Raw genomic sequence first — 72089 nt, forward strand, 5'->3', positions numbered from 1 at the left:
ATGTAAGGAAGACTGGAAGGAAAATAAAGGAGGAGGATGGTGATCACTTTAGAGGTAAGAAAGGAGCAAAGAACAGAATTGCTGCTCCTTGGGGGTACTCCTATGTTTCATTTTTACCCAGACAATTATCACAAAGGTGATTTTTGGACAGAATCTCTTGCCTATGACATTAGAGAAACAGTGGATTTGCCAACTCCAAACTGGCAAGAGTTGTAGGCACTTGAACCTGAATGCAAAGGAATGGAAAGGGAGAAATCCCACAGCCTTTCTATTCCCTTCTGCCTCCTTCCCTCCTCCCGCTACCTGTCAGTAATGAAGGAGGGTGGGCAACTTTGGACACTGTTCGAGAACTGCACATACTTCATCAGATTGCCTGAAAATCCAAGAAAAAAAGTCACTTGTTCAGGATCATATATATAATAGGATACTGTAGAATTCTTTTTTCAAATGACAGAGAGAGCAGGCATGGGCTTACGGGCAATAAACCTTTTATTCAGAATCAGCATAGCAGCAACGAGGTGCTAGAGGCAGCCAGGTACCTGAAGTCAATTTCTTTTGCGTGCTGTCAAGGGTCCACCGTTTATGTTGGTGTCAAATAGGTCTTTGTCCACTGGGAGACTGTGTGGATTATCTGCACGGGCAATGGGGTACTGTGCTTGCCAGTGCATATATATGCAAGCAGGCACGGAAACTGCTGCTGGGATATATAGTTAGTCATCAAGACAAACATGGCATTAGAGTATTGACACACTCCACTGGCCTAATCATTCTTAAGCAGACGCTATTTCATCAGGAGGCTGACGTTAGTAAAAGGATCTATGTGTCAGGGTAAGGGAAATGCCTGGGGAAGGATGATTGGCTGTCTCCCTGCCATGGCCTGGCAAGATAGTGACTTTATAATGGATCAAAGTTCTCATTCTCAGCCTTGATCAAAAAAGCTACTATTCATTCAGCATCTCCTGCCCCATGTCACTATTTTATTTAAAGCTGAGTGCAAACATGCAAAGTGGGTATTATTATTAATTCCATCCTACATGAGATTCAGAAGACCAGGCAGCTGGCTTCAAGATCCACAGCTACAACCTGGCAGAGCTGGGATTCAGACATATACCTTTCTGACTCCAAAGGTGGTGTGCTTAATTGCTATGCAATACTACTTCCCCTATGGAAACCAAAATTGGAGCAATTAATGTAGTCAGAGATGACTAGACTTTTGGTGAGGACATGAATTATAGGACTCACAAGAGACTGCTGAGCAAGACACATGGCTCATTTGTTTAACTCTCCAGCAGAATGCCAGTGGCCCCTAGCAGTGTTGAGATACCCCAGGAGCTGAGACAGGAATCAGGAAGTTATTGGGGAGCAGGAATGAGAAGATCAAGAGGAGGGCAGTTCCATGGGAGGCTTGGTCCTCCGCAGGACAGATGCAGAGGCCCTCTCCAGGCAAAACTGGATTCACAGCACCCATTAACCTCTTCCACTACCGGCCACTCTGTCTTCTGATGACAAATCCTGTCTTCTATGTGCCTACATTTTTTATGTAGAGCTAATACAAACTGCATACTTGGCCAGAGAGATAATCTATCCTCTTTATCATAAGTTAACAGATCTAATTTAAATGATCAAAGGACAAGTTTATTTTCTTTTTGCAAAGTTGATGCCAAGATGGGCTTACTAAGGCCCATAAGACCTTAGCTGACATTGCTGGTTGCCCACCAAGCATTCTTTTCCACCTTCCTCCTTCCTGAGCTCATGTTAACTTTGGACTTCCAGTTACATGAGAAAACAAATTGTAGTCTTTAAGCCATTTTGAATTGGGTTTTCTGTTAACTTGTAGTCAAAGTCATCCTAACTGACAAAAGTACTTTTTCAAGAATGTATTTAAGTGCTATAATCTGAATGTTTGTGTCTCCTCAAAATTTATTTGTCAAAATCCTAACTCCCAAGAAGATGGTGTTGTGGCATGGAGCCTTTGGGAGGTGTTGGAGACTAAGACCCTCCACATCCCAACGACTTGTCCTACGCATGGGCCTCACCCCCGGAAAATAGCCTAAGACGAAAATAGCACCCAGCCCTCCAGCTATAGTTCCGAGAAGAATGCATTCCATGACGTGCTTGCTCCAGGGCATGCTACCTGCAATTGTTCCCGACCCCCTGCCAGGTTGAGGTTGAGTGATCAATCACAAACAGCTTCCGATGCCAATAAGACGCTGATTGGGGCTGATTGGCCCACACCCAAGCCTCATCATCCCCCCACTCTATTTTTCTGTTTCTACTTCCTTGTTTCTGTATATAAAACCTACTAAAAATCCAAGTAAAGTAGACCTTGACAACCCTTTGCTTGGTCTTGTTCCTTTCTCTCCCTCATCTCTTTCAGGCAAGGTCTCCCTTGATCCCCGAGAGTAACAGAAGGTCCCGCAGGCCGGGACAGGGAGGTAATTAGGTCATGGGGGTAGAGCCCTCATAAATGAGATTAATGCCCTTATAAAAGAGGCTCAAGAGAAACCTCCTCTCTCCCTTATAAAAGAGGCCCAAGAGAGACCCCAGGGTACCCACACTTCTCTCTGACTTGTCTGCAAATCACAGGTTTCCACAACTCTCTCTTCTTGTTCAATAATTTGCTATGAGGACTCACAGAACTCAGGTAAATATTTTATTTACATTACTGGCTTAGTATAAAGGGTATCATAAAGGATAAAAATGAACAACCAGATGAAGAATACATCCTGTGAGGTCTGGAAGGGTCCTGAACACAGGAACTTCTGTCCCTGTGGAATTGGGGGTGCACCACTCTCCTGGCACGTGGATGCATTCACTTCCTTGGAAGCTCCCTGAACCCCATCATCAGGGTTTTTATGGTGGTTCCATTACATAGGCATAATTGATCAAATCATTGTCCATTGGTGTTTAATTCAACCTTCAGCTCCTCTCCCCTCCCCAGAGGTCAGAGGGTAGGGCTGAAAGTTCCAACCCTCTAATCCTGCCTTGGTCTTTCTAGCAAACAGCTCTCAACCTGAAGCTATCTAGGAAACTCCCAGCCAATAGTCATCTCATTAGAAAGAAGATACTCATCACTCCAGAGATTCTAAGGATCATAGAAGCTCTTTTGTCAGGAACCTGGAATGAAGACCAGATACATATTCCTTATCATGTTACAGTATCACACTGGGGCTTACATTCTAGTGGAGGAGAGATACACAATAAACAAGTAGATAAGTAAATTACATATTATGTTAGAAGATAAGTGCCATGAAGAAATAAAAAGGTAGACCACTCTCTCAGTTTGGGTTAACTCCCTCAAATTCCCTGAGACAAGGGCTTTGGTGCAATTAGCTTGTTAGGAGATGATTCCAGAAATCATATGCTAGGGAGAAGGGGATAGAAGTAGAGAAGGGAGAAAAGCCAATGAATTGCTCGTTAATGAGCAGGGGGAGGTCAACAATGAGAAATCATGAAAGATGCATCTCAGAATAGTTCCTCCTGAGCATGGGGAAATCTGGATTTTTTATCCACTAACCAACCCTTGTTAGGTGAGGCATACCTCTGAGGGAATTATATCTTCTACCCTTCAGGACTGTCCCCAGAAGGCCCAGAAAGCTTCAGTGGTGGAGAAAACCCCCAGGAAGTGAAACAAAAATGGGAGGTGCCTGATGGGGAAAGCTGTCAGCTTGTGGGAAACTGTCCACCACAGCTGCAGACACAATCCAAGGACGGGCTGTGGGGTTATGGGCAGGATATCAACAGTGTCTTCTCACTTCTCCAGCAGGGTAAAGGGGAACAAGAGTGCAAAGAGGTAGAAGGCTCGTTGTAGTTTTAAATAAGGAGGTCAAGATCAACTTATTAAGAAGATGACATTTGTACAAACACTTGAAGGCTGTGAATTTCTAGAGGAAAGTAATTTAGAAGGAGCAAGTAGCAGTGCCAAGACCCTAAGCTGAGAGCATGCCCAGAGCATTTGAGGAACAGCAAAGAAAAGTGGCTGGAGTCCAGCGATCAAGAGGGAAGAAAGCTAAGAACTGAGGTCAGAAAGGTGACAGTGGCCCAGAGCATGATAGATCATGGAGGATGTCATAAAGAGGTTGGCTTTCATTCTGGAGCTTGCCCATGGTGAAAACAGAAATGAGAGATGAGGCAGTTCTCTTAGGTAGAACACCCTGAATACACGGAACAAAAGCAGACATGGCCTTTCCATTGTTGAGAGCACCTAGTGAGGGCTCTTCCCTGGAAACTTAGCGTTTAGGTTCACTGTCTTTGAGAGCTTTCCATGTTGGCCATTCACCAACTTAGGGAGTTAAATGCTGAGCTTGTGGGTGAAGTTCCTGGGATATAAGACAAAAAGGAATTTTATCTTGGGCATTACCTACATTATTGGGCATTACCTACATTATCTACATAATAGATAATGACTTTGTTTTGTTTTGTTTGACTTTGTTTCCAGAATTAGGACAGTTTACTTCTCTTCCTTATAACAGTCTGGTGAGAAAGGTCTACTTTAATATTCTCAATTTACAGATAAGCAATTTCTAAGCATAGTAAGGATCGCATTCAAATAGCAAGTGACATCTTAAGTTCTCTAGAACCCAGTTATGATATATATTTACTAAACTACATTAGAATATTTTTTAAGTTATCAGGATTGGTATTAAAATGACAAAGGGGGCAACTTCAAAGTAAAGAGATACATATTATGATATATATAATATAATTGTTATCTTTAGTTAAGTATATGGCTATTCATAAAGTGTAGGTATGCAATTGTTTTTATTTGTGTAAACAGAAAGTGCTACTTGTTAGTACATCAAATAAAGGGAGGAACTGTATCAATAGCAGGAAGGACTGATTAGCATTGGTGTTCACACTTAGTAATAAAATAGAAAGGGGATAGAGCAAGTACATAGTCCAGTGGCCAGCCACACACCATAACCAAATAGAAAATAGGTTCAATACTGTGTTCCAAAGAGATAAATCAACCAAATGTCCTTAGGACAAAAGGTAAGTGTGCAGACCTTATCTCTTATCTCACAGGAGATAAAACCACTTAATGGATCCTATTAAATTATAATAAAATATTAATAAAGAGTATAAACATTTTTATAATGCTAACAAAACTGTATGCTGCAATGATAGAACAATGGATTTTGTAACGCTGGCCAAGCAAGACTTAAATAATGTATTGTTTCATGGCAAGACATAAGTTACAAAACAATAGAACCTATGTCAGAGTATGGACCTAAAAAATCTCATTGATGTAACAAGTTAAATTTAGCTGGAAAAAAGGAAGCTCAGCCTGATGAACAGTGGCTTGGGTTTGACTCACCTTAGGAGGAACAACAATGTTCTGAGTGTTAGGAGATAAGCCAGATTCCGTAGGCGTGGGTAGTCTGAAAATGTTTTCTTTTTCTTGGTATCTGGAAAGATTCCTGCAACCTTGGGAAGGTGTCAAAATATGTTACTGAAATGCTAGGAAAGCATCCAAATAAATAGAACTATAACCTAGGAAGAAAGAAGAATAAATATAGCATAAAGAAATATAGAATAATGGTGAGAATAGAACAGAGTGAGACCCTGTATAAAGACACAAAACAAAACAAAACACTGTATAAAGACACAAAACAAAACAAAACAAAAAAACCCAAACAAACAAAAAAAACCAAAGAAATTAATGAAACCCTTAGTTTTGATTCTTTAGAACAGGATTAAAGATTAGTGCTATATGTTCTATGATAACTGTATTTTTATATAGTTTACTTTGCTGCTTATGGGATTTGAAGTGTTCAGATAAATCAGTCACATTAAATTTACATCTGTTGTTGAAACACTTCAAAGGAATTTAATTAAGTCTGTAATCATTGTTAATGTCACTGAAGTCAAATAAAATATAGAGCTGAATCTCTGAAATTAAAACATTTTATTTGGGAAGAAAGAATTGCAATTCAGGGCATACACACAGACCAGGTGGTCTTTGGTATGTCTGAAGAACAAAGAGAAGGTTAGAGGTTTTATTAAAAAAAAAAAAGAGAAAGAGAGAGAGAAATGTTATGTATTGCCCTTTGAGAAAGTTCATTGGCAGTAGAAAGGTTTTGGGGAGCTGGCAAGCTCTGATTGGTGAGTGGTAGGTGTTGGATAAAACTAGTCTTAGATTCACAGTAGGTAGTTTCAGCAGCCATTAGATAAAACTGGTTTTCAGGTTACAGCAGGCAGCTTCAGCAGCCAGGCTTGCAGAGAATTACATTGTTTTGTGCCATGGGTGCCTTTGCCCCTGGCTTCTTGACTCTGTTTTAGTTGGGTATGACCAGAATGACTCAATACATATGATCAACTTTCACAATGTTCTTAAGAAAAAAATGCTTTCTTCATTTATTATATGTGTGTATATATATGTATGTGTATATATTATACTATATATTTAATACATTTTTCATTAAGGAAAGCACTCTTCACCAGTGGAAATGCTTCAGACATTGAAGAATCTAATCAGCATGAAACTTTCCTGGGAATAGTTGGCACACTGGATAAGTATTCTTGGGGCAAAGTCACAGTAAGAAGTTTATCAATATCAAATATTAAGTGGGAATAGTTCATTTATACAGTAGAATTTCTGGGAGGCCTTTGTCACCAGAGACCATTGTTATAGTAAATTCATGGGCAACCATTGATTCTTGATTGTAGTAAGCAAAAAGGCATGCAAATGGGGTCTTGGATCACACTTTTTTCTAGGTTGAGTCTCCTAAAATACTTGAGAACCTATGGTTTGAGTCAATTCTTGGCATTCTCTTTCCACCAGTCTTCAATTGAAGCATCTCCTCTTCTCTCTCCTGATGCTGGATTGCATACCTGGCTTGCATTGAACTGACACCTTTCTATTCAGCATCTTCTGAGGAGTTACTGGCATGACTTATACTCTACTCCTTACCTAAGGCCCAGATGACAGAGGAATATCTTGGGAGAAAAGGAGAAGAGGAGATTAGTTAGGAAAACAGATACTTATTACTTCTCATTAGTAGTTGCCATCTTCTATTTCTCTTTTGATTACTTTTTATGTCCTCAACTAAATCACTGGCTTATCTAAATGAACTCTCTGGCCACTCAATTCTCTGCCACCTCTTGATGAAAGTTCTCTTACTTTTAAAAACTATCGCAGATATTTCATATCTCAAAGTCTTCAGAGTAAATTTTTCTATGATTAGTCTCAGCCCCAGACTTTCATTTCCCTTTTCTGAACTTCTATCACACATAGGATTAAGATGACATTCTTTAGCAATTGCTCAGACATTGACTCTCTGGAACCCTCGAGGACTGGGTCATTTTGTTTAACTGAGCCTTGAAGGCCATTAAGAGTTAAAAGATATGAGAATATTGAGCCCATTTGGGTTTGCTGCATAAGAAGGCACTAGGATTAAAATAAGTGCTTCATAGTCTGTAGAGCACTTTTCTGTAGACCTTGCTTTAGAATCACCTGAGACCACTTATTCAAATATAAATTCCTAGACGCCATCCCAGATGTACTAAATTCTAACCTCTGGGGATTGGGACTGGGAATCTAGGTTTTTAAAAAACTCTCCAAGTGATTCTTCTGCATATTGAAATTTGTGAACCACCACCCTAAAGAAAGGACGATGGGACTTTGGATGAATTCAACACTGTAGTTGACTGAATAAATTCACCATGTTTCCCTGGGACTTTAGTTGTATGTGCTGTATTTACACTTCTATGTCCTCTCTTCCAAACATATTTAGTAGCTATTATCAGGTATCAATTTTTCTATTTCATACTTCTTTTCAAATGACTCTGATATAATTAAGTAGCCCTTTTACTGAAATTACACAGTTGGTCTTGCGTTGGAGTTGATGTGGGAAAGTTTAGAAAGTAATCAGGAAATATTGAATAAATGAAAACTGAATATCTCTCCACCCTACTTAGCACCATTAAATTTTAGTTGGGATTGGCAGGGAGAGAGAGGATCATAGTTGAAACAGAACTATTGTTTACCAGAGGTATATAATAGAGGGTAGCTGTTATACTAGGCAGGAGAGGCTGGGCTATGCTGTTGTAACAAATGTCCTCAACTCTGTTTCATGATACAACAAAAGTTTATTTCTCACAAACCTAAAATTCATTAAGGTTTCAGAAGACTCTTCAAGGGAGCTGTCCCTCATATGTGGGCACAGCTCCCTTGCTTTGATCTTACAGTTTCACCAATTTTTTTTTTACCTGAGAATTCCTTCATGATCAACACAGCAGAGGAAGAGAGTGAGATAGAGTCTTATACTGTAATTGAATGTCCCTTCCCACAATGCATTGGCCAGAAGTAGTCATATGGTCTTGCCCAACTGTGGAGACAGGAGGGTGTACGGGGAAATGAAAATATCCCGTGTCCTGGAAAACAAAATGGGAAAGCATTAACAACCTCTATTACAGATACTCAATTGCAGTGGGAAGTCTTTCTGGGAAGAGATAAACTGTGATGTGAGTCAATGATTTCATTGAAGTAGAAAGGAAGATGGACAGAATCTAGGATTTTTATTAATATTTTTCCTTGTCTCTCTCTCTCTCTTCTCTCCCTCTCCTTCCTCTGTCTTCCTTTCTTTCTTCTGACCTCATTTTTTTTTAATCTTTTTGGGAAATAGTTCTTTTTTTTTTCAATTTTAAAGGCTCAAATATGCATTGAGGAAATAGTTCTTGATTTCTTTTTTAAATTATGCTTTTGTGTTATGAAGCAACCTGAATTATTGAAAGGCTTTATGCTACATGGTGCATATCCAAGGTAATAATGTGCAGCTGTCGCTCATCTAACAACTGATCAGAAGACTCTTTTAATGACTCTGTACTCTTAGGATAATGCCCAAATTCCCTAATGTGGTTTACAACACCCTTCTATCTAGATTTTGTTTACTAGTTTCTAGCCCCAAATCTCATGCATGATCACATTTTAATATATAAAGGAATCACCTGGAGAGTTTGCCAAAAACTCAGATTCCCTGGCTTCATCCTCAGAAATTAGGATTTAGTACAACTGGGGTGGAACCCAAGAATTTGCATTTTAATAAGGGCCTCGGGTGATTCTATAGCAGGGTTCTGTAGACCACTGCCAGAGAAGAGCTCTACAGAAAATAAAGCGCTGAAGCCTAGGGATTTGCTCTCAATGCAATCTTAGGAATAGATCATGTTCCCATCTTTGGATCTTTGCTCACATGATTGTCACAGGCTGAATCATTCTTATTCTTGGCGGTTCTTTATCTCCACTTTGCTCCCCAACCTGGCTAACTCCCACTCACCCCTTCAGGTCTCATACATTGACTTTCTCTGGGTGACTTCCTTAAAACTTAAGTCCTCAAGTCTGGGATTAAGTGTATCTCTCAGACACTTCCATGTCATGCCTATATAATAGCACTTACCTCTGCATATGACAATTGCCTGATTACTATTCTTGTCCAGTATTAGAACATAAACTGTTGAGTGCTCAACACATTTATCATGTTCATTATTGTATCCCATTTTCTAGTAGAGTGACTAACACATAAGAAGTACCCCAAAAATGCTAGCTGAAAGAAAGGTAAGGAGAATTGCTTTAAAAATAAGAGCAAGAGATCACAAAAGTTATGCATGGAATCAGTAGAATAGACCCAACAGGCAACAACATGATATTATTTTAAGGTTAAAACATGTACTTAAAGTGACTTGGACGCCTTGTATGGATCAACTACATGTTGGTTTTGTTTAATGTCTTCAACTCACTTTAATCACAATAGGATCTTCCTATTCATCACTCTCCAAGCCTCTACAAATGTCAAATCATGATTTTTCACTTTTAAGTGATGGAATAAAGACCATTTTTCCACTTCCCTTACAGAAACCATACAAAAATAACATAGACAACAAGAAATTGTAACAGAAACATCATCTTTAATAAAACTAGGAGACTTTAGCAACACAGCTACTTAAAGTGGTACCTGATGATATAACAGAATAGAACTCTGCAGAGTGGAGTAAGCCATGACTATAAAGGGAAACACCCAAATAAGCAAGCCCTGTGGGCCTTAGATCCCTGTAAAGGCTGAGGAATTAAGTGGAAATAATAATGTGGGCTACATATAAGAGTGTTGGTTAGAAATCTGTCAAAGAAGAGCTAGAATAATACTTCCCACCTCATAATTGTGTGTCAATCTTTCCTCCAACCCCAAGAGAGATGGAGGCTTATTTTTTTGGTGAAAGTAAACCAAAAGAGATCTGACTCATCAAGCACAAAGAAGGGGAAAGATTGCAAACTGCAGAGAGTTCACATTGAATGGTGAGATCTCTACCATGCCTTCTCCCAGCCCACTCCCAGAATGCCCAAAACCAGCCTTATACTATTAGGCAAGAGAACATTGGGTCTTTCTCTGGAGCAACCCGAGGATCTTAGAATCAAGACCTGAAGATCTGACATTTAGGACACTTGCTAATGAAAATTCTAACTTGCTACCCAATCACTCTACAGTGAAGCCTATAGATCAAAAACCCATACTAATGCACAGAGAACTCTGTGTCCACTTTTTAGTGCTTCACAGTTACATATCCATGGCAAGGAGGTCAAGGCACGCCAATAGGGGGAGGGGAAGTCTTTTTTTAAATGAGTATTCTTGCAACAACTAGTTATCTGAATGCAATGATATGAAGTTAACTCCCGCCTCACTCCAAAAAATTGATTTGAGGTGGATCATAGAACTAAATTTAAAAGAAAAATTATAAATTTTCTAAAAGAACTGCCTTGGGGTAGTTACAGATTTCTTAGAACACAAAAAGCACAATTTTAAAACTTTGAAATATTTTAGATGAGTGTTTTTCTAATGTATATTGCACACTTCTTTCTCCAACAGAATCTGGTTACATTTTACGCTTTTGAGAAGGCTCAGGAGCCTCATTATAAACCTTAGATATGGTAGTGGCCTCCTATATGACATTGCCCTTGAGATCTAGTAGATATTATAGGACTATTTGCCAAGAATAATCTGAGATTGAGGAATTTTGTGTTGCTTTGTTTTGTCTGTTTATTTTGTGATACTTTCTATATCTGATATTTTAAATCCTCTATACCTGCAGACCCTAAATCCCAGGCTGCAGAGCCGTGCTAGTCAGTGGCCTGTTAGGAATCAGGTGGCACAGCAGAAGGTAAACTGTGGGTGAGCCTGGGAAGCTTCATCTGTATTTACAGCCACTCCCCATCGCTCACATCACCGCCTGAGCTCCGCCTCCTGTCAGATCAGGGCGGCATTGAATCCTCACAAGAGCATGGACCCTACTATAAGCAATGCATTTGAAGGATCTAGCTTGTGCGCTCCTTATGAGAATCTAATGCCTGATGATCTGAGGTGGAGCTGCGGTGGCAATGCTAGCACAATGGAGCAGCTGCAAATATATATTATCATTAACAGAGAGGTTGGACTGCACAATAAATGTAATGTGCTTGAATCATTCTGAAATCATCCCCCAGTCCATGGAAAAATTGCCTTCCATGAAAACTGGTCCCTGGTGCCAAAAAGATTGCTCTATACCATTAGGATGCCTGCTGTCACTCCTTATAATGACTAAGGATCAAAATTCCACCGTGGAAGGCAAGAGTTAGGGAGATTATAAACTTTTTTCTTATCCTTTTGTTTTTTTATCATATATATTTTTATAATGAAAACATATACTAAAGAATACAAGGATTAACTTCTACACTGCTCTTTTCTGTTATGGCATTTATATTATTTTATAATTATGCATTAGTTTATGTGTTAAAATATTTATGTCTGCCTTCCCACTAGATTACAACTTTCATGAAGGCAAAGACTATTGCTTTTTTCATCATTTGATTTCTACCCAGTGCCTACAATATGAAAGCAAGTTAATAAATACTAGTTAAATTAATGAAGAACGATATTAGCCTGGAAATCAACTCATCTTCTTACTCTCCATGAAAGAAGAATCAGAAGGTTCTGAGTAAAGAACTTGGCTCTTTGTGATTTGCATATGTTTTAGAATATGGAATTTGTGATATCGATTTTGAGTTTTCAGGATTTTGTTTTGGTTTTTTTGTCTACTTTTTGGTAGCTGCTCTGGTTCCTGGCTATGTAAAGAAATTTGCTAGGTGATGGTTTTAAATAGGCCAAGTACAACAGTGCTGCTTTTCATGGTTTATTAATTATTTCAGGCTGCACAATCAACACATAATAGGTGGCTTTAAGCTTAGCAGCAGGATAGGTGTTATATGGAATAAGAAATAAAAGGCGGAGTCATTGCTTTTAGGCAGCCTATAAAAGTGTTGAGGAGACTATAGGATTTCCAAGGAGAGTTTGAGATAGAATATAAGCTTTGAAATGGGGCTTTTTTATAGCTTCCTCACACAGCACTTAATCATAGTGCCAGGTAATCACTAGGCTCATTCAGTTGGAGCACATTTAGTGAAACAGCCTATTAAGTGCTAGGCAGAGTCTAAGTGCTGGTCATACAGAGGTAAACAACACAAAAATAAGTTCCTGCTCTTCTGATGCTTACACAGATGGTCCCCAACTTAATGATGGTTCGACTTACAATTTTTCAACTTTATGATGGTGAGAAGGTGATATGCATTCAGTAGACACTGTATTTCGAGTACTCATATAACCATTCTGTTTTTCACCTTCAGTACAGTGTTCAATAAATTACATTAGATACTCAACACTTCATTATAAAATATAAAATAAATATATAAAAATATAAAATATATAAAATATAATGGGATATATGTTAGATGATTTTGCCCAACTGTAGGCTAATGTAAATGTCCTGAGCATGCTTAAGGTAGGCTAAGCTATTTGTAGGTTAGATGTATTAAATAAATTTTTGACTTGTGATATTTTCAACTTTCCATGGGTTTATCAGGATATAACCTCATTGTAAGTCAAGGAGCATCTGTATTCTAAGAGGAGGAGACAGACAGTATAGAAATAAATGAATTTACAAGGAAAATATCACAGTGGTAAGTACTCTGTAGAGAAGTAGAGTAGTAGTGCAGGTAATATTTTAGTTTGAATGGTCAAGGAAGCCTTCTCTAAGGAATTGGCCCTTAAGCAGTGAATAAGAGGAACCAGTCATGCAAATGTAGGGGTGCAGTATAGAAGGCAGCAGTCCTGAAAGAGGAACCAGCTGGTGCCAAGGCCTTGAGGCAGGAGAAAACTTGGCTAGTTAGAGCTGGAAGGTCAAACAATTGAAACTCAGTGAGTGAGAGGGAGGAAGGAATTAAATGAAGCCAGAGACATAGGCAGAGTACAGATCGCCCAAGGCTCTGGAAGCCAGGTGAGCAGCTTGGTGTTAGTTTCTGAGTGTAATCGAAAGCTAGTGGAGAGATTTAAACAGGGAGACACATGACATGACTTATGTTTATAAAATATCACTTTGGCTAATGTGTGCAGAAAGAAAAAATGCAAAAGTGGAAGCAGGGTAATGAGTTGTGTGCATTCCAGGCTTACCAGGAAAAGGTAAAGGGGGGCTTGTGTTAGATTACTTGTAGTGACGGAGAGACTTGGATGGATTCAGGATGTGTTTTGGAGGTAGGAGCAATAGGATTTACTGGTCTGGTGGCTTTGAAGAAGAGACAGAAGAAATTGAAAGAATCAAGAATTGCACCTAGGTTTTTAGTTAAATCTACCCATAGTGCTATTTACTTAGATAAGGAAAATTGGAGGAGGAACCAGTTTAGGGGAAGGAACAGGCGATGATTCTGTTTTGACCTTGATAATGTTCATATACCTTTTAGACATCCATGTGGAGCTATCAAATAGACAAGGGGATATAGCAATGTGGAGTTCTGAGGAAAGACCATAGCTGAATATAAACTTCAAGGGGCATCTATCTTCCTGTAGATGATATTTATGATATTTAGAGCTGTGGGACTAATGGGTCACAGGGGAGGCTGTATACATGAGTGCTGTTCAATAGAAATATAGTGCAAGCCACACATGTGAGCCATGGACACAATTTCACATTTTCTATTAGCTACACTAAGTGAAAGTAGCCATTTTTAAGAAGGCAAAAAAAATTGGGGGAAATTAGTTTTAATACTACATTATATTTAATTCAAATATTTATAAAATTATAATTTTAATATGTAATTAATATTAAAATCATTTATGAGATACTTTCCTTGTGTGTTTTCCTAAGGCTTTGAAATATGGTGCGTGTGTGTGTGTGTGTACACAGCACCTCTCAATTTGGAGTAACTACATTTCAAGTACTCAATAGCTACATGTGGCTAGTGGTTATTGTATTGGAAAATAACAAGCACAGAGAAGAGAATAATGCCCAGGAAGTATTCTAGGGTACAACAATATTTAGAAGTCAAGCACAGGAGAAGTCAGGAATGAGCCATCTATTGAGGGTGAAGTCACAGGAACCAAGAGAATAAGGTGTTTCAAGGATAAGATAGTGGCCAACTGTGCCAAATGGTCTGATTTGGAGAAGTCAGTTAAGCACAGACAAGTAATCCCTGGGCTTGGCAACATGGAGGTCATGGTTGATCTCAATAGGAGCAGACTTAGCAGTGTGGCAAGGAGAGAAGCCCTATCTCGGTGGACAGAGGAGACAGTGTAGGGAGGAAGAGGAACAGTGACTATAGTCAACTTTTTCAAGAAGTTTTCTGTGCAGGGAAAGATGGGAAGGAATGTGGGATTGAGCTTTATTCTTATTTAAGATACGGATACTAGAGCATGTTTGTGTGCTGATTAGGAAAAATTAGCAGAGAGGGAAAGACCCATAATGCAAAAGAGAGAGGGATAATTACAAGAGCAGATTCTAGGAGAAGGTGAGAGGTTGAGGTCTGGGGCAAGAACAGAGGTATTCCCTTTGCCAGGAGTGGGGACACTTTATCCAAACTAACATGAGGGGAAACACAGAATCTCCAGTGTAGGCAGGTTGGGAGTTTGGAGATGGGAAAAAGGGAGTTCTTTGTTTAGTGTCTGCTTCTATTTTCTTAGTGAGGTAAAAGACAGGGTCAAGGGTGGAAGGGCACAGGTGCATGAAATTTGAGGAGAGAGGGAAAAAGTAAGAAATAATTTTGAAGAGTGACAAATTGTAGGTTGTCTACGTTAGTACCTATTTGAGATTTATGATCATGTTGTGTGTTTTCTATCTGGAAACATTTAGCTGTGTGGATTGCAGGTTCAGAGTAGGTGATAGCAGGGTTTAATCATATTTGGGCTTAGCCTGGTTGGTTTTACAGAAGAAAGAGGGGCTGGTGATTCAAGAGTGTTTATAAAGAAATGATTATAATAATGGACCATGAACTCTTCATTGGGTAAGAAAGAAAGACATGAGTAACCTCACTGATTGTAGCATCCGTGGATTGGTCATCTTGATGAGGTTAAAGCATTTTTGGAATAAAAGCATTTAAAAGAAGTAAGCTAGAGATACAAGAGCCGGTGATGAGAAAAACACGGCAATTGAAATTTATATTTTTAAGATCAGAAGGTCAAGGGCCTGAGTATGGGGTTGGATAGATGAAGTGGGATGAAGGAATAGATCATTGGAACTGTGGAAGTTGAGGAATGGGATGGCCAGAGTGATGGATGGATTATCCACACAGATACATGAAAACTCAAGCTTCAAAGAATGGTGATGAGAGCAGTAGTAGAGCAGAAGATAGTCCGGTACCAAAGTCACTGAATAGGGGAGCACTCAGGAGTTAGTAGTTAACAGTAACAAGGAAGGGTTCTGAGTGGTTAAAGGACCTGGGGATTTTGAAGGCAGGAGGAAAATAATGTTGAAATTAAAATTGGAAGCAAGGTTGAGGTGTGAGAAAGGGAAGAAAGCGCAATCACTTATAAGAGTCAGGATTCACCAGGGCCACAGTTGGAGGCATTGTCCCCAGCATTGTCCAACTTCAGAAGACACTGTTTGCTTAGGAAATAATGTGAATGACACACATCTAAAGTGACAAGGGAAAATTCAGAGAAGTTGAAGAGTATAGGGACATTTTCTTATGACACAATGTTATTTCCAGAGGGCCCAGGGGAAGGGGTAAGAGAGTCCACAGATATACAGAGATGGCAGGGATGATAGCCCAGGGGACAAGACCCATAAGGGTGGCTCAAGCTTCCTATACTTCATCCACAGACTGATATAGATTCCTAAACCATTCATGCTGCTCAGTGTAATTTTCCCAGAACCCATTTTTGTTAGGATTTTAAATAATGGGATTGGAGACAACTTATCTACAGAACTCTATTTTCAGCCCAATTAGGTGGACTCCAAATGGCAGTTATTGGCTGTAGGTATTTTGGAGTCAGACAATCTCCTCAGAACAGACAAGGTAGGGCAAATTGTGTGATTTCTGGCCACTGCTGTTCTACTGCTTGCCTCCAGAAACATGTAAGAAAAGGCCAGGTTATTTGGCTACATGCCCGTCTGCCCATAGAGGGGTGGTTGTCTCCAGCGTTGGTTTCTGGAGTATTCCTCCTGTTACCCTGAGTGTTTCCATTTGACCTCACCCTGAGCTTGCACCCATAAGAGGAGTTCACACAGTTTATGACCTTGGATGTAGAATGTCTTTCCTTTCTTTCCAGAGGGGATGCACTGGTCTAGTTTTCCTAGAGTTTTTTGAATTACCAGAGAGCCACGGGAAGAGGTGTGTGCCTGCTTTGGAAATCTTTGCAAATGGGTTGGGAGCTGTTGAATTGCTAAGGCATAGAACCCAGAATCCAAAGTCCTTCATAATCTAGATCTCATGTCACTGTGTTCCACCCCTTTGAAGCACTCAGATATCACAGTTATAATTTACAGTTATTTGTAGGATTCTATAAATAATATGTGCCTCTGAACACTTGCCTATAAGCATCACAAGGGCAGAGACCATGTCTTCCCCTTCTTCTCACTATTATTTCTAGCACCTTGAACATTTGTGGATAACATTTACAGATTGCAAAAATGAATGAATGCCTGCACCTCCTTTTTCTACACTATTGCTTTCCTGGTAGCTTCCCCCATTCTGCCTGGTGTCAATTTGTCTCCCAGTGGTTATCCAGATCTCTGCCTCATTCAAGGGTGCCCAGGGCTGTGAATGACTCTTCACTGCTGTCCTCTGAGAATTAAGTTCACACCAAGCTAGCAAGGCCCCCGTATGTGCACATTCTGTCCACTCAAAGAAGACCTGTCAGTGATGGCATTCATTCTAGGCAACAGACAGTGAAATAAATCCTATCCTGGGTTCAAATCCTCATTCTAGCATTTACCTATCTGTGAACTTGGGCAGGAGACTCCACTTCTGTGAGTCTCAATTTTGTTGTTTGTATAATGGTGATAATAATATTACCTACTTCATACAGCTACGAGGTGAGCATTCCCAATCCAAGAAAGAATCAGAAATCCAAAATGCTCCAAAAGCTGGAAGTTTTGGAGCACCAACATGATGCCACAAGTAGAAAATCTGCACATAAGTACTTAACATAAACTGTTTCATGCACCAAATTACTAAAAATATTATATGAAATTGCCTTCAGGTTTAGTGTATAAGGTATATATGAAATATGAATGAATTTCATGCTTGGACCTGGGTCTCATTCCCAAGATATGCCATTATATATATGCAAATATTCTAAAATTTGTCAAGCATTTTGGAAAAGATAATCTCAACCTGTATTGCGAGGACTAAATGAGATGGTATATATAAATTGTTCAACCCCAGGTCATAGGTAGGGTAAATTCTCAACAATAACTGTTGTGAGTATCCTTACCATGACACTTTGGCAATGGATCACATTTCTGGTCAAGGCTAACAGTTTCTGTACTGATAGCCCCAAGCTGAACTCTCCCAATCCCAGAACTTCAAAAGCCTTTCAGCACCTGCTGGATGGGGAGAGAAGGCCTTTCAGCACCTGCTGGATGGGGAGAGAAGGGGAAATCTGGTCCCTCTGCCTTTTTAGGAACATGTGCTGATGCAAACTGCAGCATCAGAGAACCTCTTTCAGGGTATTCGGTGGGCTCCAAATGGCAAAAGGATAAAACCTGATGACTGAATTGAGAATTTTTTTATGGCAAAAACCTCAAAGGGACCATTTTTTTTAAAAAAAAATTATTTGCTGATATACAATTTAAGCATTTTATCAAAAAGTGAGAAGCAAGCATTTTCCAAATCAGGTCTTTTCTTCTTTTCTTTTCTTTTCTTTTCGTTTCGTTTCGTTTCTTTTCTTTTCTTTTCGTTTCTTTTTTGTTTTTGAGACAGAGTCTTGCCTTGTTGCCTTGGCATCATCATAGCTCACAGCAACCTCAAACTCCTGGGCTCAAGCAATCCTCCTGCCTCAGCCTCCCAAATAGCTGAATCCACAGGTGTGCACCACCACACCCAGATAATTTTTCTATTTTTAGTAGAGGTGGGGCTCTCACTCTTGCTCAGCCTGGTCTCAAACTTCTGACCTCAAGTGATCCTCACACCTCAGCCTCCCAGAGTGCAAATCAGGCTTCTTTTGCCAACCAGAGAGAAGGGGGTACCTGGCTCCTACTGTTTATAAAAAACAGGTGAGATGCGATAAATCATATTAAAATCCTAAGTTTAGTGCAATATTCTCCTTTCCACTCCTGCCCTTAATTTGATCCATTGTTCCTCCAGCTTAGCTTTATTTGGGGCTTATTGAATATGCACTCAACTATCATCAAGCTCCTGTTATGTGTCAGTGGTGCAGGGCTTGGTGCAGAAATACCAAGATAAATCAGGCAAAGGTTGTGCCAGAGGCTTCCTAAACTATGCTGGAGGCAGTCATCCATGAGGTACAGTGTCAAAGACAGGCCTGATCCTGGACCAGTGGAGGGGAAGGTGGAGAGGAAATATGTATGAGCACCTCCCACGTGCCAGGCACTGTGCTAGATACACCCATTTGATCCTCATGACCACCCTGTGAAGTAGGCAATGCTATTTTTTTTTTACAGACATACAGAAAGATAAATTAAAAAATGGAATTTAGTTGTAGAACAGTGGCAACAATGGAAGATATTATAGCAAGACTTAATGGCATATTTTCTGAATACTGTCCTTCTTGACTTCAACTTATTTTCTTACAGTAACAATAAAAACAGCAGACATACATTTGTTTCTTAATGTGACAGCTACTGACTGTTCTAAGTATTATATATACACAAACTCATTTAATCTAACTGGAGGTAGGGTTTATAATTCCCATTCTACAGGTTGGGTAATTAAAGCACAGAAATGTCAAGTTACTTGCCCAAAGTCATGCAACTAATAAAAGGAAGGAGCCTGGTTGGAATGAAGTTCTGGAATCTCAGCTCTTAAGTGTTTTCTACATTGCCTTTTTTGATGATTTTCTTTGCGCTCTCATTTCCTGATTTTTAAAAATTGTTTGTTTTTTTTTTTTAGTGTCTTTCTCTGTAGATCTCAAGTCCTTTTTTTTTTATAAAGAAGGACACAGGAATAATGCATACGTATGATATGGCATTGTGATGCTTTTTTCTTAATTCAATATAGTCAGAGGATGAAAGAGAGTAGAAAGAAATTGAGAAACAGTTCATTTGACTTTCCATCCATTTCCATCTTTACAAAAAAGGATGAGTACATCCACAAATGCACACACAAAAATACACTCACATAAACTGTAGACCAAACAGGGAGAAACCAAGCCGACAGTTCAGGCATGCTATGTCGGCATGAGTTAACACAGCCTTAACTCATGAGTTAACATTGGCTACACGAGTTAACACGGCGCTTCCACCGCTCATTATTTGCATTTCTTTAATTCATTTACTTAATTCATCTATTAAGGGCTGCTATGCATGTGGTTGTGCCTATTCATATGTGTATGTGTGTATTTGAGGGTGTCTTGTTGACTAGACAGCACATTCTCTGAGATCACTGAACGTCTTAATCTCTTTTTTATTCTGACACGTATTCACATTGCAAACATACACACAATCTCTCTCTCTCTCTCTCTCTCTCTCTCTCTCTCTCCCTCTCTCTTTATCTCTCTCCATTCTCTCTCCTTTATACTCAGACATTTAAGCAGAGAGCAATTATGGCACATGCACACTACTGGTTACCCACCCAATAACCTTCCAACAACCTTCCCCCTTTTTGTTTAGTGACTGAGTTCTGACTGTACTTGGGGTGATGATATATTTAGCTTCAAGGCTGTTTTTCAGTTCCTCTTGCAGCTAGGGGTGGTCAATGAGACCCAACAGAAGTTGTTGAGTGGGAATTCTCAAAATTCTCTGAAGAGGCCCATAGATAACTCCTCCCCCATCTTCGTCCACCTTTCTACCTAGAATGTGAATATGGTACATAAAGCTTTGGTAGTCATCTTGGACCGTGAGGGAACACTGCAGTGAGGGCCCTATGCCATGGCTAGAAGAAAACAAAAATAGCAAGAGCTGCCATCTAAATCCTACACTGCTTAGCTCAAGACTCCTTTCACATGACAGTGAAGCAAAGTTTATCTCCTTGAAACCATATTCTGGTCTCTGGTCTCTGTGGTTAGAAGCCAAGCACAACTTCTAGCTGATAGAAGATTTAATAGTTTTGTAAATTTAATGGAAAAATAATAAAAACAAAATATTTTATGAAAATAATTTAAATCTTATACCCTCATCTTCTGGATTAAATAGTGAACCCGAAAAGACTGTATGTCAAGAAGAAGAAGAGTACTTTATCATTAAAAAATAGTTAAAACTTTAATGCTCCACTCTTAGGAAGAAGAATATCTTTCAGGAGTTTTCTAGTTCGAAATGCCCATTTTTTTTTAGCTAAGTGTTTTCCTTTCATGAATTCTTTCTTCCTCTTGGGTTTGTTAACAGAATTTGTCAATTTTACATGGCATTTTCAGAAACTCCACTAGCTCTCTCTCACTGCACTTAGCATTTTGAAAAAAAAAAATCCCAAAGCAATCCATCTTTTTCTCTATTGGCGCTTATAGGAAAGTCTCGATTCCTCCCTGTGAAAACCAAATGCTTTTCAACATAACTGGTGCTAACTGAGTGGGTAGCAAGCTAGAGCCTGAAAAACACAACAGTGGCTAAATGGATGTGTGACTTGTGAAGATCTTATTGTTGGGAGTTTCCTGGGAGGTTTGCATGTTTTCTTCTCTCAGGATTCCTCTCGGTATATCATTAATTCCTTGCAGTGTAAAACTGGAAACAGGGAGCTCCAAGGAGGCGAGAGAATCGAGGAGGAAAAAGTGCTTAGAATACAGTGGTGTGCTGTAAACATTTAACAACTGGCTTGGGAGCGGGGAAGAAGGCTGATTTGCAGCGTTTGCCAATTTCTGTGGTGTAAGTATGTTCACCATGGCTGATTTCGAGCTACCAATGATTTAAGAGCTAGCTTGTAAATTTCCGGAGAGAATTTAACGATCAGCTCTCAGAAGCCTTGGGAGCTGTCTCCAGCGTTTCGCTGCAGGCACATCCTCTCTCTCGAACTTAGGTTTTTATAGGATCATGTTAAAGGTGCTGGAACAGAGGCTATGAGATGTTAAGTAACTTGTCCACAGTTGCTAAACCATTTGGCAGTGGGGCTGGGATTTGCACCTAGGCCTGTCTGATTTCACAGTTGAGTTTTCAACTCCTTTGTTGAAAGAACATGGATATAATGAAAAGAGGAAAAATAAAAGAAGAAGGCAAATAGTAAGGTGCAGCTTCGGGCTAAGGCCAAGTAAGTCCCTGTGTACTCTCCGAGCAATATATTAGAACACAGGTCAGCAAACTGCAGCCAGGGGGTCAAATCCAGCCCGATGACCTGTTTTTGGATTGTCCAGTGATTTTTACATTTTTAAAGAGTTGTGAAAAAACAAGAATGAAACAAAGAAGAATATGTGAGAGACTGAATGTGGCTCACAAAGCCTAAAATATTTACTCTGTGCCCTTTTTTCTTCTACTAGGCCTGACATGACCTCGTGAGCCTGAGGTTGGCTGAAGGAGAGAAGGAAAGGGAAGAACAGCCTTTGGTCAAAATCTCCTGCTGCCGCCAGCACTTGACATAGATTATCTAAATAAATTCTTAAAATAACCCAAAGAGATGATTTGCATTTTTTTGTCCTCATTTTAGCCAGAGGGAAAACTGAGGCTTAATGATGAATTTGCTTGTCTAAATTTCCATCTAGGAAGTGGCAGAAATCAGATTGGAATTTAGGTCTCTTGGGCTCTAAATCCTTGTGACACACTGGGTGTAGCCTCTTTCTCCAGGTTTCAGCCTCCAGATTCTGCATTTCTGAGCTGCGGATCAGAAGCTCATGGGCTGGCAGGGGAAGAGGATGTACCAGTGTACCAAAATGCAACCAGATAATCCCTGCAATAATCTTGGGAGCCAAGGTCACAATAAGAGCACGGAGGAGGAAGTGCTTAATTCTGCCAGTGAGCTGGGTTCTACGCTTCACAAAAGAGGTCACGGTAAGTTTGTCCTGAAATAAAGGATGCCTAAAGGATAGTATGAACGATCTCTGGGAGACATGATGGAGTGGGCACTCTGGGAACTGGTGGGTAGTTCTCTGTGACTGCAGCATAGGGTTCATGGTGGAGAGATGGCACGGCATTCTACTGGACAGCTATGTTGGAGCTAGATTAAAAAGAGTCAAGTTCTGAACCTAATACCCTGCTACCCCTCAGTTGCTAAGGACAAGATCACTCAGCAGATAGGAAGGAAAATGGAGAACAGCATAAGTTATCTGGAGTCAAATGAGATTACATATGTGAAAGTGCCTGGAACATGCAAAAGTATCTGATGATACTCAGAATGTCTAATAAAATAAGATCTGCCACTAACTAAACCATATTATAACTCAGCCTTAAGTTACTTATTGCGTATAAAATATTTAATGGAATAACCAGGATCTCTCATACAATTACTATTAATCCTCAATTAATTAGGGGTCTATAAGTCCCAAGTTCAAGTGCCACCTGGACCCAGCTGGTTGTAGCCAGTGAGAGGCACAAGGAGGACATCTCCTCTGAATCTCTCGCTCCCCCCCAGCATCCTCGCTATGGTTTCAGCTTCTGATGGGTGAGTTGGGCCCTGGGCTCTCATAAACCCACTTCCTCCCTTTGTCCCTGCAGTCCTGGGGCAGCAGCAGCTTCCTGCTGTTGTTAATCTCTGAGTTGCCTCACTATCCCTTGCTGGGTTTTCAGCTAGTCTAGCACTGGCGTAATTCATTTCTTGCTTTCTAGTCTTTCTGGTTTCAGTACTCAGAGTGATTTTCATCTTTCTGGTTATTTTTACTCTAGGAAGTTGTCTTAGTCTGTTCAGGCTAAAAAACAACAAAATACCATAGACTGGGTGGCTACAACAGGAATTTTTGGGTTGTTTACAACAGAAATTTATTTTCTCACAGTTCTGGAGGCTGGAAGTCCAAGATCAGGGTGTCAGCAGGGTCAGGCTCTGGTGAGGACTCTCTTCCTGGCTTGCAGACGTCCTCCTTCTTGCTATGTGGTCACAAGGTGGAGAATGAGAGAGAGCATGCTCTCTGGTGTCTCTGCTTAGAAGGGCACTAGTACTACCAAGAGAGTCCCTCCCTCAAGACCTCATCTAACTCTAATTACCTCCCAAAGGTCCCACCCTCAAATACCCTTACATTGGGGGTTAGGGCTTCAACACATGAATTTTATGGGAGACACAAACATTTATTCCATAATATAGGTATTATCATTTTTCATATTCAATGCTGCTTTGCAGATTAGGAAACTGTGACTAAGAGAGGTAAAGTATCTTTCCCTAAGTCCTAGCTAGTAAATTCCAAAATTGTTATTCAAATCCAGATCTAGGCCTCCAATGGTTTGCTATCATTAATAACTATTATACCAGATTGCTTCACAGAGTGTCCCCCTAAGAATCCAGTAATCAGATATGCATTTAACATGCTCACACAATTCCACCAAATTCCTATGACTTGTATTAGCTTGTGGGAAATGACCTATGGTAATTAAATCACAACATGATTGATGGGATGCTTTAAAATGTAGAGCTAACATCTGCATCTCTTTGTAGTTCACAAAGAGCTCGCCTACCCATTACCTCATTTCCTCATTTGATCTTTACAATGTGCTTGTCCGGTTGGAAGGACAGATCTAGACAGAAACAGAAGGTCAGAGAGAGCAAGTTAATTGCTCCAAGTCACACAGCCAGTAAGTGTCAGAGGAAAGGAACACTTAAACCCAGACCTCTGGCTCTTGATCTGGTTGTCCCATCACACCAGGTAGAACTGCAACGTTCTTTAGAGATTACCAGAACGGCAAAGACCTTGTGGAATGGGAGCTGTTTCTCCTATTATTTTAGACTTCCTGAGTATCATTAGATTCATTTGCTGGTGTTTCAGATAAGAGATCTGAGGGCTTGCCAGTGCACCGTGTTGCCTCTTTGAAGTTACATACTTCAAGGGAAGCTCTGTTCACCAGAGGAGGAGCTTTCTAAGTACAGTGGGTCAGAAGGGTTTGCGACAAGAACATCCAAAGCACTTGCCTGGTGGCAGCTGGCTACACTGATTTAATGATCCCATCTGTGTAAAAATAGATACTTCTAAAGCACTCAAAGCATTTTGTTCTCTTAAAATAGTTTAAAAACATTCTTCCCTTTTGTTTGTACTCCTAATTTGCTTATCAAGACCTCTTCTTAGAATTTAAGATCTAGAGAAGAAAGTGAACTTAAAAATCATTTTAAAGATAATGGTGAAACTCAGGGATCATAGTGTTTAAATATCTTATCCAATTTCACACAACTCATTGGTTAACAAGTGAGGTTTCTCTCTGTACATGTCACTGTATTTTGGGAGTCTGGGGAGGTAGATGGATTAATAAAAAGGGAATTCTGCCCTCAAAAAGTATGCCATCTAGTAGAGTAGGTTAAACCTGCACACCAAGACCTGTAGTCAAAATGAATAATGAAAATGTAATGAAGACATCGTGTGGGTGATAATGGTACTTCAAGGACTGTCCTGGGAAAACGACCACCAATCTTGACTTAGTACTAAAAGAGTGAGACTTTGAAATATAAAAAACTGCCACGGATGAAGTGAGGCTGTGCTGGGGAAGCCCTAGTTCAGGCTACTCCTGGCCTTTGCCTTTACATGTGGCTTGCAGCAAGTTTCCTAAATCAAGTAAATACCTGGAGGCCTTGTCCCTTAAGAACAATAAATGCTGAGCTTCCCAGGTCTGAAGGAGAGTCCTGGGCCTCTTCTTGCTGGATGTCCTGTTTTCACTATTTAACTCAGAGAGTCAGAGTCAGAGCAGCTGGAAGCCAGTCTTCTTGGTCAGGGAGCAGAGAGCTCCCCTGAAGTGCGGGCATGCTTTGTGGGAATGAAGGCGGGGCCTGAGTGGGCTACATGGGCCCTGTAGCCAGATCTGCTTGGGTCAAGGTGGGTATTAAAAGAAAATCTTCAGACAAATTAAATTCAACTGATTTTAATTGAGCAAAGAATGATTTGTGAATTGGGTAACTCCCAGAACCAGAATATATATGTTCAGAATGACTTGGGGGCTGCCACATGGTCAGATGACATTTATGGACAGAAAAAGGAAAGTGACATACAGAAAAGCGCCGGATTGGTTACAGCTCAGTGTTTGCCTTCTTTGAACAGTTTGAACAGTTGGCCTCGTGTGTGTGGCAGAAGCTCTGTGATTGGTGCAAGAGTAGGCTGCAGTCTGTTTACACATCCAGTTAGGTTACAGTTCGCTGTGCATGAAGAAACCTTTAGGCCGAATTTAAAATATGCAAGAAGGCAGCTCTTGGCTGAACTTAACATGAGGATGGGACTCTGGGGGATGGGAGACAATTACAGGGGGTGCATGCCAGGCTGGATGAGTACTTCTAATGGCAGGCGGGGAAGCATTCTAAGCTTCTTTGGGGACAGGGGCAGCCTGAGAGTTGAGGAGCAGGGGGAGAGTCTGGATAGCACGCAGCTGTCCTGGGATAGGAACCCACCTGCATGAAGACTTCTGTCTTGGCTCTTCTCTGTTGGGAGCCGCCTCTTCTTTGCTCCTTCCAACAGGGGACCGCTCCCTCTCTGAGCGATCTCTGCCTCCTTTCTTTGATCTTGGTGTAAACTTCTCCCTCCCACCACCGGTGTCCTTACTAGTCCCCTTCAAAACATACAAATGCAAACATATGTATATGTAATTCTTTTTACTGAATGATTCGTGGTCTTCAGTTTGGCTTTGGAGACTGGGGCCAGCTTAGGAACCTATGTAGAAAAGTTGTGGTATCAAGAAATGGTCCATCCATGCATTATATATATATATATATATCCATGGTTGTGGTGGATAGACTCTAAGGTAGACCGTGATCCTCAACTTCTGATATGCATACTTTTGTATAATCCCCTCCCTTTGAACATTACCTGTGACTTGATTCCAATCCATAGAACATGGCATGGATGAAGACATATGCATGATTATGTGCACATGATTATATGAGAGCATGGCACCAATCTTACTGCTAGTCTCTCTCTCTCTCTCTCTCTCTCTCTCTCTCTCTCTCTCTCTCTCGGTTGCTGACTTTGAAGAAGTAAGCTGCCATGAAACCTACAGCTGCACAGAATTAAAGTCTGCCAACAGTCTGGGGAAGCTGGGAAGATCCTTCCCTAGTTGAGCCTCTAACCCAGCCCTGGGTGACACCCTGATTTCAGCCTTAGGCAGAAGACCCAGCCAAGCTGCGCCCACCCTGCTGGGCTCACAAAAACTGTGAGATAATAAATGTGTATTTTTTAGGCCATTAAGTTTGTTGTAATTTGTTACATAACACTAGAAAACTAACACAGGTTTTGGTAGCTGGGAGTAGGGTGCACTAATACAGAGGTTCCTGTAAAGAAAGAGAAACAAAACAGAAGTGACAAAGAGAAATAACAGAGAGCTTTATACTTTCACACTGACAATGTTTTTGAATCTTTTGTCAAAAGTTCGCTAATAAACTAACATGCTCCCCACCCTCAAGCTGTTATGAGAGCTTTATTGATCTCTATGCCTCCATCCATTCGATGAACATTTATTAAATGCCCATTACTACAGGGGTTTTTACCACAATGGGATGTATACTCCTGGTGGGTTCTTCCACATATATGCAAATGATGACATGGAATAGCAGTGTCAGCTTCAGTGTCCTGAGAGCAATACAGTTGGCCCTCCACATCTGTGGGCTCCACATACTTAGATTCAAGCAACCATAGATCGAAAATACTTTTTAAATATTGCACCTGTACTGAACATGTACAGACTTTTTTCTTGTCATTAAATATACATGTAAGTAGCATTTACATTGTATTAGGTATTGTAAGTAATCTAGGGATGATTTAAAATATACGGCAGGATGTGTGTAGGTTATATGCAAATACTATACCATTTTATGTCAGGAACTTGAGCATCAGTGGATTTTTGTATCCGTGGGAGTTTCTGGAACCAATCCTCCACAGATACCAAGGAACGGCCGTATTTAGAATGTGTGTGTGCACAGCACCAATCTCGCTGGCCATTCACTCATGGAACTTACAGTCTGTTGGAAGACATAGACAGTTAAGTTACAATTATAAAAATACTTGCAAAATTTCATTTATGTTAGAGGATGCGAAAGAAAAGTATAAGGTTATCTTAGAGCATTTAGTAGAGGGGGACCTAACCTGAGTAGGGAGTGAGGGAAGGTTACCTAGAGGAAGTAACACATCAGTTGAGTCTGGGAGTGGGAGAATGGGCTGTGGGGTAAGATTCTGGCAGAGGAAACGGCATGCCAAGGATCATGAGGCAAGCAAGAGAGAGCTTGATGTTTTCTAAAGAGCTAAAGAGAGGCCAGTAAAGAACTAAACACAGGCCAGAGTGGTGGGAATGGTGCAGAATAGTGGGGACGGGCGAGGAGAAGTTGGCAGTGGTGACTTTTGTGAGACCTGGGAAATCATCCTTGACTCTGTTTTTATCCTGAGAACTGAATGGAATGAAGGATGATTTTCTGTCTCCATTAGAAGAAGTCAAAATGGGGAAAGGCCGCAGAAGAAGAGCAAACATACAGATCATAGATGCCCAGCAGGGCACCAGGAAGACACATAGGAAGGTAAACGAGGCTCATTGCTGTGGGAATGAAGACAGAAGGCAGGTTTCTTAGGTTGGTGGCAAATACATTCAGTTTAGGTTGAGAGAAGTAGGAAGTTACAAAACTTAGCTTCCTGGAAGGGCTTGAAAGGGAACGAGAACAGGTCTGTAGTGTACCTGATACAGAAAGAGACACCACAAGCTTCTCTGGTATCCAGCAAGAAGCACTGCAAGGGAATTTCCACCAAGACATCAATGGTAGGATTTTTAAAAAATGAAGAATGAAGTAGAATCTGTAACCGTTTTATGCACCTAGAGTTACACACTCTGGTGTGGTCTAGCAGGAAGACTCTCCAAGCTTGAAGGCTAGAGACGGGGGTGTCCTGGCTCCCTCCCTAACTGGCAGTATGCCAGTCATTTAACCAGTCTGGCCCCAGTTGCTTCACTGGGTTCTGAGAATAATAATAATCTCAAAGGTTCCAACACGAACATTATTCATATCTTCATAGACCGTCACTGCAGGTGGCAGTCAATCTCATGAGGACTGACTTGAGAGTATATGATGGGGGTGAAGAATTCCTCAGGAAGGAAGACCCCAGGCCATAGTCAAGAGGAGAAATCTAGCCTAGGATGGTGTCAGGAAGGCAGGGACGGAGCTGGCACCCCACAGGTTCTGGGACTCTACAGTGTGCTCCTGTGATGGTGCAGCTTACATAATCAAAGATATTGTAAAGTCAAATGCCCCAAAGACTCATAATCTACTCTTGCTTTTTTCTTTCATCTACCCAATTAGCCACATCCTCAAATCACATTATTGTTATTACCATGAATTCCTTCTTTACAGTGAGCAGTTTCAACTAGATTCATTTCCTGTTTTCTCCCCTCTGGGACCAGTACATGATGTCTGATGGCTTCTCAATGCCTGGGGAGTGTGTGATAAAAGAACAAACTTCATGAGCTGATAGTTCAGGGAGAGGGAGAATGTGGCCAGGGCAGAGTGAAAGGGGAAAGAAGAGAGCCCGGAAGACAAAGCTTGCTCTAGCTGCTGCTTCCACATCCACACCCAGTGACCCGGCCGGGAATAAACCCTATTGGCCTGGAGAGGACCACCCTCTAGTTGAGTCTGGAGTGTTTCCCTAGCCTTGCGTCAGCCTAGTTATTTATTGGATTCTTCATTTCCTGGATGGTTTTGGCTGGGAAGAATTTCTTCAGGCATTGATGTGCCAATCTAATTATAATTAATAAAGCAAGAGGCTGCTGAATGTGCTTGGTTTTTCCACCTTATAGATGGAATCAAACCTGAAGAGTAAGGAGCCTGTCTGACCTCAACATTGAGGTCACTGAACTTGCAGATGCTAACCACTTTGGGGTGTTCCCAGGGAAAGTAGATTGCTGGAATCTTTTAGGATTCAGTTTTATTTTTTTGTGATTAATTATTATTTTTTTTTTAGGGAAAGGTCTTCCAAAGTTCCAGGCCAAAGGGCAAGATACAGTACAGCATTCACTGTGTTCAAATGTGCCTCTCATTAACTGTATGATCTTAGCCAAGTTATATAACCCATTTAATCTGAGTTTCCTTTCTGGTAAAGTAGAGCTAATAATAATACCTACCACATGGAAGTGCAATGGGGAATAGATAAGATAATGTATATTCTGGTGCCAAATGTCTAAGTGTTATCAGCAGTTTAGATCCAGGAGAGCCAAAATCAGCATTGTAAGGCTCTGTGTGGTGAGAAAGGAAAAGGGAAGAACATAACCAAACCTCATTTATGAAGAAGCATAGCGTAGTGGGTTTAGAATGAGTGTTTTAGTATCAGACCTAGGACCAACTTCCACTTCTATCATTTACTAAATGTGTGACATCAGGAATTATTTTAATCTCTGAGTCTCAATTCTCTTATCTGCAAAATGGGAATAAAAATAACTATTGGTTTTGTCTTGAGAATTAAATGAGATAATGCACTGTGGCAGAGACTTAACAGATAACCAACACATCTGCCTTCTTTTTTTCATGAGTCACCAATAGACTATATTTCTCAGCCTCCTTGAGTCTAGGTGAGGCTTTGTGACTGAGCTCTAGTCAATGGAATGTAAGTAGAAGTGATATATGCTATGTAGTCTAAGCCTTTCCCCCCAAACCTTCCTTATAATCCTCTATACTCTCTCTTTTCTCATCTGCTGCTGAAATCCAAAGGAGAACTCCAGGTTCAGGGAAGGCAGAGCCACTATATGGAAGGAGCCTGGGTCTCTGAATGACTGTGTGGAGCACAGCACTCCTCCCCCTGCTCCTGCCAAACTGTATTGGATTATGGCTTAAACTACTGAGATTTTAGAATTGTTTGTTAAAATGTTTAATCTGCCCCAATGTATTTGTTTTCATAAGGAATATGGCAATTCTTCAATAAATGTTAGCTATGATTTTTATTACTATTATTTACTCTCTGGATAGAATGGCTGAGTGAGCAGTTTCAAGCCCACAATACTTTAATAAAGTTTAAGGTTACAAGTGAATTTTTTTTCTCTGTTCTGGCTGGAAGATTGAATCCTAATCTCTGGATTCACTAAAAAAGAAATCAATCACTTATTCATTTATTTATCAATATCCACTGAATGCCTATTATTTATATAATTTTTTTAGGTGCTGAGGAATGCAGAGACAGTAACAACATCTCCATGAAATCTTCAATTTCACAAAAAGAAACTGGCATACAATGAACTCTATTACCATTTAGATAAAATGTATGCTTTAACTCTCATGTAATCATCATAAATTGTGGCCTATGATACTTTGCTTCTTAAGAAATCAGAAATACTCCTTCAGAGTTCCTCCCAGGGTATATCTATGGGAAAGTTTTGCCACTTTTGGCAACCTCACCTTGACTTTCCAGGCTCAGGGAAACACAAGAGAAGGAGGGTTAAGCAGGAGCTGTTGCTTCATTGGAAACCACATATGTGTTTCCCTGGTGCTCTTCTGTGGCCTCTAGAAGCCTTCCCAGACCCTCCCTTCCTTTTTCTCCTCCTCCCCAGGATTGTATGACATGGTCAGCACCTTCTAGAGTGTGCTCTTCTGTCCTGCCTTCCCAGGGCAGGGGAGCAAAGGCTCAGCTGGGACAATCTAGTGTCAGTGCTGTTCAACCTCGCCAACCCCTCCTTCCTGGAACTCAGCTTTCCTATTTATAAAATAGGCCAAATTTGATTGGAATGCTGGTCATTGGGTACATAGCATTCCCTTCCATCCATTACAAACAACACTAACATATCAAGGCTTGCAGCTTTGCTGAGCCTGAACCCACATGGGCAATCATGACCTTTCTTCAGTACAGACCTCCAGACAGCTCTGGCCATCCGTCAGGGTTGGCTCCACAGCAAGATGCTCTCTGGCATCTTTGGTAGCAATGACAATCATCTCTCACCTCCTTAAACCTATTTTTAAAAGAACTTTTAGATATATAATCTTGTATACATCCTGGGGGGGGGGTGGCATCAGTTATTTTCGTGCCTTTATTCCACTGTGTTCAGCTCTCAAGAAAAGCTCAACAAATGTTTGAAGACTGAGAAGGAACTTCCTCCTCCTGCTGCCTTCTTCCCATCATCCCTTCCATTCCCTCCCCAATAGGTGCTTTCTCAGTCACAGGGACAGTGTCATTAGCACATGACTTCATAGGTTCCTCTAGTCCATCCCTCTGCTCCCAAATAGGCTACTCCGCAGTCATTCCAGCACCAACAAGTGCTGAGTGTGTTGAAGAAGGACAGTGCTCAGGCCCAAGAGCCCCTTCTTGGAATGCATGTTGGTAAAGCCAGCAGAAGTCCATCGGACCTGTTTGCAGATGACCAGTTGGCTCAAAGGATTCCAAATCTAGGCTGCGGACTTTTCCTTCTGAACATATCATTAGGTCTGATTGGGTGCCAAACCAGCTCAGAGGCAAGACTTTGTAACTGTGCCTTTTCATTCATTATTATTTTTAGGGCAGTTCTGTTTCTCATTGACTGGGGCCTGTTGGGCCCCTCCCTTGCCTTGTCATGCTCAAGACAGCCCGTTTGGCAGCCATCCAGGGACCAAGCTTGCCCAGAGGTGCTGTCGCCTGCCTCTCCTGACTGGCGGGGACAGCCCTGGGCTAAGGCCGCCTTTGTTCTTTCCCAGCGGGTTGTTTTCCCTTGGGCTTGGATGGCTCAGCAAAAGTCACTGGATGCTCTGCAGGGCGGGAGCCCTGAGCTGCACGGTTTGTATTGGAAACCATGCACATTGTTCTGGGTCATCCGCACGGTGCCAGCAGTTTTCCTTTTTGTCTGACAGGGTGCATAGTATGACAGGGGAATGGGGTGGGGAAATGGTCACGCACAAGTCAGCATGGTCTGCCTTGGGTCACACAGGCCCCTTTCCCAGCCACGCTAATGCTGGCAGTGACCACGAGGAGAGGGAGCCAGTGAGGGCGCTGGGGACACAGCTGTTCAGACTCAACCTTTAACACTGCAAAGCCACCCACAGGCACAGGCAGGCCAAGGGAGACAGAGAGGGACAAGGAAAGGGAAACAAAAGATGGCAACATTCAGGGGCGTAGGAGTGAAGGTAGAAAATGGGAGAAAGTCTTTCTTTAATAAATCATTTCTAGATATTACTCCAGTCATAGCATTCGAGCTCCTATAGCATCTGTGATATGCTACAGATAATCCGCCTCGTACTGTAGGCAGGTGTGTAACTTCAATGCTGCTCTAGGCTTGCTTTCCCCTAGGAGGTTCTCCTACTCTTCGGCCGGCATCCAACTCCCCCGTGAGCGGCCATCAAAAGCCGTTCACTGCACTGTGTGCATCTCCCAGCCTTCCTCCCTAAGGACGCTCCACGCTTCCACTCCTGAGACGGTGTGGCCTCCCCAGCCCATGTCATCTACCTCAAAACTGCTGATTTCCTTGGGGGAGAATACAACCCACTTGAGCCACAGGTCCCAGCGATGCAGCAAGTTCACTCAAGAGTTGGCGGTAATGATGTTATCCTGACACCACTTCCAGGCGCCATCTTGCAACTGGCCCTCCTCTTCCGCTTTGCTACCTTTCTCGTAAATCCACGCTTCCGCCTTCTTACATCTCTCGGTGCGAGGCTATCTTCTCACTCTCTCGTGTCCTCTATCACTATTTGACAGTGACTATTTACTGGGTTATTCTCTGGAAAATACATATACTTACATTTGGGTAGCACTTTACAGTTTACAAGATGCTTTTATAAACCTCATTTTAGGGAAGTCTTCACGACAATCCCATGAAACTCAGATTTTAAGCCAGATAGTACCTGGAACTGGGCCGTGAATCTAGGTTGTCCTACTCCATGTCCGGTGGCCATCTACCTCTCAAGAAGAGCCAGGACGTCTTGTAAGGTGAGGAAGGGGAAGTAGGGAGCTGGGTCCCTGAGGGTGGGGTACAGGCTGGGCTGTGAGCAATGCAAATCTTACAGAAAACTTCTTGGTTCAAGTCACCCACATTTTTTTTCTTTCCCAGGCCGCAGTATTTGCCTGTTTACTTTTGTTTTCTCTTCTACCAACTAAAGCTTCTGACCACAGTCACTCTTCATTCCCTCCCTTTTTACCTAACAGTTCTTGGTGTCCACAACGTTCCAGGCAGTGATAGCTCGCTTTCCTTGGCTCTCCGTGGAGGAGAAGGGTTGAAGTTCCCTTCCTGGGAGCCAGAGACAGCCCCTTGGAGACTTAGAGCTACAGGAGGTTAAAGGGCCCCTCTCTGTAGCAGGTCAACTTGACTGTTTTACACAGACACCCTCCAGCAAGGACTAAGGCCATATGTTTTTCTGTTAATATACTTGAGATTGGGGTAAGATGTATCTTCACTCCAGACAAACCCTCCATCTTCCACGAATTTCTCAGATAGAAGCAGGATGAAGTGGAGACCCAGCTGATCTGCTCCTCCTCTCGCGTGCGTGTCCCACAAATGGTTTCCAGAACACGTGTCCTTTGGTTTCCCCTCAACCTCCCCGATTGCTCCTTCTCAGGCTCCTATGAGGTTTTTCTCCTCCTCACCTTGGAGGGCTCCAGAGCTCAGCTCTTTGTCTTCTCTTCTTCCCTAACTACACTCATCCCTTGGTGACCTCACTCACTCTATGCCTTTAAACACCACCTGTATGCCAGTAACCCCCACAGTTATTTCTCCATCCCAAATCCAGGCTAGTGTGTCTAACTGTGCAACCAACATTGCTGCTTCGATGTTTAACAGATGCATCAAGATTGTGTCCAACAGAAGCTCTTAGTTTGTCCTGACACACATTTCCCAGGTTTCTGCTAGTTTGTCACAACACTTCCTCACCAGTGTCCCCCTGCCTCTGTCGCTGCCTCTGTTGCCAACACAGTTGCCAAAGGGATCAGTTTGAACATAAATTGAATCATGTGACAATTCACTCTCCTTTCAAACCTTGAAGGTATCCCTTAATACTCAGAGTCAAAGCCAAATTCTTTGTACTGGTAAAGTATACTGATTGCTCAAATGGCTATGATTGTTCACCACTCTTTGTATCTGCCTCTTTTGCAAAGCAACACACAGCCTTCCCAGCAAGAGGTGTAGTCCATTCCCCACCCCTTGGATTTGGGCTAGCCCTGTGATTTGTTTTGGCCTGGATAATGCAGCATAAATGACCGTGTCCCACCTCTGAGTCTGGGCCTCTTTTGACCTTGCTGTCTCCATGCGAACAGGCCTGGGCTAGCCTGCAGGATGACGAGAGACATCTGGTCTTGTCACCCCTTTGCTCCAGATGACAGCCAGACAACAGTAAGACATGGGAATGAGGCCATCCTAGACGAGCCAGGCTTGGGCCAAGTCAACACCTGACCCTCAATGAGCAAGTCCAGCTGAGATAAGCTGAGCCTTATCAAGACCATCAGAGCTCAGCCAAACCATAGGGGAAGATTCCATGGATTCTGGGTGTGTTTATGTCTCACTCTCAGCCCAACCAGTTGACAAATAAGCCAGGCAGAAGAGGATGTTTTCTTTGGCCTGTCTTTGCAAAGTATCAGTGGGGGAGAGAGGGACCCTGTGACACTGAGGGTCTCTTAATCCAGTCCTTGGAGATGCCTTGATGGAACGCACATGCTGCAGGATGACTCCCTACAACACAGAACAAGCCCACACTTGGGAAATGTTCTTCCCACTGTCCCTACAGTGCCAGGAAGGTCATCAGGAGACCCACCTCCACCTGTGCCTGCGACAGTGCTCAGTGACTCTGGTGACACAGGAGGCCAGTCCCCACCACTGGTGTCTACATGTCCAACCAATGACCAATATCATGTCCTTATTGTGCCATACATCCTGGTTTGTTTGTGACAGTCTCAGTAACGCCTGTTGTTCCAACACCCAGTCTGGGTTATGCCCCTTTCACTTTAGAAAATGTTCTAATTAATTATAGTACATGAGTTAAATGGTTACCCTAACTACAGAGTACCTACAATGCAACAGGCATTGTTTCAAGCATTCCGTGTATTTTTTGTTTTTTTACCTTGACACCTTGTAACCCGTGGGGCAAATATTACCTCACTCACCCTGGAATCCGAGAGGCTGAAGGATTGATCTGCTGCTCAGGAAACCGGCAAGTTTAGACCTTGGTAGTGGCTGGGTAAACAAACAGCAGAAGCCTCATTCCCTAGGTTTTCAGGAATGTGACACAAACTGAGTACCTCCTCCCACCCCCTGAAATGTGTTTCCACTGGACAGTGGGCCCAGCCAGGGAAGGGTGTTTCCCATGGAAGGTCGCCTCTCCCTCCAGCAATCATCAGTGTCACAGTCCCCAGACTGATAGCACGTGTCTGCTCCTATGGGACAATTTCCCGCATCCAGTAGAACAACGCTTACATTCTGGCCTCGTTTCATGAGAGCTGATATTTCTCTCGTAGGAGGACTGGAAACTCTCGGAATGAGATGGAAACTTCCAGGGCAAGGTCCGAAGAAAGCTAGCAGTGGCCCTGCTGCAGAGCACGGATGGAAGGGCTGGGGCCCACTCCAAGCCTGGCATCTTCTCCATCAGCTCGGGCGTGCTAAGTAAGGGCTGAGGAAGAGAAGGGCAAGCCAGGATGTGCCAAGCCGCAGTTGTGTGATTCAAAGCAGAATCAAATTAACTTGTGGAGTTGGATGGTTTCCAGATTGCTTATAAATGTCACAGAAAGGCAGTGGCAACACCATGGCTGTATTCTCTCTTTTTTCATTTTTTCTTTTGAGTCTTTTTTTTTTAAAAAAAGCTTTCAGCTTAGTGTATCATTGAAAATGCTAACAATAGCTTACTGTTGAATAGCTCTTTATAATATATAAAATGCCTTTTACATCTATTATCTCAGTGGGTCTGACACCAACCTTGTGAGGTAGACAAGTCTGTTATTAATAACTTTGTTTTAAAGGTGAGGGCACTAAGGTTCAATGAGGTTAAGTGATTTGTTCAAATTTACCTGTATTATGATGATAATACATATCATTTGTGGAGTGCTTAAGTGCTCCGTGTGCCTTATTGCATTCGATGCTCACAGCCCCCCATAAGGTGATGTCATTCTCCCCAGGAACATGAGGCTCTGTGGAGAGGTGTCTGCCCACAATCAAGTCACCCAGCTGGGGAGAGGGGGAGCTGGGACAAGCACTCAGAGTCCCCACTCAGAACCCAATCTGATTTGAAATCCTATGCCCTTGCCAACACGTGGGAGATTAATGTTTCCAAAGCATTGTTTAAAATGGGAAGAATTGTCTTACTGAGAAGTCTCTTGCTGACACTTTTACTGGGCATAGAAAGGTGGATTAGAAGGAATCCCCGAGGTGGGATAGGAAGAGGGAGGGTGAGGGTCTGAGAGATGCAGCAAGGGGCGGATGATGCTGTGGAAAACTGTCCTCATGGGGCCTCGTGGGGCTGGGCACACAGCAAGCTCCGTAATGCAGAGACCACAGCCTCCTGTTGTTCTGGAACCTTCTGCGTACTCACTAAATAGTTGCTGAATAAATGGAAGAATAAATGAGTTTTAAATTCATGAAAAAGATTAAGGAAAATATGAAAACATTTCAGTAACTATTTATTTAAAAATTAATAAGGTAATCATTTTCAATGGTTCCTCTATACCTGGGCAAATGATTATCACCTACGTGCCAGTGCTATTGACCACTTCTTCCAGTTCCTTAATATTTTGAACACAAGCTATATTTCTCTTTCTCGGTTGCTCTTTCCTATTAAAAGCTATGTCTAGTTTCAAACTTCAAGCACAGACTCAGTTTGAAGCTTTCTCCTCTACCTCCAGCATAGCTGCGTGGGGCCAAGCTGCAAGGCCTGGCTCTGAAATGCTTCCTCACCACCTCCTCCTCACAGGCTAGCGCTTCTGGTGGGAATAGGGGCATAAGGTGGTGGCCAAGTGTCCCAGGCCCCACGGTGGTTTGGTCTGCTTCTGTCTGCTCCTGGTGCTCTGCTATGGTGTAGCAATAGGTGCAGTTTTCCTGAGGGGGGACAGGAAAGTGTAGACACTTCACCTTGACTCTCTCCATGATCAAGTTACTCTTCAGAGGGGGCCCCATGCTTCCTATCTGCCCTTCCAATATGTCTACATTCCCAACCCCTGTTCCAGGTAGGGTTTTGTCTCATTTAGCCACTATATAACACCCGTGTTCTCCTCTAGGCCAGGGATTCCTGCCATTGGAGCCTGAGAACCACAGGGGTCCTCTGACCCGATGGCCATGGGAACTGGACACATTGATGGCCTCCTCCGTCTCCTTCCCAGGGTTCGTGAACCAAGGTCCCATCTCACCCTGTGGAGTCAGGCTCTCCAGCAGGCCTTCCTCCTTCAGAAATCTCCAGAAAGCAAAGGCACCAGTCTCTATGCTTATTTACATCTCAAAGCTTCAGGGCACAAATGGAAGGTTTTTCTAAGAACTTCCTCATCATGCCCTGCTTAGCTCCTGTGACAATACCAGGTGCACTGACAGATTTCACATTTAAGCAAGAATTCAGCATGGTGGCCGAGCACTGTGGCTCATGCCTGTAGTCCTAGCACTCTGGAAGGCTGAGGTGGGAGGATTGCTTAAGCTCAGGAGGTCCAGACCAGTCTGAGGAAGAGTGAGGCCCTGTCTCTATGAAAAATAAAAAAATTCAGCATGGTGATGAGATACCAGGTTCCCCATCTTGCAGGCATTCCCATATCTTTGAATGACTCTCTTAGGAAGTCAATGTTTCCTTTGGCTTTGGAGGAAAGACAGCTCTCTACCCTTCCTGTCCCTAACCACTGAGTGCACACAAGGCTACAGACCTGGCCTTTCCCTCTTTTCTGTTCCTTTCCCTCCACTCTCTGTGTGTAGACCGAAGGGGATGATGAAATACAATGCTAGTGGTTGAATCTTCCTAAACCAGTTCTGCCTCCTTTTAGAAAGCTGGGGGTCAGGGCAGAGAGGGTGGTGAATGATTCCAATTATTAGAAGTATACTCTTTCTTTTCAGTGAGCTTTGATTAGGTGTAATTTATATGCAATCAAATGAACCCATTTTAAGTGCACACTTAAATGTGTATTTGAAAATTTATAAGACTGGGTAGCCACTACCACGCTGAAGACATTAAAGCATTTCCATCGCCATCAAAATTGTCTTTGTCTTTCTTTTCAGCTGTTTTTTTTTTTCCTATGGCCTCTAGTTGCCCCTGCTGAGATGTTTAATGTGCTTTAATGTTTTTAAACCAACTTGTGATATTACTAGATAATGTTTTTAAATTTTTTTTGAACATGAAAATGAGGCTTACACCAAATTACTATTCCAAGGAAGAAGAGGAAGACAGTGTTAGTCTGGAAAGAAGACCGGAGCAGGAGTCTGTGCTGGGAAGGGCTGGTGGCATAAAGTGGATCCGGCCCCCTCTGGCACAGGCAGGCAGGGACCTCAGGTCCCTGTAGGCCACGTTACCTGCATTTTTCAGTTCTGGGAATTAAGAAAAACACCCATGTCTAGTTAGAGTTCCATTTTTTAAAACATGTAACCTCATTTTTAAAAAATTCCAGAATATTAGGGGGGTACAAATGTTTTAGTTGCATAAATTGCTTTTGTATTTTTTGAGTTAAAGCTGTAAGTGTGCCCATGCCCCAGATAGCACACATTGTGCCTGCCGATGTGAGTTCCATTTTTTCTATGCCAAAATGGTGATGTAGACAGAGCGATGTCTCCAGTGTGTGTGTGTGTGTGTGTGTGTGTGTGTGTGTGTGTAAAAACGGGGGTGGGGGGTAGGGGAATGTGGGTAGAAGGGAAAGAAGGAGGAGGGGAGGGAGAGAAAACGAGAATGATACATATGGGTGCTCTTGGCAAATATCCCCCATCCAAAAATATCTCCTATTGGCCTCTCAGCTGCCTAAAGTTGTTTTGCCATTGGTGAATTTAGACCTCCTGTATGAATTAATGTGGGAAAGACAAAAAGGATATAGGACTAGGAATCAGAAAATTCATCCCCGCCTTGATTCTGCCATGAAAAGCTGTTAATTCTGTCCAAGTTGTTTCCCTTCCCTGTTTCTCATAAACCTCATTGGTTAAAATGTGCACAATACTCGTTGCCCTAATGGTATAAAAGCTCTTGAGAAAGTCAGGCGTTTTATAGCTGGTCTGTGTTTTCGGGGCTGGAACTTGATCCTTCTCTTTGCAATCTACCTCTTTTTAGTTCAGAGAAAGGCCCAGTAGTTGCTGCTGATTTGTCATTTAAATAAAGAGTAAATGTGTCTTGAAATATAGAGGTGATATCCAGAATGATCCCTCCTTTTCCCTAAAGGACATTTATTTTATCCCTGTCAAAGCAAAGAGGGAAAGGAAAAGAAATTTAATTACCAGGAGATACACTGAAAAAATGTTCTTTTTTAGGGTAAAACTATACAGTAGGCGCTAGATGCCCTCTCAATCTCTAGCATTTAATACAAATAGGATATTTATAGCATGTAAGTGAAGCATAAAAGAGGACAAAAATGAGTATCTGCACACTCACCACTCCAGCGTAAGAAAGATGATTACGGACAGGGCTCTCGAAGGCCCCATTGATCTCTCCCTGATGTAATCTCTCTCCCTCCCCACAGTTAACCACTATGATAAATATCTTGTTTGTCTCTCTCAGGGCTTTTTAAAAAACCACATATGACACTATTCTTCGACTTGTCACAAGTGGACTCATGCTGAGTGTGTTACTTTGCAATTGGCTTGCTTGGTGGTTTTGCATTTGTGAGATTTCTCTATATGGGTGCATATCATCTCATTTCAGATATTTTCAGTGCTGCATAGTGTTGCATTATATGTACATTCCACAGTTCGGTTACTGTCCTGTTGGTGAAAATTTGGATTGCTTTTCTTTTTTTCTTTTCCATGACAAGCAGTGCTGTTTTGAACATTCTTGTCCATGTCTTCTGATGCATATGAGCAAGAGTTCGTGTAGGTTTTAGGCCCAGGCGTGCCTTCAGTGTCTGACACACTCAACTCTACTAGATGCCAGATAGTGTTTGTTCCAGGGTGGTGGTGCCAATTTAAACCCCCACCAGCAGTGGACAAGGGTTGCCATTGTTCCTCAGTCTTACCAATTGCCTATTCTTAGGCTTCTTAATATTTTCCAAATTGGTGGGTATAAAAATGGTACTTCATTGTGGTTTTACTGATTAGGATGAAAACATTTTCCAGTTTATTTACTGTCGTCCCCCTTTTCAGCAGGCGACCCTATGTAAGAAATTTAGAAGTTCCTTATATCTTTTACGAATAGTAATCTTTCATTGGTGATATTTTGCATATATTTATTCCAGTTTTTAGATTTTTTTTTATTTCCTTTATGTTGCCTTTTCATGAACAGAAAAAACATTCTGTTCGCTAAGGAACGAAGTTCTTAACTTTAATATAATTGAATTTATCCATCTTCCTTTACAGTTTGACATGTATTAGACGAAGTCCTTCCCTAACATGAAGTTATAAATACGTTCTATGTGTTACTCTAAAATTTTATATTTTGCCTTTTACCTTTGTGCCCTAATCAATTCAGAATCAATTAGGTTAGGTGGGAATTCAGTTTTTTCCTTTCCATGAGGTTAATTCGCTGTCCCGGCACCGTTTACTGCCTGGTTTCTTCTCCCTTCCCCCACTGAGTCACAGTGACCCCAATGTTAGATGTAAGGAGGACCTAAACATGCAGGTCTGCTTCTGCGCCCTCTCTTCATGGTACTGTTTGACTCTCACTTGGTCAATACCACTTTGTCTTAAGTTTTACACTTTGTAATAATTAATATATGGTCGGACAATCACTCTCCATCCCATACTCTTCTTCTGTAGAACTTTCTGGAACTTCTGGGCCTTTTGCTTTTCCATTTAAATTTTACGATCATGTTGTCAAGGTCCATGAAAATCTTATTGGGATTTTAATGCTAATTGTATTAAATCTATAGAGATCCACTAAGGAGAATTGACAGTTTGCCATGGTAAGTCTTCTTTATCTATTTATTTACTTTTCTTTTAATAAGGTTTATAATTTTTTTCCATGAAGTAGTCATATTATTCATTAGATTTATTTCTGATTGTTTCATATTTTTGAAAACACTACAAATAGATCTTTATGTATTTTGATCTGTATGGCCATATATAAAAATGCAATTGATTCTTTATATTAGATTTTTATCCACAAAGCCTACTAAATTCTCTTATTAATTATAATATTTTTCTTTAGTTCCTTTTTGGTTTTTTTTTATGTAGCCAATCATATGTTGAAACATGGCAGTTTTGTTATTTACTTTGCAATCTTCTACAGAGCTATTTATTTTCACATCTTTTGTGTATCAACTGTGATCTGAAATACAGCATTGAATATTCACAGTGATAATGAAAATCCTTATCTGGATCTGGATCTTCCTGATCCTACAGGTAAACTTTTAGTGTTTTACTGTTAAGTATTATGTCTGCAGTTAGTTTCTTGGCTGTTACATTCTATCAGGTTAAGGCAGTTTTCTTCCTAGTTTGATACACATTTTTTTTCATGCATGTATGACAAATCTTACGTGACTGTTTTCTGCATCTGTAGAGATGATTATGTGAATTCCCTCCTTTCACAGGCTAGTGTGAGAAATTGCATCCTGTCCCTGGCATGCTGCAGAGAGTGGCGAGCTGTTCCTACAACCCATTCCTCTTCTCCCTGGGCACACAGCTAAGCTGTACATCCTGGCTGCCCTTGCAGTCTGGTGGCACTTGCGACTGAGCTCAGGCCAACGGGTTGTGAGTGGCTTATCCCACTTCCAGACCTGGCCTGTAACTGTCTCCCACGTGCTATCATTCCTCCTGGTTCTTCTTGCACAGCTTGATGTGCATGTGCCCAGGGCCCTGGAAGCCACTTACTGAAGACAACAAAGCCAGAAAATGAGAAGGGACTGGGTCTCTCAATTCCTCTACAGAGCAAATCACCCATTTTGGACTTTTCATGAGCAAAAAGTAAACTTCTATCATGTGAGTCAGTATTCATTTTAGAATTTATTATAGCAGTTAGTTGACCCTATCCAATAAATAGGAAAAAATCGGCTTAGTCTTAACATGATATCTTTTTAAACACTGTTAAGTTTAAACATTGTTAAGCTTAGTTTGCCAGTATTTTACTTAGGATTTCCTGGAACTAATGGCATGAATGAGACTGGCCCATAATTTTCTTTTTTTCATATTGTCTTTTTCAGTTTAACTCTCAAGATTATGCTAGCCTCATAAACCAAGCTAGGGAGTATTTCCTCTTTTCTGTGCTCTAGACTAGTTTGCATATGTTTCTAATTATTTTTGCTTTTAATGTTTGGTAGAAATTTTTCAGCCTGCTTTATCTGTGTGGGAAGATTGTTTTTTTAAAATCACTTTCAGTGGTTGTAGGCTCAAGTGTTTTATTTCTTTTATATAAGTTTGGCAAGCCATATTTTTCCAGAGAGTTGTTCTTTTTATCTAAGTTTTCAAATTTTTGACACAAAGTTCTTCATATTTTCTTATGTTTTTCTTCTCTATAAAAATCTGTGGTTTGCCTTCTTTCTTGTGGATTTTCTCTCTCTTTTTTTAACCAGTCTTGCCAATGATTTATCAATTTTATTAGTCTTTTCAGGGGAATAAATTTTTGCTTTGTAGACCCTCTCTTTATTTCTGTTCTGATCTGTATTATTTTCTTTGTGTTTATTATGGCTTCCTTTTTCTAACCTGTAATTTTGATGTCTAGCTCATTAATTTCAACTATTTTATTAGAGTAAATAATTTAAAAAAAATTTTTTTTTAGAGATAGGGTCTCTCTCTGTTGCTCAGGCTGGAGTGCAGTGGTGTAATCCTAGTTCACTGCAACCTCAAACCCCAGAGCTCAGGCAATCCTCCCACCGCAGCCTCCCAAGTAGCTAGGACTACAGGAATGTGCCACGACCCCTAGCTAACTTGTTTTTTCTTTTTTAGAGATGGAGGTCTCACTATGTTGCCCAGGCTAGTCTCAAACTCTTGGGCTCAAGCAATCCTCCCACCTCAGCCTCTTGAAGTGCTGGGATTGTAGGTGTGAGCCACCAGGCCTAACGTATATAATCAATAAATTTAATGCTATAAATTGTCTCCCAAATCACTTTATCTCCATCTCATTAGTTCTGAAAAGTAATATTTTTCTTATTGCTTAATTCTAAATATTTTAAAAATTTACCTCTTTCTTTTTTTGTCTATACCTTACTTAATTTCCAAATGTATGGTCTTTTTCTAGTAATCTGATATAATTTCTTAATTGTTTGGTGGTCAAAGAACTTGATCTAAAATAATATCAATCCTTCTATATATATTGTTACCAGTAACAGAGTTGGGCAGGTTTTCTTGTCTACAATACACAATGGAGTGGAAATTCAATCATAGAAATGTTGAAGGTGGAAGACCAATTAGTGTAACTTTAAAAATTGAGATCCAGAGAGATTGAACTGCTTGTCTAAGCTTCTATCACTAGTTAGTAGCAGGGCTAGGACATTGAAAATGGTTTCTCAACTTCCTACCAGTGTTATTTCTACTAGACTTGCTACCTCCAGGATAATCTGAAATATCAGTACACTAATTACTGCAAAGTTGAAGTGCCTAGACTTTTCTGTTTTATATTTTCAAACAAAAAGTTGGATTATTTTATCTATAAAATGATCTTTCAGTTTCACAAAATGATACATGTGCTTTATTGAGTGTGTGAACTTTATAGATATGTACTATATATATATTACATTCATACACAGGGACATGTACATTAATGTACTAAACTTTTAATCAGACTCTTAGACACCTGTATGAAGTCAATAACGAATGAGCCATGCTCAGATAATTTGTTCTGCAAATGATCTATTTGATACTGGGATGTTTTTCATGATCTCTTTACCAGTGCCTCTTCACCTCTAATCATATCCTGTAAACTTTGTCATTGACTACTTCTCCAGCAGCCCGTGAGGCCATTTCTCCCAATTGTGAACAGTTTCATTCACTCAGCAAGTATGCACTGGGATACCATCATGGGAGATTCAGAGCTAAAGAGTTGGTGAGAAGAAAGGACATCCATTTACTGAGCACATATTGCATTTAAGTCATTCTGCTATAAATGCATATTCTTTTAATCCCCATAGCAACTCTTCTATGGGGTGGGTACTATGATCCCAATTTTAAAATAAGGAGTATGAGATTTGGTTTGTTAATAAGTAGAAGCACAGAAAGGGTTCTCATCCAATGTAGGGATGCAGTCTACCTTCTTAGTTGAATGAAACCAAGACTAACACAAAGTGGAAAATACAATGAAGTTAGCAAAATGTTGGGAAAAAGAGTGAAAATATAGGATGGGGCCATATTTACAAAGGTTTTGAATGCAAGGCTGAAAAGTTTGATTTTTTGTGTGTAAAAAAATAGCCATTGATAGAATTTATTGCGTATCCACACTGTGCCAATCTCTTAAAAAATATAATCTCATTTTTATAGTTATATTTGCCCTGTGAAATTGATATTATTATTTGCATTTTACAGATGAGGAAACTAACACTCAGAGAGGTTAAGGGATCTGTTTAAGATCACACAGCTAGCCAGTGTTGAATTCAGGATTTGAACTGAAGTCTATCTGATTGCAAAGATCATACTTTAACAGGAGGTAACATTTGCATATACTCAAATACACAGATCTTAAATGTAAAATTATATGAGATCAGACAAATGTATATACTCATATAATCAACTCTCCAATCAAAACAGAGCATTTTCCATCACCTCATACCCTTTCCAATCTTCACCTCCCAATAGGCAACTAGTGCTGTGATTTGTATTATCATAAATAAGTTTTGTCAGTTCTGGAATTTCAAGTAAATGGAATCATACAATAAACACTCTTTTATGTTGGCCTTTTAAAATTCAGCATAATGCTTTTGAGGTTTATCCATGTTTTGCATGTATGAATTTTTTTTGTTATTGCTGACTAGTATTTCATTGTAAGATTATACTATGGTTTATATATTCCATTTCCTGTTGATGAACATTTAAGTTGTTTCTAGTTTGGGGCTAATTATAAAGCTGGTGTGAACATTCTTGTGTTAAGTCCTTCTGTGAACATATGCTTTTATTTTTTTGAATAAATAATTCTAGAATGGAATTACTGGTCACAGAGTGGTGCACATTTGTAAGAAATTACCGTTTTTTGAAGTGGTTGAACTCTTTCACACTCCCAGCAGCAATATGAGAGTTCTAATTGCTTCACGTTCTTGTTAACATTTGGTGTTGTCAGTCTTTTTAATTTTAGCCATTTTAGTGGGTATGAAGTGGTATCTCATCATGCTTTTAATTTTTGTTACTCTCATGATTTATGATGGCGTGTGCCTTTTCATGTGCTCATTATAGAATAGAACTTTTGTTGTTGTTGTTAAGCATCTAAGAATTTTGCCCATTTTTATTGGGTTATTTGTCTTTCTCTAATTGAATTGTAGAAGTTCTTTACATATTCTGGTTTCAAATTCTTTATCAGATATATGTAAAGCAAATAGTATTATCCAGTCTGTAGCTTGCATCTTAACATTCATAATGGCGTCTGTGGGCCAACAGAAGTTTTAATGTTAATGAAGTCCAACTTTTTTTTTTTTTAGGAGTATAGATTTTTGGATCCTGCATAATCTTTTTTTAAGTTTTTATATTTTTAAATTTTAATTTTTAATTTTTTTAAATTTATTTTTCTTTCTTTCCCTAAGGTCGTAGTTTTTCTGCTTGACTGCATAATCTTTTTATTTCCTTTTCGTCAAGGCAGAGTCTTACTATTTTGCTAAGGCTAGTCTCGAACTCCTAACCTCAAGCAACCCTCCTACCTTGGCCTCCCAAAGTACTAGGATTACAGGCGTGAGCCATGGTGCCCAGCCAAGGATCTTGCATAATCTTTACCTACCCTGAAGTCCAGAGATATTTTCCTAGATTTTCTTTTGAAAACTTTATAGTGTTAGTTCTTATGTTTTGATTTGTGATTTACCTAGAATTAACTTTTGGATGTGATGTAAAGTAGGGGTAGAGTTTTATTGTTCACTGTAGTTGTTTTCCATAGCTTTATACAGTTGTTCCAGCATTATTTGTTAAAAAGATTTCCCTTTCCCCATTGAATTACTTGCAAATTTTGTTGAAAGTCAATTGACATATACATTTGGATCTATTTTAGCATTGTTAATTCTTTCTTATTGATGTGTTTATCTAGCTTTACACCATTTCCAAATAGGCTTGATTTTATAGCACTGTAGTTTGTCTTGTATTCAGGCAGTGTGAATCCCATAACTCGTCACTCATTTTCAAAATTATTTTGGTTGTTCAGGTCCATCACACTTCTATATAAACTTTTAAATCTATTTTAAATTTTTACTGGAGTTACATAGAGTCTGTAGATCAATTTGGAGAGAACTGGCATCTTACTATTGAAATCTTCTAATTCATAAACATGATGTCTCATTCCACATATTTAGGCTTTCTTTAACTTCTCTCAGCAATATTTTACAATTTTTAGATCTTGAATCTCCTTTTTAAAGGATTTATTCCCAAGTATTTGATGCTTTTTTGATGTTACTGTAAAGACTATTTTTAAAATTCCATTTTTCAATTGTTTGCTGCAGCATACAAAAATACATTTTACTTTTGTATATTGATCTCTTATCCTGTGACCATGGAGGGTCTTTGACTAGTGCAAAGAAGTGATCACAGAGGTATTTTGGGGAACATGGTTGTAAGAATTGTTCCCTGCCATATTGATTAGATGCATCCCATGAGAATACATGAACTTTATTCTGAGGCAGAACCACAGACCATACATCAGACCTTAGGTAGCTGCCTGCATTATTTGTGCTCATAGTCAAATGTGTTTGCTCTTGGGCCAGGGAATGTGGGTAGATGGTTGGAAACTCATTCATCACCCAGGCTGGCAAAGCACCAAGTTGTTGGTGGTGGTGCTTGTATGTGTGGGTGGACTATACATTGAGTATCTCTTATTCAAAATGCTTGGGACCAGAAGTTCTTCTCTTTTCAGATTTTTTAGAATTTTGGAATATTTGCATATACATAATGAGCTATCTTGGGGATGGGACCCAAGTCTAAAGACAAAATTCATTTATATTTCATATACATCTTATACACATAGCCTGAAGGTAACTTTACATAATATGCCTAATCATTTTTGGCATGAAACAAAGTTTGTGTACATTGAAGCATCAGAAAACACAGGTGTCACCATTTCAACCACCCATGTGGACAATCTGTGGTAGTTTGGCATCACTATATCATTCCTGAGTCTGCATTTATGATGAACAATCATTTTCTTACATTTATGCACACATAAGTACTTAACAATAAAAAATATAGCATACCGTTAATACAGCGAAAAAAATAACATCTTCAGGGTAACTAAGCAGCACGGTAGTATCACCAGAACACCTGTATCACCTGTTAAACAACAGCAACAACAAACGACAGCAGGCTTTCAGTCTCCACCTACACTGCTGTATTTTGATTAAAAGGTTATTGCACACTGTATTTTATTTTTAAGGTGAGAATAAATATCAGAAGCAGTTAAGGGAAGTGGATCCTCTATGGGTGAGGAGGCATTCAGCTAGATGGCTTTTTAAATTGTTTCCTCCAGAGTCATCTGCCTCATTAGCAATGGTGTTTGTCTTAGAAGTCTCTCTTTGATTTTATAAACTGACATGATTTCTTGTTCTGCTTTAAATACACACTTCTCTAGTCCTTCAATAAGCCCATCACGCATTTTCATCATGTTGTCTTATAAATACTTTTTCTGCAGGGCTAATAACATTATCTTCATCATCACTATTATGATCACCTTGATTTAGAGGCATTTTGTCTATTTCATCATATGTTAATCAATGGACAATTGGAGCCTCATTATTGAAGTTAGTAACATCCTTGCTACCCACGTCTTCCAGCTTATTGGCAGACTGTGAAGATGTATATTTTTTGGATATGCAAGGAAGTCAGACATCATTTTTTTTCTTAATTCACATACAGAATCCTTCAAAGTTACCAGTTTGTTCATCAACATCACTGAGCATGGTCACAGGCCAGAGTTTGTGCCTGGCACACACAATCATGTCGTTAGTCATTGTGTTTCAAGCACTGGCAACAGCATCTACAGCATCCTTTATGCTAAACTCCTTTTGACAACCTTCCACACCCACACCTCTGTTCTTGCTGCTAGCATGCTGGTCAAGAAAGTGGTTTTATATCTACTCTTCATTGATCTGAGAGTACCCTGGTCACATGACTGAATTAATGAAGTCACATTTGGGGGAAAGTGCCTTTGGCATAACCGATACTTTCGATGAGAATTTCACCTGGAGGATGAGCGGAACAGTTGTCAAGACATAACAAAATCTTGTAATTGTCATCCAGTCCTGCTTCCCTGCAGTGAGCTTGAGCCACACTGGTACAAAATATTTGTGAAACCAATCAGAAAAAATATCCCTGTTGATCCATGCCTTTTTGTTGGCGTGATAATGGACTGGTAAGAAAATCACTCCGTGAAAACTGAGAGGATGCAAGCTTTTGCCTGTCACAGCAAGTTTACACTTACATATGCCTGCTGCATTAGCACATCCCAGCACAGTTAATGTCTCCATGGCATCCTTAATTCCTACAGGAACTGTCTTATCAGTTGTAGTTGGTGTCTTTCTGGGGCAATAATGTCTAAGCAGGGATGTTTCATCAGCATTACAGTCTTGTTCTGGCACCAGATTTCCACCAGCAACAACCTTGGCAAACTTACCAGTGAATTTCTTTACTGCTTCATGGCCAGCAGATGTTTTATCACCACAAATCTTTAAAAATTTAATGTCATATCTTTTCTTAAATTTCTGCAACCAGCCTGTTGAATATCCACAGTTCCCTTCAATGTTAAGTTCATCATGATAGATCTTTGCTTGTTTCATAATCAACTATTAAGTGGCATGTGTTCATGGCCATGCTGATGGATCCTCTCTTTTAATACATGATCAAAAACTTGATTTTTAGCTTAATGCAATATTTTCCTATTTTTCATTAACTTCTGTTCATGACTTCCAGCATAGAACTTCAGCAATTTATCCTTCTCTTTCTTCAGATCATAGGTGGTGGTCATTCCAACATCATGCTCTTCTGTAAGATGTTTCACACTGGCACCACTGTCCAGTTTCTCCAACAGCTTCACTTTCTATGCTATAAATAAACATAAATGATTCCCCTTTTTCTTATGATTGTTACCCACAGGGGTATCTGCAGGTCTTTTGACATTTTCGACAGTTATCTTTTCACCACAGAGCGGAAAATAAGCAAAAACAAAACAAAACAGAACAGAAGCCATAAGCAATGCACATAGGTCTTGGCCCAATATGGGGGCATCATGGGGAACCTGTTGTTGGTGATTCCAGCCTGTGCACATGCCATTTTATTACCCTTTGTGTGTGTGTGTGTTGGGGGGTAGGGGGGAATATGGGCATTTGCAGAAAAGATATATCACAGTTGGAGGAGGTTGGGAGGGTCCTTTCCCCCTCGGGGATGCTGTATAACACACGTGCTATGCAGCTGTGTTTTAACTGTGACCCATCACATGAAGTCAGGCATGAAATTTTCCACTTGCAGCATCAGGTTGGTGCTCAAAAAATTTTGGATTTTGGACCAGTTTTTATTCTGTGTTTTCAGATTAGGGATGCTCAACCTCTGTGTACTTTTTGAAGCTCAAGTGAATTCTGAAGGCATTCATTTATATACAAGTTTCTGATTGGTTGCTCTTTTTTTCCATCCCAACTTTCTGGTAATGATTCAGGAATCTAGCTAGCATCCTCATAATCCTATGTCATTTTCCATTTTGCCCTCTACATGTCTATATTCATAAATTATTGGGTTGAGCTTGGGAAAACTTTCTAACTTCTCTTTTACATGAACACTCCCAAACGTTGAGCTTATTATTCTACTAAAGTGGGGGTGGGGAGTTGATAGAAAACCGTTAATTTTCTTAGAAAATAATAAGAGAAAAATAAAAACATCCTTGCATTAAACATCCCGGTTTTTTTTCTTTCTTTTTGGTAACTCACCTCCTCACTTGATAAACATTTCATTTCCTTCTTCAATTTGATTCAAAATTTCACAATAAATTATATATCATGAATGAAAACAAACCATACAATCATTGAAAAAATAGATTTGGTCAAACTCTGAATGCTTGCCAAGGTCTGACAGGCCCCTTTCCTACCAGTTGAAACATAGTTATTTAAAAATATTGTTTTCAAGGTTTTTTTTTTTTTTTACTGGTTTTAAACTGCAAAAGAATGCAGAATATGGGTAAGATTTACTGGAACCTTGGGACAAGCATGGCTTTATAAAATATAGATTTTTGATCTTGACTCATTTGCAAGTTGCTTTGTGCTGCTCTGATGATGTTTATATTTACAGAACTTTTCAAAGTTTCCCTCTATACTATGAACTTATTACACATAAGGCTGGTTTAAGGAAAGTTTAAAAAGTTTGCCTTTGGTACTCTAGAAAGGGCCCTAAGAGGTGATCTAATCTCAACCCATTATTTACATTGAATAAACTAATGCCCAGAGAGGATGAGTGGCTTGAAAAAGTCACACAGCTAATTAGGGCCTGAGCTTGGACAAGGACTGTTTCTCTTGATTCTTTCGGCAGGGCTCTCTCTGTTACCCCATGTGGCTTTCATCTTTTTCCTCCACTCTTAGATCTTGTTTTCCTAACAGGACCCTGGTATTCTCATCATGTCCCTATTACAATGCCCTGCTAGTCCTGCCAGCCCTAATCAATCACTTTCATCTTTCAAATCAGAGAATTCCCACTATTTCCTCCATATCCTGTTCCTAGGGGTCCTACCCAGGCTCAGTATTGAATGTAAAGACTCAGCATTGAACTGGCTATTAATTACCGTTTATGGCTCCATATACTGCTCCTTGTATAAATTAGCTTCAATGCCTCACCTCACATGGACAATTAACCATAATATTCTTGAGTTAAATTTACTGACTTCTCACCATGTGCCAAACACTGTGCTAATAATTTTATGTAAATTATGTCACGGATATTGTGTGCATTATGTCATTATCTCATTTGAGTGATGAGTTATAAAGGGATGAGCCTAGTGAATGATATGCTTAGAGACCGTGGGGTTACCCTGTCTTCTTTTCAGTGATGTCACTCAGACAGCAGCCTGATGCCCTGGGCAGGGGCCAACAGGTGAGAGGAGCCTGTCTTGTCTTCCAATGTCGTCAGCTCTTGGCCCGGTGACTCTTCTGTGTGTGCTGCTGAATTCCCAACCAGGGGAAGTCACTGCTGGGTGGGATTAGCCAGAACTGCTCTACTGAACAAGGTTCTTAGGACTGGGGCTGCCCACATGTCCAGATATTCCAGTGCTCTGAAATTCCTTGTTTGCCAATAACCTGGGAGCAATACTCAGGCTACAGGGCATCGCATGAAGCTTAAATAGAGAAGTATCTAGAAAAGATGCCCTGGCTATAGAATGTCTTGTGGTTGTCTACCCATCAGCAAATTCCTGTAGTGCCCAGTCTCCTGCCTCCTGCTTTGTCAGGGCAAAAGCAAAATGAAACAGACCTATGAAATAACAACTACAAAAAAAAAAAAAAAAAAAGCCAAATCTTAGGGACTTTCTATCATTTCATTATTGTAGCTAGAGATTGAAATGATTATTTTAGGGTTTATTTATAGGTACAGTGAAACACGCAATATGAGAATACCATCATCTGCACAGCACTTCATGGTTTAAAAAGCAGTACACCATAGCGACTTTGAGAGGTCAAAGTTGGGAAAATGAGAATATAAGCCATTAAGTGAATTACTGAAGGTAGATGTTCAGGCAAGTCTAGGCCTCTTGGCACCCAATCCAGTGCTCTCTTCTTAACTATCTAACTCATTTGGCCCTTACTTTGGGAAAATTGAACTAAGAATATACAGAGGTTTCTTATGGTCCACTAGGAGTGGGGGATTTCATATTGCAGATGATTTAATTAGTGTCCTTTAGGAGTGTGCTCAAAATCCCCAGGATGCCCACAGTGTCTTATTCAGAACCATGACTAACAGGGCCTGTTAAAAATGCTCAGTCTCAGTTTCTTGATAGTGTCCTTTAGTGCATAAAAGTTTTTTTTTAATTATTTAAAAATTTTATTCAAGAGATTTTTTTTCCTTTTATTTTATCATATTATAGGGGTACAAATGGAATGGAATAAAATATTTGCAAATTGTGTATCTGATAAGAGACATTATATCTAATATACAAAGAAGTTTTACAACTCAAAAAAAGACAAAAGCCCAATTAAAAATAGGCAAAAGACTTGGATAGACATTTCACCAAAAAAATCATACAAATGGCCAATGAGCACATGAAAAGATGTTCAACTCATTAGTTATTAGGGAAATGCAAGTCAAAAGTGCAATAAGATAGCACTTAACATATCACATAACAAGTACTGGCAAGGAGGTAGGGAAATTGGAACTTCTGGTGTGAATATAAAATTGTGCAGCTGCTGTGGAAAACAGTGTTAGTTTTTCAAAATGTTAAACATAGAATTAACATATGACCCAGCAATTCTACTCCTAGGTATATATAACCAAAAGAATTGAAACCAAGTGTCAAACACAAACTTGCACAAAAATGTTCATAGCAATGATATTCACAACAGCCAAAAGGTGGAAATAATCTAAATGTCCATCAACTGATGAATGGATAAACAAAATGGTATATTCATGTATTGGAATATTACTCTGTCATAAAAAGGAATGAAGTGCTGATACATGGCTGAACCTTGAAGACATTGTGCAAAGTGAAAGAAGCCAGACACAAAAGACCACATATTGCTTGGTTCCATTTGCACAAAATATCCAGCATAGGCCAAATAGAGACAGAAAGCAGCTTAGAAATTACCAAGAACTGAGGGAGAAGAGGAAATGGGGAGGGACAGCTTAATGGGTATGAGGTTTCCTTTTGTGGTGATGGAAGTGCACTGGAATGAGATATAGGTAATGGTTGTCCAACACTGTGATATTACTAAATGCCAGTAAATTGTACACAGTTGAAATAGTGAATTTTGTGTTACATGTATTTTACCACAATAAAGCAAAATAATTGCAAAAAAAAAATGTTCAGTCTCCTACTACATGTATACTAACTTCTGTTGTCCATTTTTTAAATTATTGGATTCACCTGTCGTTGTACTGGGAAAGTATAATTTATAGACTTTTGCAAAGCCACTTCCTTCTATATGTGTGTGTGGTCCAGTGGAGTAAGTCTACAAAGGATTCATGAAGTCATTCAACAGACACTTGGTGACCTGATCATCTGAGCCAGTAAAGCTTAAATCCTCCACCAGAGCTGAAAGGTGTCAATCACCACCTTGCTTTGTGTCAACACTAGAAAACACAACTCAGTGGGAGGGACCATGTGAGTAAGAATGTTTTAAGCGGGGGTATTTAAATTTTGGATGGTTTTACTAAGAGAGCAAAATTGTACCTAGACCAGCTCCTAAATGTGGAATAGATGACATCCGGACACATACGAGAAGCTGGAAGGAAAGGTTTTTGGAGAAGTGTCAGGACATTCATGTCCATCTGTCTAGACTGGATCATGGACCTTAGAATCTTAATCTTTATCTTAACATCATAATATTTGAGACACTATAAAGCTCTTTGCTTCATTTGCTGAAATCTTTCAGGATCAGAAAATTGTGTTTTACTACAGTGTTAACTTTTATGTTGCCTGTATACTTTTATTTATCTCCGTTGTCCTTTTTAAAGAAAATTATCTAACACCCAAGAGAGGAAATGAGAAAGGGAGAGTCCTCCCTCCCCTCAAGTTCATTCAATATCTTCTTAGGGCCCAGATATAATAAAATATTTCCTTAGGGACCCTTCTCTGCTAAAAACAGAATGACTTTCATTTAAATAAAGGGCTTATTTCCTTAAATTCTCTCCCCAGAATTATAGCCAGGGCTGAGTAGAGAGTTTCTAGTCCAGGATAACCAACTACATGGAACAGACACCTCCACGCCCTCCTCCTCCTCGCTCACGGCAGCCATTACCAAGTGATCACATTTTCCCAAGGAGCTTGCATGTGTGTAGGTAGGTAGTAATGTAATTCCTGTTTCACAGATGAAGAAACAAACACTGAAATAGCTTTCCTAAGTATCTGTGACTCTGAAGCCATTATTCTCCAAAGAATCACTACTAATTGAGAGGAGTTGGCAACTAACGTGAAATTTATTTGCCATCCATGATCTGGTTCAACTTCACTACTTTTCATAAAAGGGAACAAGAGTTCAGAAAGTTTGAACAATGTAGGAGAAAGTGCTTTGCAAATTTATAAAGAATGCTGAAGATGTTCATTGTTGTTTTGTTTGTTTTTTTAAAATCAAGGACACAAGTCTAGTTAGTTTATAGCAATTTTCAAACTTTAGTGTGCATCAGAGTCACCTGGAGGGTTTCTTGAAACACAGAATCCTGGGCCCCACCATGGAGTTTCTGATTTAGTAGGTCTAGTATGCTCAATAATTTGCATATCTAAAAAATGCCTATATAATGCTGACGTTGCTGATCCACGAACCACACTGGAGAACCACTGGTTTATGACGTACCTGAACTCAAATGTGATTGCCATGAAATCTCTCTTTGCTATCTTCTGTACTATCTCTAAGGCTCAAAAGTAATTTATAAAATACAGCTTTCTTCTATGATCTCTGTTAAATACACTTTAGGGCACGAAAAGAGAATTAATTATACTGTTTTTTATGGATATTTTAAGGAGACCTGCTGCTGTGAGGTCTCCCTTCTTGTGTATTCAGTGAAATCTTCATGTTGATAATTGGAAATATGTAAATGGACAAGAGCCAGTGTGGGGCTTAACACTAATTGGAAGAAAAATCACACCTAGGTGTATGAGAAAAGAATTAGTTAGAGGCCAGGATATGTATGGACTAGGTCATAGGAATCTGGAAAACAGGAACCTTGTGCAAAGGATTACGTGAGACAAAGCTAGGGAAGAAGTGGAGAGATTTGATTCCCAAGGAATAAAATAATAGCTCAAGTGTTGATGAAGTGAACTGAAGTGGACCCATTCACTGTGCATAAAAAACAGTCAAATGCACTTTGGCTCAAAGTGTAGTCCACTGTGTGAAATGGGAATCAGACTTTTCTAAGGAGGCTTCAGAGAGCAGAACTAGCACCAGCAGGCCAAGATTCAGGAAGGCAAAATCTGGCACAGAATCTGACAGAGCTTTCTAACAATCAGTGCATCTGAAGCTGGCTGGGCAGCCTCAAGAGCACAGAATTTCCCAGTGCTGAAGTTGTCTAAGCAGAGTCAGGTGACCACTGGAGAGGGAATTTAAGCAAAAAAATGTGGAGGTTAGACTTGGAGACTTGAAGATTACATTAGTCTGTAATTTTCTGGAACCAGGAAAACTCAAGAACACTCTAGTTTAAGAGAAGAAGAAAAACAAGGAGGCAGGCAACAGGAGAATAACTTCACTGGTGTCTAGCAAGAGGCTAGGCTTTGTACCGCACAGAGTCCCAGCTCAAATGCATCTCTGCTCTTACTCACTGAGGGACCTCGCTGGTATCTACCCTCTCTAAGACCCAGGCTCTTCTCTGTCTGTAGAACAAGTGCATTAATAGCTGCTCCAGAGTGTTCTAGTAAGCAATAATTGGTATATCCCATGTAAATGATCTCTGACACACAGTAGGAGTTTAGTAAATCTTTTCTTCTCCTTTCTCCCTTTAAGTGAGGTCGAAAAAAATATGACTCAGGGAAAGGCTGAATTTAGAAAATCCAAAACTATGGACTCTTAAGAACTGTCTCTGAGGGGTAATTTCATAAAGGAAACAATGTTGAACTGGTATCTTTGTGTACTTTTGTCTACACTTTATTTCCTTTCCTGGGCCCAAGATATTTCACTTCCTTTAATAGCAATTTCTTTCTTCTTCTTTTTTTTTTTTTTTTGAATAGCAATTTCTTGAACTATCACAATGGCCTGAATTTAAATGACTAAGAATCAGTTAGTACTGATGAGTCTTACAGAAAAGAAGAGAGGGTTAGGGGCACAAGATTGTTCCTCCAAAACGATATCCCTTCCTCTAAGGCTTAGGCAGCGATGGTGAACAGAGAGAGCAACATGAACCTCCCAGTGTTGGTCAAAATACAGACAGCAAAGCAAAAGTTGAGACAAAGTTAGGGTGGTTGGGTTGTAAGCTTATATTTACCAGATGGATCTAGGTTTGGGAAGGAGTGTGTTTTATTCATCTTCTACCAAGGGGTCTAGATAGACATAATTGAGCTTGTCTGGGAAACCTTGTAAATGTAAGTACTTTCTGAAACTGCATGTATGGATGGGTTATGGAGCCCATCGCATGCTTTCAGGCTAGGAAGGAGAAGACGATGAAAAAAGCGGTTTTCAAAAAGGGCATTGTATCTGATTTAAAAAAATAAAACAACATTGATCTGGAAAAATCAGCGCCCAAAGTTTCATTGGCTACTGTTAGTCATGGTGGGGAGTGGGGACGCAACCTAAGATAGCCTGATGAAGCTGCAAGGAAGGGTGTGTGCTCCTGCAGTGGGGTCACTCTCTCTTTCTCTCGCTGCTCTGAACAGATGGAACTTACAGCCATCTTGTGACCACGGGGGGACGAAGCTGCACACCGAGGGCTGCTGAGCAGTGGAGTCGCAATCCTGAGCACACAGCTGGAGGATGCCCTGCTCGTGGACTTCGGTAAGGGAGATAATATATTACTCAATTGCTTAAGTCAGTTTTAATTGTTTCTTAGGCTTAAAACTTAAAGGCACTCCAACTGCAAGAAGTGAGATGAGTGGCTACTGGCTCTCATTATAATCGTCTCGAAAGCAATTTTTAAAAAAAAATAAATTTTATTGTATGTATTTGACGTATACAACATGATGTTATGAGATAGTGAAATGGTTACTATAGAAAACTAACATATTCATCATCTCACATAGTTACCCATTTGGGTGTGTGTATGTGTGTGTGGCAAGAGCAGCTAAATTCTACTTATTTCAAAAAAATCCTAAATAAAATACTACTTTATTAACTAGAGTTCTCATTACTTTATTAATTATAGTCTTCACATTGCATATTTGATCTCTAGAGTTGTTCATCATATATACCTGCTACTTTGTATCCTTTGAACTACATCTCCCCATTTTCCCCTCTCCCTCCACTGATGTTTTTAAAACACCCTGTACTTGTATTAATATTTTGATTTTTTAAAAATAAAAATTTAAAGGATACTTTTTTCCCCCAAAGTGTTGAGGACCACTGATGCAGACATTAGTCTTTCTTTTATGCTTCATACAAACTGAGAAGAGTTTGGGTTCTTGGAATTTTGAAGGCTAAAATCAATGTGTTGACTTAATGTATTTGGTTTAAAAAATAGGTTAATTCTGCAAAAATATAGTCATATTAAATCTTTCAATTATTACATAAGGGCAAACAATGGTTTAAATGCCTTCATTATTTCACCTTCTAACCAGTTATGTGGCATCATGCAGATAGCGTATTATAACATTTGAATTTAGTGACTCGCAATATTATACCAAAATGTGATTCATACATTGTGCAGCCAGAACTCAGTGAAGCAATTTTCAAATGCTCCATAAATAGCAAGACTCCCTGCAAAAAGAGGGTCACATTCCCGGCAAATGTGACACAACTAATGTCCATCAACTGACTAATGTTCATTAGCATTCAACACATTAGTGGATTGTCCTTCTGTGGGCACTTCTGTTCTTAATTTATAGTTCTTTGTAGTAATTTACAGTGTGTAGTAGAAAAAGAATGTTCTTTACGGCCAACGTTGGGCTGAAATCCCAACTTGGACACTTACTAACTCGGTAACTTTGGTCAAGTTACTTGATGCCTCTGAACTTCAACTTCTTCATCTATACAAATAGGGCTAGAAAACCAAACTGCTTTGATACATAGATAAAATTGATATGCAGCGAACTAGCAATGTGCCTTCACATATTAATACATGCTATTTTCCTCTCTTTCCTTTCCCTTAATTTTCCTCATTAGATATTCTGAGAACCTCAATTTTTTTTTTTTTTTACCTGAAAAATGTTCAGAATAGAAGAGTGAAAATCAGTGTGGCCTGAGTGACAGGAGGTTTAGACGTGTGTGCGGAAGTCTGCAAAGCCGGAAGGCCGGCGGCGGAAGCTGTTTCATGTGGGTCTGCGGAGCCTCGTGGGAGAGGAGTCCAGCTCTGTGCCAGACACAGCCCAGAATGTCTGGGTGCTTGTGGGGCTGGACAACAGCTGTCAGGAGCTGAGACTCCTTTGGACACAGAGTTTGTCATCGGAGGGGAAGGTTGTTAGAGTAAATGCAGCTCAGTTTTGTTCTGTTTTCCCAATCGCCAACCAAATCCTAGAACAAAGGACCTCTAAAAAGTTTTTCACTAAATTCTATACTCATTTGGAGGTGGGCATGCTGCTCAGGGTCACCTTTAACAGAGTGTGGCACAAAAAAGACTAAAGTCATTCTCTCGCCTCCAAGTCCCCACCTCCCACACAGAACAGCTCTGGCACCATGAAGGTCTGGGGGTCCAACAGATGTGGAGGATCATCTGTGGCACCAGTTGGGTCCTGCCAGCCTGAAAAAGCTGCAGAAGAGACCTTGGTCGGTGCACAGAGCAGGGGAACAGCCACACCTGGGAGCAAGAATGAAGGCCCATGTGTTCAGCTGTGTATGTGAGACACAGGCCTTCAAACACACTGTGCCAACTGTAGGCTTTAAATTGTTTTATCGCTTTTTGGGGAGTGAAGATATTCATAGAATGATATTTAGAAATCATTGCAACTCATAATTTCTAAAAAAAGCAATTTATAGGGGCATATATATTATGTAGTAATATAATATACCCCCCAAATACATTTATTTTACGACTGCATGTATTTTTAAGTATCTGAAAATTACAAAAAGCAATGTGTCAAACATTCATATTCCCTAACTGAAAGGAAAAAATGAGTAAGCTGTTAGTTTGGGGTGGACATGTCAGATCAGGCCAGCTAGGCAATGTGGACAAGGACTCCAAGTCACATCTTGGCCACCATAGCTGTGCTCAGTCCAAGGGTAGTAATGTCAATCTATTCAGTCATTGAGCTCTTGCTGTATGCCAAGCTCTGAGCTAAGCATTTGGCATATGATATGCCATTTATACATTCCCTTTGTACAACAGCAGCCCTCTGGGGTGGGTATAATTAGCCCCATGTTTCAGAGGCAGCTCTAAGGGTTTAAGTGTCTTAAGATACTCAGTTGTTGAGCAGCTGGGTTGAGATTTAAACTCAGGTCTTTCCAGCTCCAAACCTATGCTCCAAACCATCATCTTATGTTTCTCATCTGTTTCAAGATCATGTGGGATTCTGGTTAAAATGGATAATTGGACCCATGTCTAAGTCCTTGGATGGGGAACTTGTCAGAATGACGCATCCCAGGCCCCTCCCCATACCTGCTGAATCAGAATTTGCATTTTAACAAGTTCCCAAGGCAATTTATATTCATATTCAGGTCTGGGAAACACTGCCTTACATTATGCTTGTCTTCTCTGCCCAGGTACCTTTCAAATATACCCATTCAGTATAAAGGCAGTGGTTAGTCTATTGTCTGAAATACTCTCACAGCTTTGAGGAAGGATTAGTTCATGCAAAATTTGTTCATTTCTTTCTCCAACTGGGTTTATGTCATATCAAAACAACTGGTTGAAAACTGCATCATTCAGGTAGGCCACTTATCTGATACCACAGTTGCACCGAAAGACTCTTTTAAGAAAAAGTCTGCCTTTCAAAAAAAATCACTTCATTTACAGTCGTGTGAACAACTAAGAGTCAGCATCTCTCTTTAAGACAAGGCCAGAAAAACCACTCCTGGCCTGTCTTGCCCTCTCCCATTGTAAAGTTAACCCAGCATGAAGTCAGACTTGCATCAACTGGTTGCAGCCTATTTGTCTAAGGAAACAATTCCAGAATAGATCATATTCATGAGACTCTGTGTCTCCAAGGGCTCCAGAAATGTTAAGCTCTGAATTACTTCTTTACAAAATCCAGAACAAAAAGCTGTGGCTTGCTGAGCATCTAAAGAGCTTGCGGTAATTGTGGTAGAAGTAATTTTTTTCATTGTTGTTCCTGGCATTTGGGACTCTTAATACCTAAGCACATTGTGAGGGAAAACCAGTTCATTTACTCCTAAGATGACAACCCATATGAAATCTAAGGTATGTGCTTTGCAAAAGAGTTCAAAGGTTCGGTTTAAAACCCATTCCTGGACGAGAGAGAAGGAAACCAATTACTAGAGAATGGTAGTGATAATTAAGACAATGTTATGACTCACTAAGAAAAGCCTGGGTTATGAACAATGAACACTGTGGCATATAAATTACCTGAGAGCAGAGTTTAATGATGTGTTCTTTCTTATTAATTGCCCCTTTGGTGACATGGTCTGTAAAAGTTATTTTTTTAGAAGAAACAAAAGAAGTCCACTGTCTCATCTTAGCCTTGGAAAATGTTGCACACTGCTAAAAATTTCATGACCTTGGAGTGTCTTTCCCTCACCCAGCATTTATTAGTGTGAAATGTAATTGGTTTTATGCTTTTATATAATAATCATGAGATGCAGTCCCGTATGGAATTTCCATAGCTTCAAACAGCCCTCCATTAAACAGCATACGTTGAACTTTATAATTTAGCACTCTAATTGTGTTCACTCATTCATGGAAAATGTTCCCATCTTTGATATTATCTCTTCTAAATCAAACCCAAAATAAAACTTATTTTGTCTGGATTAATATATTTTGGGGCATGGACTGGGTGTACATGCAGCTGCTGAAACAGACTGCGGCGAGCGGGATACGATCGTTTTGGCCACCTTCCCAAACAGTCCCAATCACGGAGTCTAAATGCCAGATGGGATGGTATAGTGGCCACGATGATGGGTTCACAGCTCAGTCAATCAGCGAGCATAACTGACATCTATCCAGCTTCACCAGCTGGTGGGTGAGAAAAAATATTAACATTTACAATAATGTTCCCTAAATTTCAACAGCTCCAGGCCCCCCACCTGTTCACATGGGTAGTCCAGTTCATTTGAGAGGTGCCCAGCCTCAAATATTTCTGAGTTGTTTTTAAGAGGATTTATATGTGTAGCCAGAAAGTCCTTTCATCCCCCCAAAAGTTTATAGTTCTGGGAAAGTCCACTTTTCCTTCAAGAGCCTTCAAGGGAGGGTCAGTACTATAGTAGCCTGCTTCACATGGAAGCAGAGCCACTGCCTGCAGCATTGGAGTCCTTCTGCTCTAGGAAACAGCCACCTCCAGCATCCCTCTACCCTACTGTTTTTGCTGTGCCCACTGCTTGCTGATCTCCCCAGGGCCCTGAGATCCTTGTCCTGATGCACCATGATCCATGAAGCTGCCAGACTCCTCTGGGCCACCTACCTGTGGGCTGCCTCCATCTGCATTTCTCCACCCAGTGAGAGAACAGACTGCCCTTTCTCATGTCCCCCTCTCTCAGGGAGCAATCCCAGAGCAGAGAAGTATAGCACCCTGGCTAACAGATTTCTCTTCTATTTAACATGTCTTCTCTTTCACAGAGCACAGCCTCATTCAGTATGTGAACCACTGCCCTGGCACTCACAAACATGTTAGTGCCAAGGAGATCAAAGAATGGGCTTTGCTGAAGCTTGTTCAGTCGCTTTCAAAATGCATAGCTCTCTGGCAAAGGTGGAGGGGAGAACTGAATCAGCACCTTCCCATTCTCCTTTATGAATTGAAGATGGCTGATCCTGCAGTAGAGGCAGCCTGACTTCTCTACCCAGTCCTAGGTGAAACTAGGAGAGCAGGGGCACTACTTTGGAAAGGCGGTAGAATGGAGCAAGGGTGGAAAGAGTGTCATGTAACTCTAGGGTGTGGCAGCTGAGTCTGAGCTCTGACAAAAGAGAGCCACCAATTTGCAAAAATAGTCATCATCCTTTCACTTTGTGAATAAAGTCAGGATCAGAATGGCATTTGCATCCTGGGAGGAGATCAAGTTAGGACAAGCATGCTTGTTTAGGATGTCATTCTTCTAACCATTCGTTCATTCATTCTTTCAGCAAATACTTGTTAATGGCCTACATTGAGTCAGGGGCATATATAGTATGGATAGATATAGATAGTGCAGATACAGATATATGGTATAGACTGAATGTTCTTATCTCTCTAAAATTCATATGGGGGATATGAATCCCTGAAGTGATGGTATTTGAAGATAGGGCTCTTGGGAGGTGATTAAGTCATGAGGGTGGAGCCCTCATGAAAGAGATTAGAGCCCTTTTGAAAGAGACCCCAGAGAGCTCATTTGGCTCCTTTCTGCCATGTAAGGGCACAACAGAAAGACAGTTATCTATGAACCATGAAGTAGGCCCTCAGCAGACACTGACTCTGTCAGCACCTTGATCTTGGATTTCCCAGCCTCCAGAACTGTGATAAATAAATTCCTGTTTTTATAAGCCACCAGTCTGTGGCATTTTTGTTAAAACAGCCTAAATGGACTAAAACAATATAAAATAGATAAATATGGTATACAAAGTAAATATTCTACTTTCCATGGGGTTGGATATTAAACACACAGATAAATGTATTAATGCAGCTTTTATTATATTTATGAAGGAAAACAACAGGAGATAGTGTAACAAGGGATTTAAGGAAGACCTCTATGAGGAATTAGCATATTATCTTATACTTATATAATGTTGCTATGGGTCAGGCATATATATTTACTCACATAATCCTCAATGATACCTTGTAAAATAAACATCCATTTTATAGATGAGGAAGCCTATTAACAAGTCCAAGGTCACACAAAAAGTAGATAGCAGATCCTGGATTTGAACCCAGGATTTGAGATTGAAGGATGAGTACGATTGAACCATATGAAGAATGTGTAGTTAGTTTTTTGAATACAGAGAACAGTATGGGAACAGCAGGGAAGGTCCTGAAGCACTTGGCGCATTTGAGAAAGCAAAGAAGACCAGTGAGTGTAGTGACCAGAGAACAATCACAGGACATGAGCTTAGACATGTGCAGGGGCCAGATCATATAAAGCTCTTTTTCCCTGTCTCTTGGAATTATGATATAATTTACATGAGCAAAAGTCACTTTTTTAGTGTATAGTTCTACAAATTTTGATATACCCATATAGTTGTGTGACCATCATTACAATCAAGGTAGAGAAGAATATGAGAACCTCAGAAAAAAAATCCTCTAGTGCCCATTTATAGTTAATACTCCCCCCTACCCCTTTGGAATCCTCTGATGTGTTCTCTGACTCTATAGTTTGGCCTTTACAAAACCGTTATAAAAATGGTATGTAGCCTTTTGAGATTGTCCTCTTTTCACTTAATGTAATGCATTTGAAATTAATTCATGTGTGTATCAGTAGTTTGTTGCTTTTTATTGCTGAGTAGCATTCCATGGGAGTATCAGAGTTTAATCATTCATGAAGCAGTTCAAGAACATTTGGATTATTTCTAGTTTGTGGGTAATTATGAATAAAGCCACTATAAACATTCAGATTCATGTGTGAATCACATTCAGATTTATGTGTGAATGTAAATTTTCATTTCACTTGGGTAAATACCTAGGAGTAGAATTGCTGGGCCATGTGGTAAGTGGATGTTTAACTTTGCAAGAAACTTTCAAACTGTTTTACAAAGTGGCTGTATCATTTTGCATTTCCACCAGCAACATCTGATTGTTTTAACTGATTGACATCTTCACCTATGTTATCAGCAAGTTTTTTTTTTTAATTTTTAAAAACTTTAGCCATTCAAATTGGTGTGTAGTGATAGCTCATTGCACTTTTAATCTTCGTTTACCTGATGATTAATGATGCTGAGCATCTTTTCAGGTACTTATTTGATAGTATTATTCAGGTCTTCTAAACCCTTAACAATTTCTTGTCTACTTGTTCTATCAATACTGTGAAAACAATCTTGAGGACTCCTACTAAAATTGTGGATTTGTCTATTTGTCCTCCCCATTTTTAAAGTTTTTACTTCATGTCATTTGAAGCTCTTTGTTAGGCATATGTACACATAGGATGATTATGTCTTTTTGGTGAATTGATCCTTTTTAATATCAGTAATAATCTTCTTTATCCCTCCTAATATTCTTTGCTTTGAAGTCCACTTTGTCCAATATTAATTAGCCACCTCAACTTTCTTTTAATCAGAGTTTTTATATGTAATGTATATGTTAACATGTATGTATTTTTATCTCCTTCATATTTAGCTTATATAATTCTTTCACTTATAGACAGTTTCTTGTAGGCAGCATACAATTTGGGTTTTGCTTTTTAATCCAATTTGACAGTCTCTTCTAATTGGTGTGTTTAAATTGTTTATATTTAATGCAATTGTTATGTGCTTGAAACAAAATTAACTATTTTGCTAGTTGTCTTATTTGTTCTATCTTTAAAATTATTATTCATATCATACTGCCTTCTTTTGAATCAAGCATTTTTTAAATGATGCTATTTCATTGCCACTATTGGCTTATACCATTTAATAATATTTTTAGTAGTTGACCTAGGGTTTATAATATACAGCTTTATTTAGTCATAATATTTCTAATATTATACCACTTCAAGTATAATGCATGAATGTTACAACTGTAAACTTTTAATCTTTTCCTCCCATTCTTTGTGCTCCTGTAAATATACTATATTTTAGGCTTAGACATAGAGTTGTTCTTTGGTGTCAATGGGGGATTGGTTCCAGGATCACCTGTTGATAAAAAAAATCCTTTATATAAAATGAAGTATTATTTGCATATAGCCTACACACATCCTCCCATATACTTTAAATTATCTTTAGATTACTTATAACACCTAATACCATATAAATCCATCATCTCCTAAACTCTCATAAACAAGGCCCTCCCAGGGTCTTCAGAGAAACAAAATGGAGCAATGAGGTCAGAAGGCATCAACAGAAGCTAGTAGAGTCTTCCTATAAGGGATTTGATCTCTGGTATCTATAGTTTTCCAGTAAAGCTGATGCCAAAGGTCTTGCTCTATATAAGGCCAGAGCCTGATGGGCTTTCCAGTTATCCTACTTATGCATTTTCTTGTCTCTCCTTTCTCTCTGCAGCAAAAATATAAGTTCCAAGAGGGTATTAAATTATATGTGTAAGAGACCATTAGCTTGAGGCTGTCTCTGTACCTTGAGTTCCTACATAATGAACTGCAACCTAACTTACTACATAAACAAACCAAAACCTAACTTAGGAGTAAAAAAAAAAAAAAAACCAAGTTTCAGCCAATCACAGGCAGCAACTCATCAACCATGCCCAAATAAGGCAAATGCCTAGCTGAAGCCAATCAGGTGATTTCTCTACTTTGCTTTTGTGTTCAGTTTATAAAAGCTTGCTGCTCACACTGTTGGGCAGAACTTTCTGAACCTCCTCCGGTTCTGAGTGTTGCCCAATGCATGACTTGTTCTTTGTGCAAATAAACTCTGCTAAATTTAATTTGTCTAAAGTTCTTCTTTTAATGAGGGCAAGGACTTGGCTTGATTCACCTCCTTATCCTCAGCAACCATCAAAGAGGTAAAGTCACAGGGCAACCAACTACCCTGGAATCTAAGAAAATATAGGTGCTTCCATGGAGAGATGGGATGGGAGCTCTTGTTCACCTGGAGTAGATGCTGAATGCCACATAAGGTACTAAGAAGAATTTGATAACTTGAAATTTTTAACAAATTACAAAATGCCAAATATGAGCTGGCATTAAATTATAATCCCCTAGTAGCTGCATAAACAAGGGGAATTTGCACCCATATGCAGGCATTTTCTTCCAGATCTTGCTGAATGTTCATGTGAGAGATGGATTCAATGCAACATATTGGAGAAAGTCTTCCTTGTGTTTACAGAAGAACAGTAGTCACTCTGAGAAAAGCACAAGACCTGGACTGTTCTTCCCTGTCTTCCCTATGAAACAAAAAAGCCTTAAGCTTCTGGTGGAAACCTAACAAACCCTGTCACTCTCAGGGCACAGGTGAAGACCCATTGCAGCTGGGAAAAGGACACATAAAATAATTCTTTCTCTTCATCATGGGCAGGAAAATGTCCTGGGCCCAGAACATTAGAGACCCTTTACCAATGAGGAGGAGTAGGATTCCTGAGAAGCCCCCACCACTGAGACCCAGGAACACAGTGTCTGCCTAAGACTGAGGCTAAACCAGAACAACAGAAAACTCCTCCATTGTGGCCCCAAAACCAGATTAGAAAGCCCTGAGAAATAAATAACAGCAACCTACTGCTGGGTGTTGAACAAGAGCATGAAGAAAGATTCTTTCTCCAAGGCATAGGGTCACAAGGAAAGTCTAAAGCTGAAAGTAGATCAGGGACATTGAAAAAAATCCCCCAGAAACTAGTCCCTGCCCCTAAACACAAAACAATGCAGGTTGAATTTGAAGCCTGTGATACACTGAAGGTAAGCATATCGACAACAAAACCCAAACCCAACCTAACTCCTGATTAGATTGATTCAATGCCCTCCCTCAACAGCCACTTAATATTTAGCAAAAGAAAAAGTATGCCTTTTATGGTGGATCATAAAAAAGGGTTCTCCTGAAAGAGGCTGCTCATCCTGGAGCTTTGTCCAATGTGGTAAGAAACTGAAGCTCACATTTCTTCCTTAGCCCTTAAAAATTCTGGGCTTAGACTCTTTTGAAAGATGTCTCAGACTTTGAGTACATGCCTCCTCTGTTATCTGGGAATAATGACTATCACCTGCTACCCAGGCTGGCCACAGGGAACAAGAGAAGAAATAAGTAGTACCCAAGCCCACTTTCTGGTACATAGTAGGCACTCAGGATATGTTTGGAACTTTTTTTTTCTTCCCTTATATTAAAGGAGAAATATGTACACAAATTATCATATAGGTGCAATATCGAAGGCAGTGTTATACCTATTGCTCAATAGAATAAAAGGTGGTAGAAGTGACCCAGTTCATGGGGCACAGGGATGAGATGGCCATAGATATGTTTTCTGTAATATTTGAGTAGGATTTTGAAGAATGTGTGCGATTTAATCAGATGTAAAAAAGAAGTAGGCTCTCTGAGTAGAAGCAATTGCACATGCGATGGAACAGAGGTTTGAAAGAACACTACCAGAAACTAGAGTGTGTTTATTCATTAATTTATTGATGTGTTCACTCGGCTAATATTTATTCAGCATCTACTATGCATTAGGCACTTGCCAGTGGTTCCATTTACATTATTTAATGCTTTACTACAAGTTAAGCTTACGGAAATTGCTTCTCATCAGCTCTTAATAAGCTATGAGTGATATGTTAAAGAACTACGCGTAGCTTGAGAATCCTGGTCTGAATATACTTTAACCTGCTCAGGACTTCCTGAGTCCTCTTATGACTTATAGAATCATTTAGTCACTACCTTTCCCAGCTCCAGAGGAAGCCTCCTTGCTTTTCTGGATACATTCCGTGTTCTATAATCATCTTTACTTAATGAATCACACAGGACTGTAACCAGCAGTGATGGCAGAGGAGCAGCCAGGACTTCCCTTACCTTTAACTCAGACCCATGGGTCTTTACAGATTCTGTTCAATGCACATTACCTAGAGTGATGTAGACTGCCTTGTTCCTACAATTGTAGCATAACCCTAAACAGGTATTAGGGTTTCATGAAAGCCTTGCTGAGTTCCAGCTTTCCTCCAGAGCAACAGAGACCTCAGGTTGGTGAATTCTGTGGGGAACAATGTATCTTCGACATAGACTCCCATGTGGAGATATCAATAGGGTTAGAGTAGATGAGGGTGGAAAGGCTGTTTGTATCAAGAGCAGGTTTGGCTGCTTATACAGGTCAAGCATCCCTAATCCAAATATCTGAAATCCCAAATCCTCCAAAATTCAAAACTTTTTGTGTGTTGACATGATACTGCACATGGAAAATTCCACATATAATTACTTAACACAAATTTTGTTTCATGCACAAAATTGTTAAAAATATTATATAAAATTATCTTCAGGCTAGTATATAAGGTGTATGGGAAGCACAAGTAAATTTTATGTTTAGAATTAGGTCTCATCTTCAAGATATCTCATTATGTATCTGCAAGATCATAAAATATCCCAAATCTGAAACACTTCTGGTCCCAAGCATTTTGGATAAGGGATGCTCAACCTGTAATAAAAATTCAAATAAGTGACTTAAAGAAAATGGGTTTATTTCTTATGTTAGAGAAGCCCAAGACAGCCATCCAGGGAGAAATGGGAACACCCTAAGCATCTCTGGCCACTCCTGTCTTTCTGCTCCACCACCCTCAGTATGTACCACTGTACGTTCCAAGATGGCCACTGAAGCTTCTGTCCAAGAGTAGAAGAGGGGGAGGAAAAGAAAGTTCCTGACCACTGCTTGTCCTATTTTAAATGCTTTTCCAGGGATACCCGGTGATTTTGCCTTCCATCTCATTTGCCACCTCTAGCTGCAAGAAGAAGAGATGAATATATACTTTTATTCCCCTGGAATAAAACTAAACTTCTTTCAGGAAAGAAAAGGGAGAGAGTGGGTAGATAGGTGAGTTTCTGAGCCAGTGTTCTTCGAGTCAGTAATCAAGCCTCACTGGGCTTCTGATGTCTCCAGAGCACATCTGGGGTTTGAAGTCAGGGAATAGAGCCAGAATAATGTGTACTCTTCCACTGAACCTCTAATCTCTATTTCTTCTCCAGATGCCTGGATTCAATCTTTTTAGAAAGTTAACTAATAAAGTGTAATGAGCATCAGCGAGAATATAAAAGTGAGCTTCAAGTAGACAATTGAGGTTTCCAAGAATTTCAGGAGATGCAATCCTGCCTAATCACAGCAGGCCTCCAGAAAGGTTTTTGAACTGAGTAGAATTCAATAAATGAAGGGAAACGGGCATGTTCTCCCTTTCAAGCTTGGTTGAATTCAACCCTTGGTCGAAAGCCTGCTGTAGATAGTCCCTTTTCCAGCTTCAATTGCAGTCCTCTGCTCAATAAACACCCATGTACCTCCCTTTTATTATCTTTGCCTGGTCATTTAGTGGTTTCTGTCAAGAAGTCAAAGATGTGTGCAGAGATGAATGCAACAACGAATGTGCCATCACCATTTCACATTCTGATGAGTCATATTGCAAGCCGATTTTAGAGAACATTTTGCATTGAAATAAAGGGTTAACCTTTAGTTTCCCAGTCTTACACCAAGATAAATAAGACATAGCAGAAAAAGATCTGACATGGTCCTATCTTTCAATCTCCCTGGGAAGACATGGCACATAAAACAGATACTACGTGAAGTAGGTCTCGAACAAATCAAATAGGTCAGTGATGGGTTATAGGTGGCTGTAAGAACAGGAAAAGGCCCAGAGAAAAAGAGGCTGGAGTGTCATGGCAGGTAGTGCAGTGTGCAAACCAGAGAATAGGCATATAAGAAAACCACTGTGAAGTATGGCAGTGAAGTCAGGATCCATCACTAGGTGTCAGGCCAAATTGGAGAAGTAGGGAAAGAGGGGTATGACCTAGCTATTAGTAGATGAGTGACCAGGAGTTGGTGCCTTGGTAACCAGCCCAGGCAAGTAGAAGTTTGGTTATTAAATCAAATGTTGGAGTAAAAAGATCAAACTAGGCATGGATAATAGTAGGAAAATATGGTACAGACTAAGACACATACCTTACTAAGTCTACTACAAGGGTTGGAGATGAGATTGATGATCCTGAAACAGCAACCATATTTCTTCCAGCCTGGTTCTCAGCCCCCTGCTTTGGGGTAGCAGATATACCCTATGATTTATGTGCAGCCAACAGGGAAATAGAGGTCTCCAAGAACTCAAAGTTGGAATTACAGCCAAGGGGAGAAGTCAACAGGTGCTTCTAACAGTTCCAAATCAGACTACATAGTACCTGATACCAGCTTAATTACATTTCTTTTACTGACAATGCCTGTACTTTTGGTTGATGCATTGGATATGGCTGCTTCACATTATGCCTAGAGAGTCTCTAATTACAAGGGAGAATTTTCAGACAGTTAGGAGGAAAGACCTTGAAGAATGAGGCATCACGCTCAGCACCTCTGGGTGGTAAATTGTGTGGGGCAGAGGGACTCATGCCCTGGGCATACAGTCAGGCGGCATAATCTCTCTGTGGTCTCCACAGGCACCAAAAATAGGTCTTATTTTCAGTGACAAGCTCAGAACTCTTGATTCTGGGGAACAGGTGGTAAATGTTATGACTCAAGTATCGAGTGAGATTAATGGTCTTGCAAAGGACTACACTAATTCTTCACATTTCAGTAGAAGTGGGTATGCACAAGTAGAATGTTAACACTTCCGGCGAGCTTATTCTGTGCTCAGAGCAGTGGTAAGTACATTTAGTATCAGGAACTATTAAATACCTTTTTTTTGAGCCTCTCCTATGTACCAAGCATCAGGTTAAGTGCCATAGCAATTGTATCTTCTACTTAGGAAGGCAGGCTTGAGCCAGCACTTTACATATCTTACCACAAGCTTGCAGGTCACGCACAATTGTTTTACATTTTGCAGATAAAGAAACTAGGGCTCAGAGTGGTTAAATAACTTGCCCAGAATAACTAATTAATTAAGCAGCAAAGTTAGAATTCTCTCACAAGACATTGTGTCTGTGATCTTTCCATGACACCCACTGTAATTTTTTTGAGAGCTGAAACCAAACCTTTTTTTTAATCTTTATGCACCAAGTATTAGGAAAGTGGCAGTTTGTATTGCTGCTGTCATGAGGAGTGAACACATTGCAGAACCGTGTGTGGAACCCTTTGCTAACAGTGAGACTTTGCTTTCAGGAAGGATTCCTTCGCTCCAGACGCATTTTGACTGCAATGTCAGATTTCCTATCGGGTCCAGAGCTGATTGATCTGTTGGCCTTGCTTTTTCTTGCAGTAGCCACCTTTCAAGAATCTGACAGAGTCACATTAGGATTTAGAGAGCTTGTGGCCTTGAGCTTTGAACGTCCCTGAGGAGGGAGAGTAGGGACAGTTCTTAAAATGTAGTTAGCTCAGTTGACTCCACCCCTACTTTTTCTCAAAGCCTCAAGAGCTTCGCCAGAAGAGCTGTGGAAAGTGTGAGGCAAGGAATTGAATTCATCCTGCCTAACAGTCAGCAGTCAGCAGGCTGAAGAGCTTTGTAACAGAGTGGGCTGGCTGCCCTCTGTGCAGAGAATAACCCTCTGCCTGGGGTCCTGTCAAAGGCTGGTGTGCTGATCTAGCCATTACCTCACCTCCCCAGGGGGGATTCATGGCCGAGCTGCGGGAGGGGCTCCAGCTCAGCCCACCTGCCCCAAGGTCAAGCAGCCAGGAGACAGTCTGGGGAGCTCTGACAGCAGGGTCACAAATCAGGAGACCTGGCTGCCCTGCGGGGAGCCCTAAGCCCCAGCCCAGTGCTCATGCAGTCACCTTCCTGAGCAGGCGGCAGTAGGCAGCGCGTCTCTCCCGGGACAATCTCACACATTTATTGATGTGGAAGCACTGATCTCATTGCTTTTTAAATAACACACTGCCTCGGTAACTCATTAAATCCCAGTCATTT

The 72089-nt window shown here is 40.3% G+C and overlaps 1 long non-coding RNA gene across 3 annotated transcripts; it reads right to left on the reverse strand.

Annotated features, from left to right (window-relative positions):
* Window positions 1-25384: 25384 nt before the first annotated feature.
* LOC105859785 (uncharacterized) lies at window positions 25385-33023 on the reverse strand. Of its 3 annotated transcripts, none has more exons than XR_012918852.1 (6): window positions 32917-33023; window positions 28815-28912; window positions 27311-27463; window positions 26732-26776; window positions 25901-26159; window positions 25385-25651 (listed from the first exon to the last, which is right to left on the reverse strand). It is a non-coding gene; the product is annotated as an uncharacterized LOC105859785 (long non-coding RNA). The 3 variants fall into 3 exon arrangements; XR_012918851.1 differs by having other exon boundaries at window positions 25385-25667; XR_012918853.1 differs by lacking the exon at window positions 26732-26776 and having other exon boundaries at window positions 25385-25667.
* Window positions 33024-72089: the final 39066 nt, after the last annotated feature.

This window comes from Microcebus murinus, chromosome 4, assembly GCF_040939455.1.
Source record: "Microcebus murinus isolate Inina chromosome 4, M.murinus_Inina_mat1.0, whole genome shotgun sequence".
Taxonomy (NCBI): Eukaryota; Metazoa; Chordata; class Mammalia; order Primates; family Cheirogaleidae; genus Microcebus; species Microcebus murinus.